The sequence below is a fragment of the Eucalyptus grandis genome, chromosome 11 (assembly GCF_016545825.1).
Source record: "Eucalyptus grandis isolate ANBG69807.140 chromosome 11, ASM1654582v1, whole genome shotgun sequence".
Lineage (NCBI taxonomy): Eukaryota > Viridiplantae > Streptophyta > Magnoliopsida > Myrtales > Myrtaceae > Eucalyptus > Eucalyptus grandis.
In genome coordinates, this window is record NC_052622.1 from 14235999 (window position 1) to 14297119 (window position 61121).

Below are 61121 nucleotides of genomic sequence, written 5' to 3' on the forward strand. Positions count from 1 at the left end.
CTAAGGGAGAAGTTTGCATTTCTTCAACTCGAACATTTTTGCTCCGAGATGACTATTGCTCACCCAGAACTTATGGCTTATTTCTATTCAAATCTATCCTTTTTAGATGCGAATAGATTTTCCGTTAGTGTTAGAGACAAAGATTTTGTGGTTGATGTGGACACTATGGCTGATGTGATTGGGGGTAGAAAGAGGAAGTTTCCAACCAATCAGCGTGTCTGTTGCTCACGCTACTTTGGAGCTTGTTTGGGATAGGATTGCTGAAGGTAGGATTTCTTACTGTAGAATAAATGCCTCCAAGATTTTGCTTCACAAGATTGTGATCAACTGTCTCAGACCCAAATCTACTTCAAAAACGGATGTCTCAAACTCTGAAGCAAAGCTGATGTATGTGATCACACCGGATACAAGTTCTCTTTGCCTCATACTATTCCTATGCACATGTAAAGAACATTGGTGAAGGACAACGGGCAACTCCCTTATTTTTCTTTTGTTACTCGATTATTCAGACACTTCAACATTTAGACTCCTAAAATTCTATGTGTTCGAACCATTGCTCCAATGGTGGTAGGACTGAAGATGGTTTCCAAGATGAGTCTGAAGGAGCTAAACAAGGTTTTGGAGAGCATTAAGGTAAAGTATCCTGTCAAGACAAGACAAGACTCTGCAGTAGGAAAAAGGAAAGGTAAAGAGCCCATGACCGAACTGATTAAAAAGAGGAGAGCACTCATCTTGCAGGATGAAGAAGATGAGGATGACATCACTTTCTCCGCTTTTGCCTTAAAGAATTTACAGAGTTTTGTTAGCTTTCCAGGGACAGAGGATAGAGAGAACAGAGAAAGAGAAGAGATAGAGTAGAGAGATGAAGAGAGAGAAGCAATGAGGACAGAGGAAGAGGAAAGAAGAACAGAGGAAGAAAAGAAGGGAAGAGAACAAGAAGAAGAAGAGGGTCATGATGATTCTCTTGCAGAAGAAGAAGGACAACATCACCCTGATGCTGAAGAAGAGCGAGAACAGGAAAAAGAGTACTTTTCTCCACCTGAAAGCACCGAAACAAGGGGAGCTGCTGATAAAAGAGGTACTTGTTAACTTGCTTTTACTAATGATGATGTTAATCGTTCTCCTACCGATCCAGAGGATGTGTATGCCTCTCAATTTCCTGAAGTTGGTAATGAGGCATCATCTCAAAGTCTGGATGTTCCTACTGAGGTTCCATCATCAGTTAACACTCCTCAAACTACACGTGATGAAGCAAGTACTCAAACAGATAATACAGCAGACTTTAAGAGACTGCTTGAGCTTCTTGTGGAGATCAAAGCTCAGCTTTATGGATTGGAGTGTGAATTTCAGAATATGCAATCAATTCATCAATCCACTTCAGTTTCTTTGCACGATCAAGTACGAGCCCTTAAGCTTCAAGTTCAAGCCACTGCAAAGGGTAAAGATATTGAGCAACGAAGAAGGACTGAGGAAGTTGGAGGAGACTGTCAAGTCTATGGGGGATTTCCAGATCGTTCGCATCCCCAAACAGCCATGATTTTACCTAACTCTTTTTATAGTTTTTCTCCACTTTTTGCTGATGACAAAAAAGGGGAGAGAATTTGTGCATATTTGATTTGATTTTATCTTCTGATGACTTTTTGACTTTGGTTTGATTTTGATGATTTTGGACCGATAGACTTCTGTGATTTTATCTGGTTTGAATTCTGACTTGTAGCAACTAAGTCTATGATTTTAATTATGGATGGATAGTTATTTATTATGCAGGATTAATGTGTTTTCTGTGGTTGCAGAATCAATACTATCTAGGCCCTAATTAATTTATCTTTATAAGACATCACGTTTTGTTTAAGTGTTATTTTGCGGGTTAAAATTTTGCAAATCTGCGGGAAAATTTTGTCACCATAAAAAATGGGGAGATTGTTAGAGAAAAATCCTTATTGTTTTGAAGTTGACAAAACATTTCCAAAAAGTCTAGTCTAAAAACTTATAGACTCAAGTGTTGTAGTCTCCAAGAACTCCAGACTCTACCATCAAAAGTCTGAATATTGCGAGACTTTAATTTTAAAGTCTGACTTCACTGATAGATTCCAGACCGACAAGAGAAGACTTATCCAAATGCAAGTTTAACCTCTAGGATTCCGTTCGTATGGTTTGTGGAAGATCTTACAGCTGGAGATAGCATCTTGTGATCAATTATTCTTATTGGAATCAATTCGGATAATCAAATCTCTTGAAAGGCGAAGTATACTTGGAAGGTTCTACTTATGGAAACCAAGATCCTGATTGTATGAGCGAGCATGATTGATGGGCTATCATCACATTTCTTAAACGACTTGAGATCTCCTTGATTGATTCTGTCCAACCAGTAGATTGGAAGAACTCCTTTGGAAAGTGTCAATGGAGGAGTATATAAGGAAGATTCTCAAGTTATTCGAGTGTATGCGTGAAAGAAAAATTCTAAAGTCTGAAACTCTTAATTCTTTGCTATTTCAATCGTTGAGGTTAACTTGTACTCAAAAGAGAGAACAAACACTTGTGAGACTTTGAAAAAGTGTAGTAGAGTTTCTACACTGTGAAGTCAAGGACGTGAGACTGTAAAATATCTTTTGGTTCATAGTGAAATTCAGCCAGTGGGTTGTCAGTGTGGGAGAGTGGACGTAGGCTTGATTTAAGCCGAACCACTATAAACTTTATATTTCTATTCTCTTTTCCTTAACTCTTTACTTTATTTCATAACTTTATATATCCGCTTATAGCTAATTACATCTTCAATCTATTGTCTTCTAAAGGCGATCTATTTTCATTAAGTATTGTGAAAATTTCTTTTAATACCTATTCACCCCCTCTAGGTGTTCTCACTAGCCATTTCATTTCCTACCACTATCCCATAGTTCATCGCACCTTATCACTCCAATCTTTAACCATTGATTTGATACCACTTAAACGGGGATGTCACACCCTGATCCTCGGGCATACACTCATCCCTCACTTTGGTTGATTTATAGTGACGTCCCAGGATACATCGCCGACCCTTTCATTTTAATATGTGCATGCGGAAGCATATAATAGTAATCTCCAGACAATAAAGCAATGTGATAGAAAAGTAGGACTCCAAGTTTTCACATTTTAAAAGCAACCACACTTATATACATTGCAAACCATAATGCAAATATATACAAGGCAAACTGTTAAGTCGAGTTTTAAACCACCGGTTCATAAAATAAAGTCTACAGAAAGGGAATCAACTCCCACGAAAAGAGGATTGTCCTATGACTAACTAGTCTAATAGGATCATTAGTTCTTCAGGCTTCACCTTCTACACTTCGGGCCACCGGTCCTTCACTAATGCTGTCTAAGGACCTGAAAATGGTTATTCAATAACCAGTGAGACAACGTCTCAGCAAGTTCTACCCCTAAAGACCTGATTAGGAAGCCAATACACTCTAGAGGTTGTTTAAATACAACACAAATCAGAGGACTTACCTTGACCTTGGTTCCTTCTTGCAAGTCACTATATATATCAAATATGCACGATCACATCACATCACCCAAACATATCGAATTATCGATTAATCGACCTAGTCAATTACATGTCATCACGACCTTCCCTTGGTCGGTATATTCAATATTATACACTCTCCAAAATAACCTATCGAGTTACCGAATCAATATATTATACGATTCATTCTCCGAGATGACACACTAAGTCACCAAGACGCTATAATATACTATTCATTCTCCAAGATGGTATATCTAGTCATCGAGCCCATGTGCATTCTCCAGGTTGACATACTTAGTCACTGAGCCCACATGCATTCTCCAAGATGACTTGCCTAATCACCGAGCCCACGTGCATTCTCCAAGTTGACATACTTAGTCACTGAGCCCATGTGCTTTCTCCAAGGTGATATATCAAATTGTTGGCTATAACGTCCTTCTCCGAGATGACATCCTTAATCATCAAGCCGATGTAGTATGGCATTCTTTTTCACATTCTATCATACCCATTAAAATAGCCGTGTGTGGGTACACGGTTGGTCTTAACCAAAATATAACAATTTAACTTTTCATAAGTCCCACCATTGTCAATAGCCCATAACATACTTTTGGCGCTGTAAACCAACGCTTGGCTAATTTCTAATCAATTACTAAAATTCATTAATTTAGGAATAAAATCCTAAAATCAATTCAGCACGATTTAGCACTCAAATAAATAAACAGACTGCACCATGATACTTAGCATAAAATTCCGATCGTCGACTATCCCAGCCTAATTTCCGAAAAATAATTAATTAATTAATTAATTAATTACGAAAAGTATTAAATAAATGCAATAAATCCAACTTAGGCTTGTAACACCTAATTGGAAGCCGAGACGAGCCTAGAAAATTATTGAGACTCGTTCAATAAATAATATAGCCTATTTCCTTGCGAATTACACTAATCGTTTGCCTAATATGAATAGGTAAATCTCTAATTTAATTATTATGATATAATCTATCCACCTAATTGCACTTAATTAAATTCTAATCAACCCCTAAGTATCATTAACCTACTAAAAAGAGATTAGTGAGCAAAACTCACTTGATTAACGCGCGGGTCATATCAAACCGACGGAAACGTCGCGGGGGACGCTTTTCTCCAAAGCAGGCCTAGGATCCGGTGTTGGGAATGACCTCGAAACGGGCCACAAAGTTACTGTAATACCCACTTTTCTGCTTGCTATTTTGAGCTACAAAATAGAAGGAATGAAGCTAGTTTGGTGTGGGAATGGAGACGGTAGACTAATGGATGACTTGGCGGGGTAACCGATAGCCGTAGGAGCTTCGGTGGGCTTCCTCAGCCACTCACGATGGATGGACAGCTCCTTGGACACATGAACAAGGGCTACTGGATGGTGGTAAGGCGAGAGGGAGGTGATGGCACAGCAAGGCAGCGGCGATACTCGTGCGGGGCGGAAACGGCGACGGCAGCGTGTGGTGTGGAGTGGTTGCTGTCCGATGACTGCTACCCTTCCTTTGGCTTGTGCTAGACACCAAAATGGAGAGGAATGAGGAAGCAAAGTTGGGAGGCAGCCTTGGAGAGGAAGCAAGGGATGGAGGGGGCCACCATGGCCATTTTTTCCAAGGATAAGTGCTCTAGAAGTCCTACAACTTAGCACGAAAATGCATTTGAGTCCTAAAATTTGCAAAAAAAAGTGCATTTAAATCCTAAAACTTGTCAAAATGTTTCAAACGACTCCTAAAATCGACGACGTCTAATTTCTTGACAGAAAAAGCTGACGTGGCCCCAGCATGGCTTTTTTTTAATTGTTTCTCTCTCCTCTATTGCGAATAGCTTTAAAAAAAAATGCCACGCATTCAAAACGACATCATGTCTCTTCTTCACCATTGTGTTACCTCCCCCTCCGTCCGTACGTCTTCTTCACCGTCATGTTCCCCCTGCCCCCTCCATCTCTACGTCTGTTTTCACTATTCCGAGCGAACCCTAAGCCCCAAATTGAGTTCATCCAAACTGCATTTCTCATGTGATTTGGGTCCTCATCGACCTTGAGTTGGACGCTAGTCATGAGTTCGTGTTCTTTCCTTTGACGATTGTGAGTTCGTGCAAAGACCTCTCTTGCGGGAGTCTCGACATCTCAATAGCGAAGCGATCGGCATTAAGGATGACGATAGAGTCAGCGACGGCGATGGCGACTCCTCCTCATGCAAGTATCACTCTCTGCATTATAGCATCTTGGGTATCTCATGGTAATGCTACGATTTCTTTTGTTTTGCAAATGTGCTTTAATCTCTGCATTATGCAAAACGACATCAGTTGGTGTCGTCATTTCTTCATTATTTGGAGTTCAGAAAGCTCGAGTTTGACACACATTGACTTTATGTTATCTTCTTTGACGATTGCAAGTTTGTGCAAAGACGTGTCTTGTAGGCATCTCGACGTCTCATCGGTGGAGCAAGCAGCATCAAGGACAGCGATGGCAACTCCTCACGCAGGTATCGCTTTCTACATTACAGCATTTAGGTTTGTCATGGTAATATTACGATTTTTGTTTTTGTTTTGCAAAGGTGTTTTACTCTCTACATTATAGTAGCGTTTTACTCTCTGCATCATGCTTGTTTTGCATTTTCCAATTGTTACGATAAATTAGAACATTGCTGCAAATTAGAACATCGTCTACCGAAAGGCGACAATAGGTCCCTCACTCTCACTATTGATCATGTAGTTGCATTGTGGTTGTAAAGCGCATTATGCTAATTTGTTGTTTCTGTATTGATTGTTAGTCTTTTATAAAAATATCTTCAATTTAGAACTTGAACATTACTTCAATAATTTGATGATTGAAAGTGCTCTGCTTTTTGTTTCCTTGTAGGTCCAATGGCCGAGAACAAAGTTTATGTCACTGTTTGCTATGGAAGTAAATTTAAAGTTGACCCACCGTTGGAATACATAGGTGAAAGGGTTGATGTTACTGAAATAAGTTTAAGTAAGAGTTCATTGGCTAGTATAATTGAAGCTATTGAGGCTTTGTGTGTGTGTAAAATAGAGAAACTCTTTTACAGAGTTCTTGGAAGTATGACTCTTGTAGACAAAATAACTCTTAGGTATTTATGGGATAACTCTGATGTGATGGATCTATTGTATTATCATCTGTGCTCTGAAAATATTAAGCTATAAGTTGAGCATGTTGATGATGAAAAGACAGGAGCTAAGATGGGGGGTGTTGAGATGGAAACTGGAGGTATGTCTAATGTGATTGGGAATATTGATGATGATGATGCCAATAGGGATCTAGATGAGGAAGAGGATGATGATGCACATAATTTGGTGGATGTGGAATAGTCAAGTGACAATGATGATTTTGAACTAGTTGATGCAAGGAAAAAATTAAAGGAATTTTCAGCAAGACATAGGCTCAAAATTAGCAATTATAGTGAGGCAACTGGTACTTCCCAACCACTTATTATGAATGAGGCTCAATCGTTAGATAATTCTGGGTACGAAACAAAGTATGCTGATTTAGATGAAGAAGACAGTCTTCAATCAATTTTAAATGATGAGGGTGACAAAGAGGTTGATGTTATTTCAAGGAGGAGAAGTAGGTTCCCATCATATGATCAAAGTGGTACAAATCCAGTATTTATTGTTGGCGTGACATTTAAGGATGCAACTGAGTTCAAAAATGCAATTTTGAAGTATTATGTGGCTGAGCAAAGAACAATCAAATACACTAAGAACACAAAAAGCTTTGTAAGAGCCAGGTGTGCCCAAAAAAATTGTAATTGGATGATCTATGATGCTCTTGATAGCAAAACTGGGTCATTTCATTTGAGAATGTATATAAATCAGCATATATGCAGTATCACTTTCAAGAATAAGAGAGCGTCTAGTACTTATTTAGCTAAGCACTTTATGATTCTCATTTCTGCAATGCCTAAAATCAAAGCACCTCAGTTAAAGAAATTAGTCAGAGAACAACTGGGAGTAAATGTCACTCTCAATCAGTGTAGGAGAACAAAGCTAAAAGCATTGAAGAAACTACAAGGCAATTACAAAAATGAATATGCACAAATGTACGATTACTTGGGAGAGCTTTACACTGCAAGCCCTTCAAGCATTTTTAAATTGAAAGTTGAAAGGTCATTGCCAAATTCTCTACCATTATTTGATAGGGCTTACATTTGCTTTGATGATTGCAAGAAAGGTTTTTTGGCTGGATGTAGGAAAATCATTGGATTAGATGGATGTTTTATGAAGGGTTTGATCAAGGGCGAGTTGTTATGTGCCGTAGGAAGGGATAGCAACAATCAAATGTATCCAGTGGCATAGGCAGTGGTAAGAATCGAGAATAAGGACACATGGACTTGGTTTATCGAATTGTTGAAGTCATACCTCGATATGTGTAATGGTGATGGATGGACTTTGATAAGTGACCAACAAAAGGTATGCTTTTCTTTTTGTTTTCATTTGTAAATTGATTGTGACATTACAATGCTTTTTTTTTCATATATATTTTCTTTTTTTGGGTAATTGTCAGGGTCTCGTCCAATCTGTAGCTGAACTTTTGCCAAATGTAGAGCATAGGATGTGTGCAAGGCACATATATTCTAACTGGGATAAAAAATACAAAGAAAAACAGTTGATGAGACAATTTTGGAGATGTGTCAAGAGTAATAATATGTCAGATTTTGAGGTGCATAGATAGAGGTTGAAGGAAATGACTTAGGAAGGTCATGATGATTTATTCCGTATTGAGCCAAAACATTGGTGCAAAGCCTTCTTTGACACCAACATTAAATGTGATGTCATTGATAATAATCTCAGTGAAGCTTTTAAAGGCAGGTGTGTGAAAGCTAGGTGCAAGGCCATTGTGAGTATGCTGGAGAATATTAGAATCATGGTTATGAATAGAATGCATACTCAAAGGGATGGATATGCTAGGTGGACTAGAAATTATGGTACAAGGATTATGCATAAGTTACATGAGAATACAGCTGCTAGTAGGTATTGCCAATTGATATGGAATGGAGACGAAGAATATATGACATTACGGAAGGTGGTGACAAATATATTATTGATTTGAATTAAAAACTTGTTCTTGTAGAGCTTGGGAACTTAGTGGAATTCCATGTTGTTATGCCATTTGTGCAATACACCATAAGAGAAATGACCCGACTGACTATCTAAATGAGTGCTTAACAAGGCAAAGTGTCTAAGTGCTTATCAATTCATGATGCCTACAGTGAGAGGAGAAAATTTATGGGGCAGAAGAACAGCCCAAGTGCCATAACTTGGCACGGGGGGACACTTAAGTGCCATAACTTCAAAACAGTACACTTAAGTGCCACTTTATTTTTCTAGTGGGACACTTAAGTGCCACCTCCAGCGACCCTTGCCGGAAATCTTACGTGGCAATATTTTATTATTTTTTATTGCCTACGTGGCTCGCCGGAGAGCTGAGTCAGTTCTAACTTACCAGAAACGACGTCGTCTGCATAATAAAAGCCTCAAATCTTCCAAAAACAACGTCGTCTCCCCAAATGCCCCAAATCTAAAACCCTAAATCGACCAAAATCCCTATTGAAGTGCTCGAATCCAAGTCTCGAACCCTAATTTTTATTCGCTCAAAATTCCTTTGTCGAATCTTGGAAATGGAGAGCGGGACTCGCAGCAGCGCCTCAATTTCCTCTCGCCAAAGCAAAGGAGAAGGTCAGCGTTTCTGTTTTTGTGGGTTACCGAGTTCAAAAAGAACATCATGGACTCGAATCAATCTTGAGAGAAGATTTTATGGATGCGCCCAATATAAAGAAGCATCGAAGTGCAAATACTTCAGATGGGTCGATGCGAAGTTTTCTGATCGAGCCACAGAGGTGATATTGGATCTACTTCATAAAAGACAGTAATCTCCATATGTGTTCATGGATGACTTGGATGATGTTGACTCAATGCAAACTCAAGCGTCTTCAGTTAAACTTTTCAAGAGTGAAGTCTCAATGCACACTCAAGCATCTTCAACTAAACCTTTCAAGAATGAAGTTTCAATGATGAAAATTGAACGAAATTGTTACCAAGTGTTTATTATGGTGTTGTTTTGTTGTCTATTGTACTTTATGATAAAATGTAAAGTACTTGAAAATGAGAAAAAGTTTCTTCAACTGCCATAGTTAAAAATTGTGTTATTTTGGATTAAACGTATGCTTTTTTCTTTTCGAAAGATGCGAAGAAGTTTGTGTTGTTCCACAAGATCATTGTAGCTTTGTTGTTGTTTGTGCTGTTATATGAAGCTGCCATAAGTTAAATTACCATCATCTTCTCTGTTTTGATGCAGACCAACATATACACAAGACAAACATGAGTGATTACCCAAGTGCCATAAGTTGTATTTAGTAATCACTTAAGTGCTAGTCATGATGAAAAAAGGATCACTTAAGTGTTAAGTTATTATTAAAGTGATTAGTTAAGTGTCACCTGTAGTTAAAAGTGAACAATTAAGTGCCAATTTTTTAGAATATGCCTAGTTAAGTGCCAATTTTTTTGTGGGTTTTCTCTCAAAATTACGCCAGCCACCACCATCGGCTACACCACCAACCATCACCACTAACCACACTACACACTAGGCGCTCCAGCCACCACCATGCTAGTGGTGTTGCTGCACAAGGTACTAGTGCAAGCTGAGTTGAGCCTTGCATTAGCTTGCACCAGTACACATGGTGTAAGATGTGCAAACTGCACACTTGTACCAGGTTTTGGTGCAGCATAAGCCTATAACCCCCGCCACAAACCCATAATCACCGGGCATCACCACCACCCACCCCAGCACCCCAGCCACCACATTAGCACCCCCAACAACAAACTCACTACCACCAAACATCACCATCCACCACCACCAGCCACACTAGCACTCCAGCTACCACCACAGAACACCAACAACAGCAACAACAAGTAAAAGCAAAAGCAAAATCCATGACAAACAACAAAAATTGACAAACAGCGCAAAATCATTTCATTGATATTGAAATTAAGTCTCACATTATCAATGAATGACAAACTAAAGAAAAAGAAAAAGAAAAAACAACCATCCACGACAAGTGTTATTATAACGTTAACGTTTACATAACTATTTTGACTCCTAAGCTCCACAAATTCTATCACGTCTCATCTTATCAATCAATATGTACGACACCCCCTATTCGTGCTCCTTTCGATGGGCCTTTCACTTGATTCATAATTCTTGCACTCTTTCTAACTGGACGTGCAACTTCTTCTTCAACCTTCTTAGTATCCATTGACTCAGATGGAGCTGCAAATGTCCTAGGCCGAATTGATTCAAAAGGAGCTGGAATTGGAGTTGCAACTGGGTTCTTTCTCTTATTTCTTGTTGGCATAGTTGATGTTTTCTTTTTTGGTGGTGCAGCTGTTGATTCTTGAGTTGGGCTTGAGATAAGAACCTCTGAACTTCTCCCAGGCAACAAAAAAATAATAAATTGTCAGCAAAAGTCTACAGCATAAATTAAATTAAATGCAACCAATAAAACTTACATTGAGAATAACTATTCCAATACGCTCATCTGTATAAAAGGCCATAGCCATATTATCTTAACCTCTTCACAAGTGCCCCTCTTGTTTGAATAGGGGCGTCACTTTCAGGAACTTGTGATTTGTTGGCTCTTTTTTTTACTTTCTTGGGCCCTTCAGCTACAGCCGGGGCTTCTTCGACCAATTCTTCAGTTGGACGTCTTCTAGATGGCCTTTGTGTACCTGCCCCTTCACTTGACCTTCTTCTAGTTGTCCTTCTGTGTAGCCTTTCAACTTCAGTAACACCTCCTTCTATTGGGCCTTCTGGTGGTACTGGTGGTGATACTAGTGGTGGTACTTGTGGTGCCCCTTGAAGTGATTCTTCCGGTGGCCCCTATGATGACCCTTGAGGTGACTCTTGTGATGGCCCTTCAGTTGGCAGTTGAGTTTCAACTTGCTTTCTTCGAACTTGAGAAAGAGGCAAAAGACACCATAAATATAATATCGGGACATATAATAATGTAAAGAAAATGAAAAACTGACTACAAATGGTTGAATTTACCACTTGGTATTTCTTTTGCTGTTGAAGAACAATCAACTGAACTGGCCATGATGCTGCTTAGGCTAATCCTTTAGTTGGCCGTGATGCTGCTTGGGCCAATCCTTCAGCTGGCCGTGATGTTGCTTGGGCCAATCCTTTAGCTAGCCGTGATGCTGCTTGGGCCAATCTTTCAGCTGGCCATCTTCTACCTTGCTTTCTTCGAATAGGCTGTTCAGTTTCATGACTTTCTGGGGTTCTTCTTGTGACCTAACAAACACATTACATACAAAGCCAAATAGGATATTATGTACATTTTTATGATAAACGACAAAGCAACATAAACATAAAATAAATTTCATGACTTACTAGGGTTCTAGTTATTGACTGAAGAACAGTTGACTCACTTAGCCCTGCTGTTTGCATTTCTCTAATTGTCTCTTCACTAGGCCCTTCACCTTGCCTTAACGGTTATTATTGCTTCCTCAATTGACAACCTTTAATATTGTGGCCTGCTAGGCGACAATAAGAGCACGTCATATTTACACCATGCCTGCTCATTCTTTGCTGACCTGAGACCTCTCCCTCCACTATTCTTCGTCTTCGTTTTGTCCTTCCAATTTTTTTCTTCAGTGGCAAAGGTTAAGGTGCTTCATGATCTGTGGGTTCCCAAAACTTGCTACTTCTAATTTACTGTATCATGAACTAATAGGAAGCAAGGTATTTTGATTTATGGTACCAATCATTGATGTAATCATCTATATTGTCGCCCTTCAACTGGATGGCACATATGGCATGTGCACATAGAATTCCACTTACTTGCCATGCTCTACATGAACACTTCCTACTTCCTAGATTGACAACATACTTATCAGCACCCTTCATTATCTCATATTCGTCATCTCCATTCTAAATGGGATGACAATGCCTTCTTGCAGCCAAGTTCTCATCTAATTTCTTGGCAATCCTAGGACCATACTGTCTTGTCCATTTTGCAGCCTCATCTCTTTGTTTCTACAACCGAGTCATAACCGCAACTCGTATATCTTCAAGCATTGAGATGACTGGTTTGCATCTGGCATCTATTATCTTCGAATTAAATACTTCACAAATGTTATTGTCCACGTTATCGCACTTGAACTCCTCACTAAAGAATGCCCTGCACCAATGCTTCGGTTATAGTTGAAATATGGTAGCACAACCTTCATTTGTCAACTGAAGCAGTCCTTCTTTGGCTATTTTAAAGTCAGCCATGTTTGCACTCTTTGCTAATTGCCAAAATTGCAATTGCAGCTTATCCCCTTTGTAGGTCTTTGCCCAATTTCTGTATATGTGCCGCGCACACATTTGATGTTCAGTATGAGGCAACAACTCGGCTATTGCCGGAACCAATCCCTGCAATAATTCAAAGTAAGAAATACTAGAGCAAATTACATGTTTACATTACAAAGTAAACTATTGACTAAATTTTTCAAAAAGCAAGCATTACCTTTTGTTGGTTGCTCATAAATGCTCACCCTTCCCCGTTTGTTATCTCCAAGTTAGCCATCATATTTTTCAAGAACCAGGACCAATTGTCCTTGTTCTCAATCTTTACAATAGCCCAAGCTAGTGGGAACATTTGGTTATTCACATCTCTTCCAATCGTCGCCAACAATTCTCCCTTGCACAAGCCCTTCAAAAAATAGCCGTCCAATCCTATAATCCATCTACAACCAGCTAAAAATCCTCGTTTGCATACATCAAAGCACACATATAACTTATCGAACTTGGTCCCATGATCAGGAAGCGGTCTCTCAACCACCTCTATATACACTCTACTTGTAGGGTTTTGCAGCCTACACTCCCAAGCATACTCCCACACCTGTCCATATTCCTTAGCATAATGACCAATAAGTATCTTTATCACATTTTGCTTTGCTCTTTTGCATTGATTCCTAGATACATTGATGCCTACACGCTCCTTCACCAGCATCCTAAAGTTAGTAATTTTCATCTCGGGCATCAACTTGATCAGATCGAAGAAGTGCTTGGACAACCAGGCACTTGTTACCCTTTTGTTTTGAAAATTAATGGAACAAGTGTGTTCCTCTTAGTAGGCTCTAATCTGGAAAGTCACACTCTTCTTAACAAATGCGCCGTAAATCTTCCGTGGATAGTTTTGCTACGAACACCTAGCTCTTACAAATTTCTTGGTATTTCTAATGAAATCAATATTTCTTTGTGCAGCAATGGAGTTCTTCAGTATAGCTTCCCTAAATTGTATCGCATCATGGAATTTCATACCTACTGACAAAGTAAGAGAGGCAACGGATGGATCATAGGATGGAAACTTACTTTTCCTTCTATGCACAGCTCGTTGATCTTCTTCAAGTTCGTTCTGGGAAGTAGCGGTGTCAATGCTTTCTTCATAATCTGTCTCCTGACCAACAAGACCAACATCTACAGGGCCTTCGTCTCTATTTAGAACTTCATCAGCTACCTGCAAAGTTGCAAATCTATTTGACAAAAAAGTCCCTTTATTTTTTCATTGACTGTGTAAGCTCCTCATCGTCGTCGTCACTTAAGATTAATAAATTTTCAGCTTCAGCAGCCAACCCTTCATCGTCATCGTCATCATCACCATCACTGGATTCAGCTACTTCCCGATCTAATTTAGTGATGGTGACATCACCTATGTCACAAACGCTTTGGTGAACAACATCTGCGCCCCTCTCCTCCCCGTCCTATCCATCATGCCGTGCTTCATCCCTAATCTCAGTACTAGCTTGAATACCATCTCCTCCTTCTCCTACTTGGGTGCTATCTCTGTCATCATCTTCGTCCTCACTATCACTATTGTTTTCAAGAAATACTTTTGCCTCTTCGCTATGAAGATAATGATATAAGACATCCTTAAAACCATTATCATCTTCCAAAACTCTCAAACCATCTCTCAAGCCTTTCCTAGGAACACAGTAGAATAACTTTTGTACTCTACAAGGCAAAAATGTCACTATATCCGTAACAAATCCAATATAAGATGCCTTCTTTATATCTACAAAGATAGTACCCTCATTCCCCCCTCATACTCCCACTCATCCTCCCTAATCACAAAATCCCCACCGTAGTAAACAATGACAGCAATATAGTTTTTATTATGAGCCATTTCTACAACAAAAGAGGACAAATATATAATTAACTTTTGGGACCACATTCATAAAGGACAGACAATTGCAAGTGGAGGTCCCTACACTCTTTATTAAATAAAAGAAGAAAGAAAGAGGGAAGATGCATAAGTTAGCTGCAGCTTGAAAAAAGGCCTCAGGACAAGGACAAATAGAGATGGGACCCAACAACTACTTTGATTATGTTGCCGCATTCCTTTAAAATATGGAGAGATCCCTCAGCATGGGTCATCAACAATGCAATTTATTAAAAAAATACCCAGAAGTCCCCATCCCCAAGACAACAAGAGATTCGATTCGAACATGTCCAAGGTCCAATACTTTGAACCCTAACAATCACCAATCACCATCACATTTCACATTCGACCACTACAAATTAATTTTGCACATCACAATTCAACACCCTGAATGAATCACACATCACCGGGGATGAGGCGACGTCGAGCCCTACACCGAGCCCTAATTTTCCCCCCGCCGACCCTACACCGAGCCTACATTTCGAGGCCGGTCCTAAACTATCAATTCGAACCCCCAATAGGATTGTAACACCATATCTCGAGCCATAAATCTGACATCAATACCAGCCAAGCTCGAGCTTTCCTAGCTGACCCCCAAATTTCAAGTTCGAGCCTTAATAAACGAGTCGGAGCCCTAATTTCACCACAGGGGAAAGGAAGAAGAGAAAAAACCTGAGCAAATCGATGACGACGAGCGACGATAGCGACCGATGACCTGCGAATGGTGACCTATGAACAGCGAGCTGTGAACGGCGATGGAGAGGACGTCAAATCTGGTGTGATCCGATAGACGAACGGTTAAAATCCAAATAAGCAAAATGACGTCGTTTAACACTAAAGAAAAACGACGTCGTTTAGTTTGGCCAAATGCACAATGGATGGGGCAACGCCATTTTCCTCCTCCATGTGTGCTTTTTTTCTTTTTAATAAATTGCCACATCGGTTAAGCATGTCGCCGGAAAATGCCACATCTGCATTTTGGCCGGTTTTTGGCCGGATTGGCACTTAAGTGTTCTATTTTACTTCGATATTGGCACTTAAGTGTACCATTTCAAAGTTATGGCACTTAAGTGTCCCTCCGTGCCCAATTATGGCACTCGAGGTGTCCCAACCTCAAATTTGTGGAATAAAGCCAATAAAGAAGCTCCTTAACCCCCACCAATGAATAACATGCCTGGTAGGCTAAAAAGGAGTAGAAGAAAGCAATCGATTGAGCTTGTAAGAGGTGATAGAATGACTAAAGAGAGTAAGCAAATGACTTGTTCTGCTTGCAATGTGGTTGGACATAACTACAAGGGATGTCCTTTAAAAAAGGTATTTCCTCAACTAATTGATCATCTTAATGCTAGGCATGTCCCTTTAACATGTTGTTAATCAATGCTTAATATGTGCTTCTTACGCCAATGCTCGAGCCAATGTATGTACATCCAATGCTCGTGCCAATTCAAGTATAGCTGAAGCTCATGCTCAATCTCAGGCTAATTCCACTAGACCAAGGCTTGGAAAAAGACAAGTAAGTTGTCATCTAACCATTATTGTAAGTTTTATATGTCAATGTTCCAATTTAGTAATTATAAATATATATTCAGACTAAAGCTAAAACAATGACAAGCGTAACTGGAGGAGGATCCGAAAGCCATGCCAATGCTTTTGCAAATGCCAATTCAATAGGAGACAATAGTGGGCATGTTAATGCTTCTACTCAAGCTAGTGCAGATGTAAGAGGGTGTAGTGCTCATGCAAATATAAGAGAATGTAGTGCCACTACTTATGGTCAGGCTAATGCTGATGTTAGAGGATGTAGTGGTGAGGCCAATGCTTTTGGTGAAGTTCGTTCTGATCAAGGGGAATGCATTTATTGTGCACCGGCCAATATAATGGCTAAGCATAGACCTGAAAAAATTCCGGTGAGTAATACCTCAATCCCCAAGCATACATGTATTGTGACTACATTCTCATGTTGAATGAATTTTTTATTATTTTAGTTTAAAAGACCTACCATTGAATATGACATGATACAAAGAGAATCAAAGGCCAAGAGGATGAAAATGGTAGGATTGGGTGTTAATGCAAATCCTATGACAAACCTTCATATTCTCAAGGTGAGTAATATTGTTAAAATTTTCTAATAGCAATTGCTTATCTTCTTAAGCTAAAAACAGCTCATTCTTATGTAGCCTAATACAACTGGTGCAAGAATCTTTAACTTACTAGACAAAGGGGTAGTTTCAAGAGCTACGTCAACAGTAAAGGTGCATTCCCAAGTCAGTGCACAACCTCGGTCATATCATGTATCAGCAACTCCTCAAAAACAAATTGTGGTGACACCGAAGCCACCATTACAAGCCAAGGCCAGTTCCCAACCTCAGTCATCTCATACAAGAGTACCTCCTCCAAAGCACATTACAATAAAGCCAAAGGCACTATCGCAACCTGAGGCTAGTTCCCAAGCTCAGTCATCTCAAGCTACAATACCTTAAAAGCATCTTGGTTTAAAGCAAAAGGCACCATCACAACCACAGGCAAGTTCCCAACCTCACTCATCCTGTGCAACATTAGCTCCTTGAAAGCATGTTGCGATGAAGCCAAAGGCACTATCGCAACCTGAGGCCAGCTCCCAGGCTCAGTCATCTCAAGCTATAATAGCTCAGAAGCATCTTGGTTTAAAGTGAAAGGCACCATCACAACCCCAGGCAGCTCCTCGAAAACATATTGCGGTGAAGCCGAAGCCACTATTGCAACCTAAGGCCAATTCCCAGGCTCAGTCATCTCAGGCTACAACGACTCATCCAAAGCCTATCACTGCGAGACCATATATAAGGAAAAGCGCCAGAATTATGAATCAAGTGAAGACTCAACCTACTGGACCACCGGAGACCATCATATTGGATTGATATGTTTGCTGAAATTGGTGTTGTTAGGTGAATTTATGTCAATTATTAGCTGGTTTTCTATGTGAGACATGTAGCATTTGTGCATAGAACCTTTTGTGCACTGAAAGTGCAGGCATTTTGTTGAACAAAACCTTTTGTGCATTGAAAATGTAAGCATGTTGCTTTGTCAATGAATCGTGTTTCAACGACTTATGTGAGATGCTTGGTTTTGGTTTGGATCATGCATGGAAGTGATTGCTTTTCAAGATTGTTAATAGGTGATTACTGAAATTGGCCATGAAGAATTTTCATTCTTCCAATACTTTTGTCATCTTTCCCATACATTGTTAATAGGATTGTTAATAGGTTCCAAATTTATTCTGGTGGCAATAGCTCATATAATGCTATTGACAAGCACACAAATCAAGCAACATTTTTCAATGCGAAAGTAATTTCTTGCATGGCAAGCAACCGGTCTTGCAAATTACAAACTGACATTAGATGTCATTCCCATCTCAATTATCCACAACTAGTGTTCAAACTTACAAACTTAGAAATAAGGTACTATGAAAGACTTAGAAAATTCCCACCAACTTTCACATTACATATAACCAATACAACAATATAACACATGCATAGAATGAATGCCAATTCATATAGCATCTTTCCTTTCTTTACTCGTGCAAGCTCCTCTTTTAAACGTCTATTTTTCACCTTTTGAGTCTTCATTTCAACTAGCAATGAGCTCACATCGACTTCGTCACGCCTTGATTGGCTTGATTCACACAATGCTTGATTTCTTTCAAGTAGGTCAACTATCATGTCCCTCACATGATCTGGTATTTTTGGATCAACCCACATGAAGAAATCGCAGCAACTTGGACTATTAAACTTAGCACATCCATGGAACCTTCTTCCGGCATTTTTCCTTGTCTTTGCCATAAGAATTGGCGATTGAAGACCACAATAACATGTTGGCTCCGAGTTGACCTCATTAGGAGTTACGCCACTTGATTCAGATGTTGGCGCCCTCATTCTTCTGGGCTTCGTATTATAGGAACCTAATAGAAGTATATTAGCTATATTATGATTCCTTCATAACATCTTCATATAAATAACTTCTGCATAATGCAATGTGTTTACTTGAGAGATTTAGGAGATGTTTTCAATCTCCAAAAAACATCTCTCTTTTCATATGCACTGGATGAATAGACAATCATAACTTACTAGTATTGGAGAATTGAAAACAACAAAATGCTATAATGCAGAGAGCAATACCTGCATGAGGAGGAGTCGCCATCGCCGTTGCTGACCCTGTCCTCGTCCCCGACGCCAATCGCTTCATTGCTGGGATGTCGAGACTCCCGCAAGAGAGGTCTTCACACGAACTCGCAATCGTTAAAGGAAAGAACACGAACTCACGACCAACATTGAACTCAAGGTCGATGAGGACCTAAATCGCAAGAGAACTGCAGTTCGGATGAATTTGATTTGGGGCTTAGGGTTCGCGCGGATTCGATTTGAGGCTTAAGGTTCGCTCGGAATAGCGAAAGCAAACGTAGAGACAGAGGGGGGAGGGGGAACACGACGGTGAAGAAGACGAAGAGGGAGGTAACATGATGGTGAAGAAGAGACACGACGTCATTTTGAATGCGTGGCATTTTTTTTTTTAACTATTCGCAACGGAGGAGAGAGAAACAATTTAAAAAAAAAGCCACACGGGGCCATGTCAACTTTTCCCGTCAAGAAATTAGACGGCGTCGATTGTAGGACTCGTTTGAAACATTTTGACAAATTTAGGACTTGAATGTACTTTTGCAAGTTTTAGGACTCAAATGCATTTTCGTGCCAAGTTTTAGGACTTTTGGAGCACTTATTACTCTTTCCAAAGTTTTGTCCCCTTTGACCCATCTACCACCACACACACCTCCTTGGTTGTCCATGAGCCACCAAGGCTTCTCCATGGACACTTGAGATGATCCAAAATGCTAGGCCCTAGGGGAGCTATGAATTTCCTAGACTTCTCCTTCAATTGGCCACTTACCGGTCCTCAAATCAACTCAATTCGGCCTCGATAAATTCCGTTATTGAGCCCTTGGTTCAATCAATATTTTTCCTTTCCATTAGATCCATCTTGCATCCCAAATTTGCAATTAAAACGATCCCCGACTTTTTCTGAATAAAAACGGTCTTATACGACTTTTTCCCAAAAAAATCTCGGGTTGCAGAAAAATCTTCGAGACTAAGTTGACATTACTAGAATTTATTGTGACATGATAGGATCTTCAATTTCTGAAATCAGAATTGAATTCACAGTTAATTTCACTCCGGCGTGTTTTTAGCGTGACTATGCTACCGGGTAGTTTTCAGGGATTTTTAATGCAAATGACCCGTGGTCGATTTTTTTCGAGCCACTATGAACTCACTCGACACATTGACGACTCTCAGTTATCGTGAAAATCTCGATAATTCAAATATGGACATAAGGTTCCAAAACAACAGAAGAATCAGTTTTGGGCCGGTCGACGAGAATTTTCCAATTTAGTGGTGTCATCCAAGATTAGCCACACATTTCAGTCGAATCAACCTATCTTTGATCTCAAATCGATTTTACACTGTGCTGTAATGGCCTCTAAAGATGAGCATGGTCGAGAAGTCGATTCTTGGTCGAACTTTTAAGTCTATTGCATTAAAATTCATTAATGGCCTCCCTAGATAGTCTAGTTATCTCGAGAGTGATCAGCTCTGAGAATAGCCTTATAAGCACGTCGATGAAATGCCCGATTTATTTCGTAAAAAATAGGACTAAAAATCTAGGATGTCACATCACACAACCACCGGGCTTTGTGAGTTCTATGATGCCTAACTCGGTTTGTTTACTTAAGAAGGCATTATATGGCTTAAAACAAGCTCCGCGAGCTTGGTTTGAAAAATTTAGCAACTTTTTGTTGGAACAGGGATTTCATTTTCATTGCAGCTCTACCGATCCATCGTTATTTGTTCTTCACATGGGTCGGCACACAATTGTATTCTTATTATACATTAATGATATTATTTTGACCGACAGTTCATCATCTCTACTTCGAGAATTAATAGAAGCTTTAAGCAGAAATTTGCCTATGAAAGATCTCGGACGACTTCACTACTTTCTCAGTGTTGAAGCCAAGTTTATTGGTTCGAATCTATTTTTAACACAATCTAAATATGCTGGCGATTTGTTGCAGAAAGCAAAATTACAAGATAGCCGATTGAGACCCCATTGCCTATCAAAACTCATCCAACGGTACAAGACATAGAACATTTTCATGATCCTCACTTTTTCAAAGTTTTGCAGGTGGATTACAATATCTCACAATTACAAGACCAAACATCTCTTATTCAGTAAATCAAATCTATCAAAAAATGCATTCTCCTACGAATGGTGATTTCAAACTGTTAAAACGGGTGTTGCGGTATGTAAAAGGAACCCAGCAACTAGGGCTTTATCTTCACTCTAAAAGCACACTACATTTATATGAGTATGCAGACTTTGATTGGGCTAGCTATTCTAAGACTTGGAGGTCAACAACTACATTTTGCAATTTCTTGGGATCAAATATCATTTCATGGTCCGCAAAAAGGCAAGCGACAGTGTCAAGATCATCAATGGAGGCTGAATATAGGGCCTCGGCTTCTGCCACAGCGGATCTTACATGGGTCGCTTTTGTATTAAGAGATTTGGGTCTTCTACTCAAGGGGCCGACTTTGCTTTATAGTGATAATCGCTCAACCATTTCATTGACAGCGAATCCAGTCCTTCATGCAAGGACAAAGCACGGGGAGATTGATTTTCATTTCATTCAAGAGAGAGTCGCTCTCAAGTTACTTGAAGTTCGCTATGTTCCTGCTACTCATCAACTTGCTAATATATTTACAAAAGCTTTACCGCGCTTTGATCATTGCAAGCTACAATACAAATTGGGACTAGGTTTTCCACCTAATCCCAGTTTGAGGGAGGCTGATAAGATTGATAATATTATTGGCAAACCATCAGAAGATTATATTAGAATATGATTTGATTATGATTTGATTCTGCCATCGGAAGATTAGATTAGAGTATGATTTGATTCTACTATCGGAAGATTAGATTAGAGTGTTAGATATGATTTGATTCTGATTATTCCAATTACAGGTAAATTGATCTGGTCAATCTGTCAAATTAGATATTCGGAATATATAATAGGAAATCTAGTTGTCTTCTTAATACAAATAGCATTATGTACTGTAGAATAATAGTGTGTATTATGGCTTTTAGTGAAGAACATTCTTCTCCTCGGAAATTTATCTTTGAATCGTTGTTTTCTTGAATCCTCTTATTTTCTTCAAGACATTCATGTGATCTATGTCCTGGAATAATTTCAAAAGTGTTTCGAAGTCACAAGGTAATTTCTCCGTGAATTATTTTATTGGAGTGTAATATAGTACCGTTAAAAATTTGAGTGTGTGAGCCATCATAACTCTATAAATCTCTTAATGATTAGTGGATTATTTGTTCGTGACTCTCCAAATGGAGGAAGTATTGACACTTTGACTGAATTATATAAACCGTATGTGTGCTTTTAGAGTTCCCTATTGACTTCTCTAGTAATTTCATTCTCTCGTACTTTTTTTTTGTTTTTTCAAAAAAAAAAAAAGAACTTCTGTTAACTTCCATATATTTCACAACAAAAACATTTATGGATTCCCATTTATGCAATTCATCTTTGGTTGCTCTTTTGTTCGAAACTACGGTTTTGACATGGTGGAGTTAGCAACTCTAATACTCTCTGTGAACTGATAAATCTCAACTTCTCATTAGCCAGCGGTCTTTTAGGGAACTGCCGGTCCAACAAGATGGAGTCGAAAGTGATAAGACACTGGCTGGAGTTTAAGGGAGGCGACTAAAATTCTAGCAATTGCTTTGGAATTATTTGATCGAGAAGATCAATTAGGGGTGATCTGTCATTGAAATGTCCAGGTCAACCAATCGCCACAAAGTGAAGTCAAGAAAAGTAAATTGTGTGGGCTAACCAAAGGTTGCATCAATGGAAATTATGCAGAGATTGTTGTACATGGCTTTCTAATTAATGAGGAAGTTAGTTTTCCATATTTGACATTTTTTGGCAAATTGACTCTCTCTAGGAATCAGCTTTAGTATCGTAAAATGAACTACCGAGCCATTTGTTGAATCAAAATTATTTTAACTGAAAATATATTCCAATTCCAAAGGTTTTCCTATGGCAATGCTATATTCTTCCAGAGTCGGTGTCAACTCGTGCTTACCAAATATGAACGTTGATGTTTAGGGGCACCAGAAGTGAGCGAGTGCTTGCATGATGCCGCTTTGGACATCGATGTCAAGGAGGGGAACAAGGCGACCAAGTCTGCTTTCCACATAGCATTGGCCATCGTGACCTAGACGATTCCACCATGATTTGAGTTCAACCTTTGGTGCAAGCACGAATAGAATGTCGAGTTCTTCCCATCGTTTATAGATCAAGACTCGACCAACCTAATGTCATGGACCGACCAAAGACATAATAAGGTAAGTAAAGGGCAAGAGTAACTGGAAGAAAACTTACTTTACCAGACGATTAAAACAACCACATAGAGAAACGCATGAGATGTGGGGTTCGATTTCTACTCTAGACGGGCTTAGCAAATTGAAGTTAGTAGGATGGGATGACTAGTTGCAGCCTCGCATACTAAGTTAAGTCCTCCTAACTCCGGCTTAGTAAAAAATGATACCCCAATGCGACGCAATCTCGCAGGCAGAGGTAAACATTTTTGACACCAAGAAAGAAACTTTCGGGATTGAGTTGGGCAACCTCTACTACGCGGCTTCGCGGTTGAAGTCGTATCCAACTCAATACCATCTTAAGTGTCCTAGTGCGGCCCAAGTCCGACGGCAGGTTGTGTGTGCAAGAGTGCAGTGTAAATGCAAAGCATGCACAACAGTTTATAGCAAGCAACACTTTATATGTGCAAGTAAACCATACATTCCTACACCTCCCTACAAAACAAGGGTTAGCAAACACTTCCCCTTATACCTCCCAATCTGCAAAAACATTTAACACCTTAAATGTTAGGAATGTACCTGGAATCCTCGTTACCAAATAAAAATATTTTTCATATAAAAGAGAAAATTGGCCTAAGTCCACTAAGAGTATTAACTCAAGTCCCCAGTGGAGTCGCCAAGCTGTCGCGACCAATTTTTTCGAATTTGAACCCACTTAGGGTTTGACTAATGGATTGCCATAAACTTAGCTCAGGTTCTCCCAAGCCCATTCCAATTCGCGACTTGGGTTTAAGTTCATAACATGCAAATGATTTTTTAACTAGGAGTCGCCACTAATCTATTTTTTGGTAGGTCGATTAGAGACCTAAGTAAAGTAACGGGAGATTTACTTTACTTCTACAAACTAGAGATTTATGAGTTCGGGGACTTGATTACGCTAGCTTTCACTAACGCCCTTTCGGTACCTTTCTCTTTTATTTTTGAAAAAATGTTTGGCAAGCAGCTTGAATGGATTTTAATTCACTTCCCTAACATGTGAGATGATCATACGAGTGCGCAAACCATCAATTTAACACTCAGATAAAGCAGTGAATAAATTGTAGGACTTACCTCAAAGCAACGAAAGCATTGGCGTTGTTAGATCAGAATTCACATAAGCAATCCTAGATGTGATTTCTAATTAACACGCAATCACTCAATTTTTGCTTTCGTTTTAATGAGAATCATGTAATGCAATATTACTAATCTAACATGCAATGATATGGCATGGCAATATGACCTAAACTATATGACATAAGTAAAAAAATGATTTTTTGTGTTTTCATAGTGAACATGCAATAATTAAATATGCAATCTAAATTAACCAAATGACCTAACTCTAATGACGAGGAAGTTCTAATTAAATGAACCTAGCAATTACTAAATAACGTGCATTTCATGAACCCAATTCTATATGGCGTGCGCATGATTTTTTATTTTCTTAATAAGCATGCAATCTCTCCTGATATGCAATGATGTACAAAGAATGCCCTAATTCTAATTTTTCTTTTTCTTTATGAAATTCAAAATTAAAATGGCCAAATAATAAAACGTGCAATTCAAATTTAAAACTAACATCCTAGATGAATGCAATCTAATTCAAAGATATCATCTAACCTAGATATCATCTAAACATGCATTTGAAAAAAAAAACTAACTAACCTATCATGCAATCAATCCTAATCTACATGGGATGCAAATGCAATTTTTTTTTTTTTTGTATTTTCGGGATAAATAGAACAATTATGAGATAAACATCAAACCAACCACGATCGTCAAGAATATTATCCATTGCTCAATTTGAAATTCAAACTTGACTATCTTGCTAATAAAATTGATAAATTGATCTTAAGCCTTAAAGATCAAGATATCACTTTTACTCCCGCGTTAATAATTATTCCATCTAAAGCCTTATAGATAGAATAAAAATTTGTGCAGTTGCGAATTGGATGCTACATCACGGAATTTCAATCACAGAAAATATTTCAAACAAAGAGATAAAATATCAAAACTAAAACAAGATAAAACAAATCTACCGAACAAATTAGATCTACTAAATCTACCTAATAAAATAAAATTGATCTATACCTAAATTTGAATTTTTCCAAAAACCCAATCGGCAGAATGGACCAATGATGGGCATGGCACGGCTCGGCTTAGGGCGACGGTTGTGGCAGTATCTCGGCTTGGCTTGGCACAATTTGCGACAATTTCGATGGGCTAACGTTCGGGACACCAATGTGGGACTGAGTTGAACAGGGAGCAGCAACGTCGACGCAACAAGATCGTCGAGTTTCACCAATGTTGGACTGGACCGTGATAGGCGCGATTCAAGGCCGAGAAACCGGCGGACGCTTCTGCACCAATGGATGGACGCTGGAGACGATGTTGTTCAGTCTTCTTTGAAGCACACCTGGACTATTGGCGGAAGTTGGGTTGCGGTGGGATGATCAAGAAGCACTTAGCAACAAAAACAGCAAATTAATTGATGTCGGGCGCCCCTCACGGACACGATACCAGCACCCAAAAGAGCTGCAGGCACACGTGGAGATCACCGACGTCGATGGAGTCCCATTGCTCTCACGATCCGCCCCCTTTCCTCTTGATTTCTCATGTGTGTTTTCTCAATTTCTTCCGTCGTGTACTCAGTTGTTCCCCCCCTGCCAAGTGATCCCCAAGAGAGGACTCCCCCTTCGTTGACTTTTAAACACCAAAAAGAACCCACGAAAATTCAACAGAAAAAAACCCTCACGATTTCTTCTCACTCTATGCTCTCATTTGTGGCCGTATGTTCAATGCGTGGCCTTCCCCCAAAACCCTATGCGAACAAACCTATTTATAGGCCACCGATTAGGGTTTCAATTTTTCCAAATCGATATCCCGGAAAATTTCAAATTCCTATTTTCTCAACAGATAATTTCCGATCACTTAAAAACGGGCTTGGGCCAATTTACTCGCTTCATGGGCTTAGTCCGGCCTATCGATTTAAAGTTCAAAATGACTAATTCAAATCCACCCGTCACCAGTCCAATAAATAAATGCAAAACATGTAAATTAAAAATAAATGCACCTACATCTATATGATATACAATTAATATTTTTTTTTTCAGGGATAAAATTAACCCCTAATTTTCTATGCAATAAATGACTAATCGGGTCGCCAAAATTTAGGTGTCAACAATATTTAAAAAATTAATTAGATAATTGCCACTGTTTGAATTAATTTGTACTAGGAAAAGTGCACATGTTTTGCATGCTTGGGAAAAAATTGACATTTAGACGATTCTACAAAGTCGCCTTATAAGGAAATATTTGAATTACTAATTAATAAATAGAAGTAGTTATTGACACGACATGAAGAAATTGTAAACATATATTATATATATAGAGAGAGAGAGACACACACACACACAAAGAGAGCAATATCTTAGGATCTTAACGTTTTTTGGTTTTGTTGAGGTTGTTCATAAGAGAGAAAATATCCAAATTTTAAAATTACGATACGTGAGAGATAAAGTCAATTCGAGAAAAGTAAATTGTGTGGACCGATCAAAGGTTGCATCAGTGGAAACTATGCAGAGATTACACAGCTTTCATATATTTAAAAGTGAATTACCGTGCCCTAAATTGAATAAAAATTTTGTAAGTGAGGCTTCTGTGTCCAAATTTATTTAAACACCAATATATCATGAGTGCTATACCAGTAGATAGCCCTAAGGATTACACCAGTAAATCAAGCACAAGTGATAGCACTTGTATTCAATTTCTACATGAGAAACTATATCACACCAAACAAGATTCTGCAATCATGTTATCGTGCTCATACCAGTGACCGCTAGAAATTGTTGGAACACTTAAAGAAGATGAGAGAGCTTTAAGTTCAATCTCAGTCTCGACATAATCAACCGGCGTCTCCGTCGGATACAGAAGTGGTTTTGGGGGAACTTGTAGTCCATTGATCTCTCCTTCTAGCATATTAATGGCCCGCCTCATCGATGGTCGATCATTAGGGTTCAGTTGTATGCACCAAAGAGCAACAATTATCATTTTCCTCGTGGCCTCTCTTTCCTCTTCTGTGGCATCTACCATTTGAAGCTCCTCCTTTTTGCCGAGTTGATCATAAACCCACAAAGGAAAATAAATTTGACTTGAATCCTCTACATTTGCATTTACATTTCTCCTTCTACCAGCCATTTCCATCAACATCATCCCGAAACTATAAACATCAGCTTTGTAAGAAATGCCACCAATGTCCTTATAGAATAGCTCGGGCGCCATATATCCCAAGGTTCCTCTTGCTGCGGTCAATGTTATTGTGTCGCGATCAGAGGGATAAAGTCTTGCAAGTCCAAAGTCAGAAACTTTTGGGGTGAAACTTCGGTCTAGGAGAATATTATGAGGCTTGATGTCAAAGTGTAGAATTTGCATGTCACATCCCCGATGTAGATACTCTATACCTCTAGCTATGCCAAGAGATATCTCATACATTTTCTTATAATCAAGAGAATCTTCTCCATCCTTATAGACAATGTGCTTATCTAAGGATCCATTCGGCATGAAATCATAGACAAGAGCTTGTTTGGAATAATCGAAACAAAAACCAACAAGTTGCACCACATTAACGTGATGGATCCTTCCAATTGTGGCTACTTCACTTATAAAATCTTGGCCATTAGATTTTGGTTTATTCAAAATCTTGACCGCAATTTCATTGCCACTCCTAAGCATTCCTTTGTACACGGAACCATATCCCCCTTCACCTAACTTGTATTTGAAATTTTTTGTGATCTTCTTGATATCTGAGTAAGAGTACCTTATGGGCAAAAAGTTATTGTGAGCTTGTAGAAATTCTTCGATGTTTGCGTCTATTGCTTGGTGTCTTCTCATCCACTTATAGATTAGAAGTATCAACACACATGGAGCTCCAAATATGAATTTTGCTGCCGGGAAGTGAGCTGCGTACAAAATTGCCTCAAGATTAGCGTAAAGCATAGTGTTTTTCATTTGTTAGAAAGCACGTACAAAAAGTGTTTTCTTCACATTTAGCGCGCGAGTATTTCGCAGATGTGAGGAAAAGAGAATCGTCCATACCAAAGATAAAAATGGCATCAGAAACGGTATCCAGTGCAACATTGAGCGCCGTACCCCAATGAGATGTGTCTACTGAAAGCAAGAGATTCATGAAGACGTATAATCAGAATCAGCTAAGCGACGAATGAAAAATATGTACAGGGAAACAAGTATTGTTATCCGAGTTAACTAAAAATTACGTATGAATTAACAACATCCGAAGCAAAGATGTATTAAGGATAATAACTAATGTTACATTTGCATACTATATCTGACAATCAATAGTAGTAAATATTCAAAACATCCTGTCTCATATTTAATATGTTCTTTGAACCTAAAGATTTCATCTAGTGAATTTTCTGGCCCCATCGAGACCTAAAAATATGAGAATTTAGAACTTTTTGTGACTATACTTGATTAACTTACGAGGTAGGATTAACGTATCCTGGCCTTCGCAAGGAAGCACACCACTAACTTTTCGGTGGGCTTTTACTCAACGTTTTGGGAACTTTTGATATAAGAGAAAAGATAAGGTACTTTGAGCTAATATAGAAACTTTTGGAAGGAACTAAACACAATTTTCTTATATTCTGTGAAAATCCAGATGTACAATGTTGACTTAGCACGAACTTAGTTTCTTATTTGTCGAAAAGCACAAACTTAACGTGACGTTTTTGGAAATCATTTTCCACGAAAATGACAACATATTTTTGGTGTTTGGTTGAAATCTAAAATAAAATGGAAAATATTTTCCATCAGTTGGTATGAAAAATATGAGGTTTCTCCTTGCACTACTTTTGATAAAAAAAAATTTGATCTTTTTTTTGTTCTTTTTATTTAAAAAATTCAAGTCTTAATTATTTTATATTTTTCCTTTAATTTATTTTTTTTTTTCTTTTTTTTTATTTCTTTTCTCTTCCTAAGCTGGCAGTTCTCATCGGCTTTGGCAATGCTTGAGCATCACCAATCTGCGAGGCCTGAGCCTTGCCGCCTTCTAGCAAAGCTCAAGTGTCACCGATCTAGCGACGCTTGAGTTGGCCTATGGCCGGCCTTCACTTGGTGGGCGACCAACTAAAGAAGAAGCAAAAGGAAAAATTAAAACATTTGAATTTAAAAAAAGAAATAAAAAAAGTAAAATGAGTGGTGAAAGAAAGAGGAGGGAAAACGATTTCTTCTCTTCAAAAAACAAAAATAACTTTCCCCACTTTGAAGGTGTTTTTTCATTGACGGAAAAATGTTTTCCTTAACTTATTATTTTTCATCAACCGAATGCCAGAAAATCCCAAAAAAAAAAAAAAAATTCTTGAAATCTATCTTCCACGATACAAACAGAACTTTTTAGTGGTTTCTATACTGCAACTTTCAACTATTTTTCTATTAGCAAGAATAAAACACCACATGAAGTGGTTGCTATTGCCATTTTCTCTCAGAGAATGACGATTGTATTTCATAGTGAAACAATTATTTGCATGTCATGTTAATCCCTCTAGGGCTAATTCGTTTTATTCGATTTTGCTTATTCAATCGTGATAGTCGGGAGTTCTACAAATTTCACTTGCATATGTTACTTTGATTTTCATGCCAATCAATCCCAGTCCGTCGTTTTAAGGCGCAAGAGCTATAGCTAGAGCCATATATTAGCATATTGCTTGGGTAAAGAACCTCAATTGGAAAGGCACACTTACAGGGTAAGTTGTAGGAATGGTGGCGTGAGCATGTCATCATATTTTTCTGTAGGTATCCCCAGCTGAAGAGGCAAAACTGATATGTTTTACCTTTCACCCAGGGAGGCGAGTACACTGAGTAGCTGATATTAAACCCGTCGGCCATCGCATTGTGAATGTCGTTGTAGGAGATTGTGCGATTCTCCGGATACCATGAATAAGCTGGTGCTGGTGCTGGTGCTGGTGCTGGTGCTGGTGCTGGTGCTGGATACCATGAATAAGCTGGTGCTGGTACTGATTCAGGTGCTAATATTGACTTGGTTATGGTGCAAAAATCCTCAATATTCGGTGGATCTGCGTCGACGATGGCGTATGAATGATACCCTTCTGTAACTATACATGGCTCGGTGCTGATATATAAATGAGATCTCACTTGCTTTGAGCAAGACACGATGCTCACTCTGCGTGCATCGGGCAGGTATGCACCGTAATGAACACTGACATTCTGGCAGAGAGGAAGGGAGGAACAGTTGCCCTTTCGCAGCCCGACATCCACCACTTCGATAAAACCATCATAAGAATCAATGGAACTCATAGAACTATCAGGGTATATTGATTTCACATTATACTGACATCCGAACAAAGATAGCACTGTGCGGTTATCTTCACATGCTAACTCGTACCCCAAATCACCGCAACCTTTCGGGTCATCTTTCAATCGAAAGGGATAGCGTATGTTATCGACCTCACCACATGAAGAGGCACATAGGTGGTTGTTCCTGGCATAACAACTAATCCCAGCTTGTATTATGAGAAGGATGAGCAATGGGAAGGGCTTCATTTGGTACCTGAGCTGAGAGAATTTGTGCAATGCAGAAAGCTTTTTGTTTGGCTTTGGTTGTTTGGTGCGGAGGCACGACAGAAAAGGAAACGCAATTAGAGAGACGTACCGTGATTGAATTGGAAGACCGGGAGTCAAGTCTTTTTAAAAGCCCAAGTCAAGCAAATGACCCGGTCAGAGCCGCCCAAAGTCAAGAAATTAAAGCTTTGTACGTGATGGAACGTATGTGGCTTGGATTGATAATGCGGATAAATGTCATATCGACGGAATTATGTAAATTTCGCTAGAGGGCCCACATAATTGTTGGTTGAGATAATTTTGGTCTATATATTCTATAAATCCTAAATTATTATATATATTTTTAAATTATTTTTTTTATTTGATCATACAATCATTTTCTCTTACCACTATTATTTTCTTTTTCTTACCACTATTATGATCGGTGGGTTTTAAATATGGACATAAGTTAATTTAACATATAAATGTTGTTCACAACTTGTAATCCACTATTCACAAGAGCGGTTGGATAAAAAAAATTTTCAACCAAGAATGAATGAAAAATAGACCTAATTACAATCATACATTTTCAAAAATATATGTGAAGTATTGAAACATACGTAAAAATCACAATAGGCCACTCAAAATTATGCATGCTGAAAATTTCATTTTCAAAGTGGGTTATTTTTCTTGGAAAGCTTAAGTAACGTCACCACCAAGAAGATAGATATTTGTTCTTGGCACTACACATGCATTTCATGATGTTTCGAAGAAATTCTCACTAGAAGAGACCTCTCTTTTTCCTCTACGTAACATTCGGTCAACGTTGTATATCAAGAAAGTCTCATTATTGCTACGTGATGAAAATGTTTTGTCAATCCTACAAATTTAATTTGAAAATAAAAAAAGACCAATGGCTTTGCTCCTACCAAAGGCATGATTTCTGGGTGTTCTTGATTTGCTTAAACATAGAATTAAGTTTCAAAATTATGTAATTAAATTCTAAAAATTATCTTATTGGTGTGATTGACAATTTTCGTTAATTCCATCAAATTTGGTTGATGAAAATCTTGACAATACACTTTTCTATATACTGAATGTTAAAAAAAAAAAAAAAAGCCAAAAAATTAAGAGGGGGAAGGGGGACTCGCTTGACAATGGGCGACAACTGCTCAATCATATCCATTACTGCGAGCAGGCAAAGGAGTTTCGCCCAGATCAGGGCATGAATTGATCGACCCTAGCAAGGTTGTCGAGAGGGCTAAGCAACCCTCACGTGGGGGTGACAAGTGGCGAGGCCTTGTGTTCTTCGTCCCTCGCATTGTTGCTTCTCCAATTCACCAAACCATTTCGAACTTATCCAATTGGTTGTACGAGCAGGTTGATGCTCGGCATGTTTCATACTTGAACGTGTAACGATTATAACTAAATAAATCCATTCATGATTTGTGGATTCTCTTATGTAGGCTATTCACATGTAGTAGGTGTCAATACTCAAATTGAATCACATAAATTCCAACGTGCTTTAGTATTCCTTATTGACTACTCTAGTAGTTTCGTCCTGTCGTGCTTTTTTTTTTTTTTTTTTTTTTTTTTTTCAAATTACAAGATTTATCAGTTTCCACATATTTTGCAACAAAAATATTTCTGGTTTCCCCTTACGCAACTTATCTATCGTTACTCATTCTTTCGCAATTGCGATTTTGACACGATGGAGTTAACAACTCTTAAGTCTTTCTCTGAACGGACAAATCTTGACTTCACAATAGCTAGTGGTCCTCGGGGAGTTGCCCGTCCAACAAGGTTGAGCCGAAAGTGACAAGACACTGGCTCTTTCTTTTGTGGGTGACCATAATTCTAGCAGTTGCTTTTGAATCCTTCAATTAGATTATTTGACTAGAAAACGCGTAGCATTTCGGAGAAGGCTCCTTCGTCTGATGATGATCAAAAAGATCAGTTGGGTCATCTGTCTTGGCAATGACCAAGTCAACCAACCAATCAGCACAGAGTCAAGTCAATAAAAGTAAATTGTGTAGAACCACTAAAGGTTCCGTAAGTAGAATTACGCAGCTTGTGGTACACGCATTGAAACTAACATAACAAGTGGTGGATTGCTTTATGGATAGCTTTCAAACTAATTGGGAAGAAAACTTGTCTCGAATTTCTAAATTTGACTATTTTGGCGAGAGAATTACAAAAAATGTTTTAAATTTATTACAATTATGTCAATTTAATCATAACTTTTTTTTAACCAATTCAGTCTTAAACTTTTTGTAATTAAGTCAATTTAGTTCATCTAGCCAAATTTAGTTGGTCAACACTGATGTGGATGCTGGCTAATGTGGCGATTTTTTAATAAAAAAATCAATTTTTTAATAAAAAAATCAATTTTTTATTAATTTTTTATTTTTATTTTTTTCCTTTTCTTTTTCATTTTCCTTTTTAATTTCTTCATCTCTAGCTTCCTTACCCAGTCGTGGCCAGCAAGGGCTTTGCAAACCTCACTCACCCTCACTGGTAGCTTCACCCTGGCATTGCCGTGGGCAAAGGTGGCATCATCCGCGGTTGGCGATGTGACGGCCTAAGTGCAAGGGTGCGTCTCCTGTCTTACATCACTTAGGGGGGGAGTCCTAGGCTTAGTTTATAAGACTTAGGTCCCTCTAATTTATGTGATGTGTTTTAAAGTCATGAGGATTAAGTGTCTAAAGCAGACAATATTACACAGTGGGGTCCGGGTCGTTACAGGAAAGACCATGTCGACTGCCCTTTCGTCCATCTAATCGAAAATCAATTCTTTGCTTAAGAGCCATTGCCGAATCTAAAGAAGAAGCAGAGCATTGCTGCCATCTTGTACAGGAACAATTACCAGATAGGAGAGCTTGTCGTCAAGCCATTTGACTAAAGGCAGGATCTCCTTGATGTTTGTGAACGCGACTCTCTCGACCTCTCTGATCAGGGAGTTGATGAAGTCGCCTTGCGTCTCCACATCCCTCTTTATCTGTAACAAGATGATGAAGTTTCGTCAAGAATGGCGGAAAGGGATAGCGACACCCAAATTGAAATTTCGCCCGCGGCCCCCAAGCCTCACCTAGATCTTGGCGAGGCTGCCGGTGAAGACCAAAAATTAAATTCAGAGAGTGGGCACTCTTCAATGTACTATGAGAATAATGGTTTATTCTAAATCATAAAAAATCAAATTATAAATAATTATAAATTATTGTAGAACCTACTTTTTCAAAAATTTGTAACTTATAATAAATTATTATTTTCATAGTACTCAAAAACTGTTATGTTAGCAAAGTTTTTTGTACAATTGGGAGAGATTTGTGTTTGAATTTTGGTTATACGATAAAAAAAAAATAGGGGACGCACTTGGAGAGACGGGTCGGGATTGAAGTTGAAGAGTTGGTCGTCTTTGAAAAATACCAGATCGAGCAAATGACTCAGAGTCGTCTAAAGTCCAGAAAATGGACCTTGACCGGAGACGATAAGTCAATTTTGCTCGTCGCCTCGCACATGATGCGTTTGTCGTTTCAAGGAAATTCTAACTAGAGTAAGGTGCGGTCCCCACATATATCAAGAAAAAGTCTCATCGCCACTATGTAATGGGATTTTTTTTTTTTTTTATCTTTTGTTTTGTCAATCCTTCAAATTTATTTTACAGGAGGGATGGCTTTGTTCCCACCAAAAGCATGACTATCCACCATTCTTGATTTACTTGAAATGTAATCCAGCCCTAATATTTTCAAAAGATACAATTAAATCTTGAAATTTATCAAATTGGTGTGATTGATGATTTCCCTTAGCTCCATTAAATTTGAATAATGAAAATTGCTAATGTGACCTTTTTATGTATTTTAAAGACATGTGCGCGCCACATCAGAAAGTAAATCAAAAGTTAAGAGGACAACAAGAAAAATGGAAACTGAGAGAAAGAGATGGCCGGGAAAGCATTGCAAGGGCACCGCTGAGGCCGGATGAAAACGCTTGCTCGACCACAAGACAAGATTGTTAGTCATCACCATGAGCAGGGGAGGGCCTGCTGACCCTAGTAGAGATCGCAAGGGCCGATCAACCCTTGCGCGGTGGTGATAGAGTTGAGGCCTTACGCTCTTTTGGTCTCAAAGGTGTTGCTTCTCCAATTCACCAGGGCATTTTCAAGCCTATCCAGTTAGTTGTATGCCATTGGCAAGTTTCCCAAGTCGACTGGGCTTGGTCGAATTAGCGGTGGTCACAGGCTCGCTTTCCAATTCTACGGACTCACCTTCGATGCAATCCAAGCATAACGAGATACCTTTCCACTTCCACAATCTCCAAGCATCATAAGAAAGCCACTCGCTTATCAAATTGAAGGCCTTTCGAATCTAAAGACTAATTACTGGTGCCCGTGAAGAGATTCTTCCTCTCAATGCAACTCTCACCTTTTCTCCGGTTGGACATGCCAGTGAGATTTACGTTGGCGATTGAGTGTATGATGCATCATGTTGAGCGTTTGGGGAGAAAGAGTTTCTGTAGAAACGCTGCTGAAGGACCCATGTTGCTACGAAGGCCGGTGCTCCTCACTTATACCTCAACGAGGGATGTCGGCATAGTTGGGGGTGGCACCGCCCCCCTAACCCAGCCTTGGCGCCAGTCTCGTTACACACAGACAGAGATATTCAATATTGCAAAGTGGACATAACATCATCTCTTGTTAAAAATAAGTCATATAAGTAATGAGAGAAATTCTTAGAAGTACTCGATTGAACTAATCGGATAAATTTTAAAAATTGATTGCACTTTTAATTTATCATCGTTTCATGATATGTTTTAAGACTTTAAATACACTGGTCCAAAAGAATAGAGTATGGCTTGTGACTACTATATATTTCTTTTTCCCTTTAACCCCAAGTGAGTGATGTTGCATGTAATAAATATTGACAAAACATCATTCGCCAATTTTATTTTGTCGCTATTTTGATCACCTACTATAACGCCCCAAATCTTAATCAGCTTTCTCTGCATACTTCCATCCGAGGATCTCAATCTCATATTCTTCCCAACCTCAGCCACATTACACACCGTTGGCGAGTCTGCCACAACACTAAGCAAGAACATCACCGTCCGAGCAAGTAATTCACCACTTGTCTAAGGGATCAGAAATGTCGATAAGAGTAGATCAATTACATATTTTATTAGATGATGATTTATCATATAAGGAAACTACTGGGCTGTCACCTTATTTTGCCACATCTTCCAACCTTTTCGCTATTATTCTTGATTGCACATGCTCCTGTACCAAGAACGGTGGCTTGTTGGTTTATCCATCATCCAATCCACCGAATAAAACCCCAGCTAAAAAGAAAGAACAGAACACTTTCCTTCTTCAATGGAATCGTGAGACTGGATTGTAGACTTGTCCACAAGGCAAGCTTTGTCAATATATTTAGTTCCAAATGGTCGACCCAGTAGGGTCCAAGCAGAGCCTGTAAAGGTCATTCTTTTAGCCCCTTATCGGTGTGGAGGAAAAATAGGACCATGCCCAAACTTGTTCATGACTCGGAACTCCTAAAATTTTCATTTGTATAGATACAATGAGCTCGTATGAACTCTATGAGGAAACCACTTGTCTAGATCGGTCGACGATTATATCTGAACCACTCCAAATCAAGTCTCTGTTCCAACGGTTTAAATCTGCTTCGATCAAGAAACATAGATCTCACGTAAGCTGTAAAAGAAAAATCCACATTTGAGGCCGAGGCCACTGTCCACCCGAACGCGACCTCTAGGTCTGGCACGGTCGCTTAGCAGGCTCAGGTACATAAAGCCCAAAGAAAAATCATGAATAGTTTGCGGTTTTCTGAGTTGGCCATACTTAGGAAACTGCCTCGCCCGCGAAACCTTTTGTTTCTTGGCCTACTTCCATAGATAGTGTATACTCGCCTTTGGCTCAAGTAAGCCCTTCCACATCATTTCCTTGAACTTATGCCACAAGTTTAAAACCCTTTGCTTCTTGATTTTAAGAAAATCCCATGATTTTTATGAAAAAAAATTGGAAAAGAAAAATAAAAGCATAAGGGACGTTGCCAGTTGGGTTTTGATTTTTAAATGATTTCAGTTGTTTTTGTCTCGTTGGTGCACTGGGGAATTGGAGACTGTTGTGAGCAAAACCTGATGTTTGCTTCATGTCCAATTTTTTTTTTTTCTTTTTCCAAAACTTGCCTATGAAAATGTTCATTATATTTGCACAAAACATTTCCATTTCAGATCAAGGTTCGTCTAGCGATTTATTTTGAAGCTTGTCTTGCCCATATTGCTTGCACTATGGCATCGGAGCTTACTTCTCGTTTGTTTACGATCGCTTCAAGTATGTAGTGTTGACGAAAGTCACAATTAATAAAGTCACAGGTCGCAACCAAATCCGAAAATTATAGCATAAAAGCAATTAAATCCTACTGGACAGGTTCTTCATTGTATACCTGGAAAATCTCCGCTTCCTCTTTTAGAGACAAGACAGAAGGTTTACCTTTCCCATTTGGCCAATCAGAGTTAGTGATGACAAGTCTGGTAAGCATGATGCGGATTCAAGACCAGCCAGTCCATGGCCCTGGAGGATGAATTGGGGCTCCATCATGCCCATAAATTACAAAGGGACATAGTGCTTTGTTTTATCCTGCACTCTCATTACTTCCTACAAGTCGCAAGAAAGTTCTTGGGATAGGAGGTTTTTCTACTACCATAACCCCCTCCAAAATCTGAAATACCTGAGACATGGTTGGTCTATCACGCTCGCTGTCTTGAATGCACCAGCAAGCGACTTTGCATGCTCTGCACAATTCTTCCATCTCCACCTGTCCGTTCAATCTGCGGTCCACGAGTGGCAAGACTTCTTCTCCTCTGGCTAGTGAATTGGCTACCTGGAGCGGTAGATAATCGCGCATATCACTGTTCAGTTCCTCGATGTTTCTCTTTCCCGATATGATCTCAAAGAGCAGCTTTCCGTACTGAGAACGTCAACTTTCGACGTGATGGCTCCTCCCGAAATCCATTCTGGAGCGAGGTACCCTCTGGCTCCCCTCACGATGGTAATGACGCTGCTGACTTCCTGTCCCATGAGTTCCGCGAGGCAGAAATCAGCAATCTGTGGTTCGAGTTCTGAATCCAACAGCATATTCTCTGGTTTGATGTCATAGTGTAAGATGCAATCCCGACACCTTTCATGGAGGTACGCCAATCCTTTAGCAATCCGGGTGGCAATGCCGTATCTGGTTTTCCAATTGAGGGTGTTGGAACCTTTCTGAAACAAATGAGCCGCTAGCGAACCATTTGCCAAGTACTCATATACTAGGAACTTTTTCACTCTTCTGCACAAAAACAGTTAGACGAACGACATTGACATGCTGTATTATTCCAATGGTTCTAACTTCTGCAAGGAACTGTCGTTACTTTGGCTTTGGTTCATGAGTTTCTTCCCTGCTATGGGAGTTGAATCTGGCAGTGCTCCCCTGAAAACAGAACTAAACCCACCTTCCCCGCTTTTCTCAGATAAGTTCTTTGTTGCCTTCTTCAGAACTCGATATTCAAAATGCATCAAATAATCGTCTGCTGCATAAGCAGGCCGTCTCATCTTAATAGCCTCCAGCGAAATGCTAAGGACCACGAGAAAAGCTGCGGACACAACTCCAACTGCTGTTATGAATTTGAAGTGGGTTACCCCCGTTTCTTACTCTCCTCCAAGTCCAACGCTGCGATCTGGACATGGAAATCTCTTGAAATCGCATCATTGGCTGAATGTTCAACTACAAATTTGGCATCCATCCATAGCAGACAGTTGGTAGTGTAAGCGTACGCACTGCAAGAACAGTTGCTCAAGCACAAGAACCTGCATGTTTCGAGGTTTTCCACCATGAAACAGAGTTTTTTGCAAGTGTGTATTAGGCACGACGAAAAATTTATCTTTCCCGTCACCACTACAGTTTAACGCATTTCTCCTCTTGCAAAGGCCCAGACGATCTTCCAGCTTCAGATCATCTAAGTATCTAAGCGGGCAATCACAAAGCAGTGCATCGCTCTGATTGCAGTTAATAGAAGCACCACAAAAGGGATATTTCTCACACTCAAGGGTTGGCTGTGTCCAAAGCACCCTCCATTTCTGGATATGCTTTGCCCATATTAATTGATTGAGCAGACCCGTTTGTTCCAGCACGACCCTAGAAAGATTATAAGGAGCAACTGAGGAATATATGAAGTAGGCCTCATTCTCATTCGAAAAAAAGGAGAAAAATACCACGTTTCTACCATTACTGAGCGCTGATGCCTGAATTCATCACCAGTCCAGTCGTCACTATTCCCGTAGGCTTCCAACCTTTTATATAGCGACCTTTTATATAGCGAATACTGAGCTCTTCCTTCCACCCTGCGAATGCAGAGAACTTCCCGGGAGCTGGATCATGTAAATTTCTCCATGCCACCAAAACTGTCCTTTTGGACGTAAGTATATTGAATCCAACCTTGGCACCGGGCAACCACATATCAGTCGGATGATCGAAACTCTGTCAAGCAATAGGCACATCGGAAGTCTTCCTTAAAATGAAGTTTCCACTGTCAAGGAGAACTCCTGAAGTCGAATTAGGCATGAGCGATGTCAAACCAGTCGACCAGATTTGATCCTTGGATGAAGCGAGTATGACTAAATTACCCTCCCAAAGGAGCGTCAACCCTGAAGAGAACGGGTCGGACACCGGCGGTTCCTATTCGCAACCAAAACCAGAGTCTTTTGAGGTAATCCTTTGTACCAAATGCCAATGTAGTGGTTACCAGTGTTAACCGGTGAAAAGAAGCCCATCTCAAATGTTCCTCCTTGAGAGTTTAATGTCTGGTTTCCTGAGACTCACCGGTATCTGTGCTTATGGACAAAGAGGGGCCGAATGAAACAAAGTAAAGAAGCAGAAGATAAGGAAACATTTCGGTGTTTCTGCTTATGTAACTCATCTCTTGTTGCTCTTTATCTCGCCACTACGGTTTTGACATGGAGAGTCAGCAGCTCTAAGGCTTTTCGAGAACTGATGAAATCTTGATTTCTCATTAGCCAGAAGTCTTCGAGGAGTTGCTGGTCCAACAATGTTGATGCATGATATTATCACGGTTGGTCCATAAGATTAAACCCAAGGTTATCATACGATTTCATGGTAGTCTCATTCAACCATCAACTCCCCTGTCATTATCTCTCATTTTGGGCTAATTCCAACTTGCCCTATATGATTTCATGGTCGTCTCAGTTAATCCCCTGTTATTTCTTTTTTCACTCGACATAGTAGACTTTGGTTTTCTGTCTCAGACCGACCGAAAGTCCATTTGTCGGTTTCTTTCTGACCCTGCAAAATCCGATCCACTTGACACACATGCTCAATTTCTGCTCATTTGGCGAAGTAGAAGGCTTATTCTGTGTTTCCACCGTGGCATGCGCACGTCACAAGCCCAATTTAAGCAACCTCCCAATTAAATTAAACGTTAGGATTAAGGATGAGATCTGAATTTTAAGGTGTAGGTTTTGGTGGGAAGGACGGAGGTTGTAATGGATCGGTGGAGATAGAGAGAGACTCACTGCTCAATGCGAACGGTATCGTGAGGAATTTGCTTCACTCACACGAAATCAGAATTTTACGTGTGAATGCTCGCGGTCATACAAGGAGACCACCATTTGACCAAAAATCTATTTATGCCGAGACCATCTGAACTTAAGAAGACAGAGAGAGATCAAGATCGCTTCACGTTTTCGCACCGCGCTCAGAAAGTGCATGAAGTGGGGATTCCAGGTGAATCGAAGTGCAAAAAGTTTTAAGATTTTGCGAGGAAATTGAAATTAGCCAAGAAGGAAACAAGAAATAAAACATGTAGCCATGTGTTCGGGCAAATATGGTTGTCCAACCCCGCGCGCCCACGAGCCGGGATTCTCGGGAAGCCGACCTCAAATCGGAAAACCAAGACCGCCCGAACGGGGACCTACCGTGACTTCAAAGTGGACAAGAAGCAGTGGCAGATTGTCGGTTTTGGTTCGAAGTGGCGGCCAACGGCGGCTCTCTCAGTTGCACTCTCTCTCTCTCTTTCACGGCCGGATCCCTCTCAGACCTCACAGATCTCACACTCACAGATTTCGCTTCTCGTTTGCTTTCTCTCCGATCTCTGCGGCTTGCTTACTCTCGGGCGTCCCCTGATGTCTCTCTGGGGAAGTCCTCTGAGCTTGCCTGCCTCCTCCAATGAGCTCACAACGTGCCTATTTATAGGCGAGGAGGGTCCGGTCGACGGAGGAGCTTTGGCCGCCGGTCCTTGGCTCGCCGACCGGCCTCTCTCTGGCCGAACCGGTGTCCCATCCCTTCATCTTCGCCTGTCTATCCTCCTTTCTCTGCTGTTGGTAGCCTGCGCCTGTCTTTTTCTTCTGCGCACGTAGTAACCAGAGCGAGGAAGGAAAGAGGAAGAAGAGGAGAGGGCTGGGCCGGGAAGTTAGCAAACTGGGTGGGAGATGGGCCCTGGGCCCATGCGGAAAAGAGTAAAGGGGCTAGGGTCAGGCCCAGCCCCCAAAGGCTTTTTTTAATATAATTATCCGAAAATGGGGTAAAATAAGGGAAAATATACTAGAAAATAAAATTTAGTAAATGCAAATAATATTAATACTTAGGTGATGCGAAAAATCATTTTTCCTAGGGCTAGTTGATCCCTAATTTTCTATGTAATACTTAGTCAAAATTTAGGTGTTAACAATGTTACTCTCTATGTTTAGAGAATGTGAACCAACCTCGACACGCGAGGTGTAGTGTTCTATTTATAATGCAAACTTTGGTCGAACCTCAATAATACGGGCTTAGCTTAGGCCTTTCAATGTAATTGGCCTAATTAAGCTCAAGACTAGATTTAATTAACTCTTATAGGTTGAAATTAGATTGAATTAAATTTACTTTGGCCTATTTCCCTATGTCATTTTTGGCCACCATACTCCCTTATTGCTAGCCAAATTTTGGCTTCTCGGGCTCAACTTGTCAAATTTCAAATTCAAAATTGTCCACCGATCCAATGCTAATGTATTTTATTGAAAAAATATAAACTAAATAATAAATATTTCTAAAACTACATGCTATGCAATTTAATTCCAATGTTTTTGTTTAGGAATTAAAAATTAATCCATAATTTTCTATGTAATAAATAAATGATCGGATCGCCAAAATTTAGGTATCCACGCTAGGAAAACATATTCAAAACAAGAATTTTACCTTTGGATGATCAAGATTGTACAAAGATAGTACCATTTGACGAAAAGTCAATATGTGCAGAGATCATCAGAACTTCAAATGATGGAGAGCAATCCATATTACTCCACAGTGAATGACGTGGGGATTTGATAGGAATGCAATTTATGTGAATTCAAAGCTCCATTTATTCCACGTAAAATGAATGATTTAGATAATATTATTTAAAAAAGAATTGCTTATATTATGTAAAATAATTAGTTAAGAAAAAATATTTTCGTTATTAACAATAATTAATGACTAAATATTTTCATGAACAAGAAAATATTTTTCATTAAATCATTTTTCTGAGCGATATAAATTATGTATTCCAAATTATTCATTTTTCCCAAAATAAAACAAAACCTAAATGCAAAAAGTAAATTAATTATGAGGAAATTAAAATGCACTGGAATTTAATAACCCGAAGAGTTACCAGACGAGTTGAAGGTGATCGCGGGTTTATCCAGTTGTTCTTATTACATCAACGTGCAGATCGTTTGACCATTAGCCGCGTGGTACTTCAATCCCATGCTTAAGGTTCTATTTATATTGCAAAAATAAATTATTTATAAAATATTTTCACTAAAATAATTACTTCTATCTCAAAATAGTTAGTTAATAAAAATAGTCTCATCATCAAACAATAATATATGTCTCAATATTTTTGTGGATGGTAGAAATAGTTTATTCATTCTTGTAAATGATTAAAGTGATTATTTTTATGAAATTTATTTCAAATAATTTATTTTTTTAAATAGATATAGACTAAGTTAATATTTCTGCACGTGCATTCCTCCATTTTGGGCACTTGTAACTCAATTTTGCAAGATGGTTGCCATGTATTATCTGTTTTTTTTAAGCTAAGTAGCACCGACACCGATAGACAATACGTGACACGACACACTGAACACATCGACACGATGTTTTTCAAAAAATAGAGAATTTTGGCATGTTGTATATTAAATGTATATTTTTATATATACATGATAAATTGTCATTTTATGATTATTTCAATCAAATTAATTTGATTCAAATTTATAAATAATAAATAATAATAAAAGGCTAAAAGCCTATAATGAATTTATATTAAAAACATTAATTCACTATTTGTTAATATCATTCATTGTTTCGATTTAATAAATTCAACTCCATTTCAATAATCCATAAAATTTGAAGGAAAAAAAAAAAAACATGCAATCCAGACTTGCGTGTCGAAGAGAAGAAAAAACAAACTAGAAATGTGAATTGTATATCACGGGAAATGAGAGTCGAAAGAGAATGGAAGAGAAAATTAGGTTTTTCTTATTTATTTATTTATTTATTTTATTTTTTATTCTTTTACATATATATACATTTTGACTCATCGTTTATTAAAAAAATTTAAAATTGACTTATGCTTGTGAAAATCATATGTCCGAATTCCAAATTCAGGTGCCAAATTCCAAACTTGAGTATTGAAAAGTTTCAAGAGACTTAATTAGGTGTCGAATTTTCTGACATGTGTTGATCGATTATTTTGAGAGTGTCGAAGAGTGTCCAACATGACACAAAAGCTTTTGAAAAGTATAGGTGCTTCCTAACTTTTAAATACGAGCTTTTAGGAGGACAACGGATATTGACACATAGAGTTAGAGGGACCAAAAGTTTCATAGAGGAAAGACACATTTGGAGAAAGTGGTTGCTAATAGCTAGCCACAGGGATTGTGCCATGAAAATCTCGTACAAGTGATAGTACTACTTTTATTTTTCGTTCAATTTCTACAAGAGTGGAGAAATCACTGAACACAAGATTCCACAATCTTCATTATTGTGCTCATACCAATATTTGCTAGCAATTATTGGGACATGTAAAAAAGATAAAAATGTTTCAAATTCTATCTCAATCTTGACATCATCAACATAGATCTTTATAAGATATAGAAGTGACTTTTGGGGAAGCTTAACCAATGCATTGACTTTGGTAGTTGATGAGTGAGGGGTGCATGACAATCACCAATTTCTGTTCCGAAACAATTTTTCTATTTCGACTTGTTTTTAGAATAAAAATCCATTTGATAAAATTATTCAATTTTTCTATTTCTGAAATAGATTTTTGTTCCGAAATAGGTTTGGAATAGAAATCAAGTAAAAATTTTCTACTTTTCTATTTTTTTTTTTTTTGGTGACCCGAGAAGCGTTGTATGGCCGACAATCGACGGCATAAACCGGGGCGACCCACAAGGACCCACCTCCCATGGGCCGCAGGTAAGTCGCGCAAATGACAAGGTGGGGAGTTGAACTCGGCCTTACGGGGCTAGCGTGCAACTCCACTATCTTTGCCACCAACGGGGTGGGTTTCTACTTTTCTATTTCTAAAACAGAAATGAGAAATGAGAAATAAAAGTTCTTCTCATTGTTCATCAATCGGTCCTCCATCCATCATTGCTGACTACTGCTCGTCGCGCCAACCGCCGTTGCCCGGTTGCTCGCCGCCGGTTGCCGCCGCCGCTGCTCGCCACACGCTGCCGCCGCCGATCGCCGTTTGTCACAGCCTAGTCGCCGCCCGCCACCATTCGAAAGGAAAAAAATTTGTGTCGTTATCAAACGAGTTTATATTTTTAGAGTCCAAATTTTGTGTTGTTATCAAATAGGTATTTTTGCTTAGAAACTCATCTCGAAATAGAAATAGAAAAATATATTTCTCTTCCAGAAATTAATTTCTGGCAAGAATGGTTATCATTCATGCCCATAGTGTGTCACGACTCCCTGAAGCGGCTGAGGCATGCATGTGGTCTACGTTCTAAAATAATTTCAAAAGTGTTTCACAGTATTGAGGTAATTTCTCCATGAATTATTTATTGGGGCATAATCTAGAATTGTGAAATATTTGAATGTGTGAGTGATTATAATTCTATAAATCTTGTACTGATTAGTGGATTCTTGTTGCTGACTCTCCACATGGAGTAAGTATGAACACTTTGAGTGAATCACGCAAACTATATGTGTGCTTTAGCATACCTTATTGACTTGTCTGGTAATTTTCTCCTCTCATACTTAAAAAATGAAAAAAAAATTGTAAAATCTGTTAACTTTCATATATTTCACAACAAAAACATTTCTAGATTTCCATTTATGCAACTCATTTGCAGTTGCTCTTTCTTTCGCAACTACGGTTTTGACACGAGAAAATTGTCCAAAAAATTCTAAATCTATTATATTTTTGTCAATTTAGTCATAAACCTTTCAATTTTGCCAATTGAGTCGTAAACCCTTACACATTTTGCTAATTGAGTATATTTAGCCAATTTTGCCCGAAAATTATTGACATGAATAGCTGGAGTTGACGTTGCAATTTTTAATAATATTTTATTAATTTTTTGCCGACTCTGCCGGCCATAGGCAAGGGCCGATGACCCTCATTGACGAAAGCAAGGGCATGCAAGCCCTCGCCAGATTTGACTAGGTAAGGCTTGGCGACCCTCGCTAGCTGCAGTGAGTGCTCCACCGGATCCGGTTAGGTGATGGCTTAGCAACCCTGCTGCCCCAAGTGAGTGGCTAGATCTTGCCAAGGCTTGGACGCCCTCACTTAGGGCCGGGCGAGGGTCGGCCGGCCACCCTCGCCGGCCTTCTCTCCAAAACATTAAAAAAAAAAAAAAAAAACAGAAAAAAATTCAAAAATATTAAAATATCATTAAATATTATTTAAAAATTGCCACGTCAAGAACAACTATCTACGCTAGTAATTTCTTACTAAAATTGACTGGATAGACTCAATTGGTAAAAAGTGAAAATGTTTAGAACTCAATTAGAAAAATTGAAAGGTTTAAGACTGAATTGACATAAGTATAATATATTTATTAGACAATTTTTCCTTTTGACATGGTGGAGTTAGCAACTAATAAATCTCAACTTCTCATTAGCCAGCGGTCTTTCGGGAAATTGCGAGTCCAAAGAGGTTGAGTCAAAAGTGATAAGAGATTGGCCGGAGTTTAAGGGAGGCGACTAAAATTCTAGCGATTGCTTTGGAATTATCTGATCGAGAAGATCAGTTGGGAGTCTCATCTGTCATTGAAATGTCCAAGTCAACCAATTGCCACAAAGTCAACCAAAGAAAAGTAAATTGTGGAACAACCAAGTTGCATCAATGGAAATTATTCAGAGATTGTTGTACATAGCTTTTCAATTAATGAGGAAGTTGGGTTTCTATATTTGAGATTTTTAGCAAATTGACTTCCTCTAGGAATCAGCTTTAGTATCTTAGAAATGAACTACGGTGCCTGATGTTGAATCAAAGTACTTGTAAGAGAAATATGTTGTCATAGCATCTCGCTTTACTCACTATTCATAATAGAATGCTACAGTATATCATTTAAATATGTTTATCATTGTACGATGATGACAAACAAAACGAAATCAACTAATCTGAGTTCATGGTTACAAAATTAATTAGACAATTGCCATTGTTTGAATTAATTCGTGCTCGGAAAAGTGCACACGTTTTGCATGTTTGGATGTTTGGGAAAATTTGACGTTAAGAGGATTCTACAAAATCGCCTTACGAGGAAATTTTTTAAGTTATTTATTAATCCAATGAAGTTATTGGAGTGCTTGGACATCTGGAGTGCCAAAACTTGGCACAGAGGGACACTTAAGTACCAAAAGTTAGGAAAATGACACTAAGTGCTAAAATCGGAGCAAATTAAGTGCCACTTTGGCGAAAAACCGACCAAAATGCTGACGTGGCGATTTTCCGGTGAAATAAGTGCAAAACGGCATCGTTTTGATGCTGACGTGGTAAAAAATTAATATAAAAATTAATTAAATTAAATGTAAAACTAAATTTATTTAAAATATTTAAAAATAAAAAGAAATATATTAAAAAAGATATATATATATATATATATTTTTTTTTTAAAAGGGAATGGGTGGTTGAGGGTTGAGCCCTTGTCGCCGAGCCTTGGCTAGGGGCCGGCAACCCCGTCCGATCGGCGGCGAGGGCCCACAAGCCCTCGGCCCCGATCCGGCGAGGGTCGCGACCCTTGGCCCGGCCGAGCGAGGCTGCCGACCCCGCCGGATTCGAGAGGGCCGTGACCTCACCCAAATCGAGGGTGAGGGCTCACAGCCCTTACCTAGATCCGCAAGGGTCGGCGGCCCTTGCCCTGCCGGGCCAAGGGCCGCCGCCCGAGGCGACCCCAAGAAGTGGCGGCCCTTGGCCTAGCCAAGAGAGGGCCACAACCCGCCCAAATCGGGCCGAGGGCTCGCGGGCCCTCACCGCTGGTCGGTCAAGGTCGGTGACCTCGGCCCACCCTCCCCTCTCGTTGCCGGCCCTTCTCGGCCGGCGGCAAAGAAGGGCTCAACCCTCCGCCACCCCTTTCCTTTTTTTTTTTTAATATTTGTATTTGTATTTGTAAATTTTTTAAATAAATTTAATTTAATTAATTTTTATATTATATTTACCACGTTAACACAAAAACAATGTCGTTTTTGTATTGTCTAGCCACGTCGGCGTGCAAAACGACGCCATTTTGCACTTATTTTGTTGAAAATCGCCGCATAAGCGTTTGGTAAGTGATCAATTTTGCTTCAATTTTAAATGTTATTTTCCTAACTTTTGGCACTTAAGTGTCCCTCCGTGCCAAGTTTTGGCACTTGGGCTGTACTTCTCTCGAAGTTATTGACACAAGATGAAGAAATTGTAAACATATATATATACACACAATGAGAGTAGTATCTTAGGATCTTAACGTTTTTTTATTTTTGTTAAGGTTGGTAATTAGAGAAAAAATATCTAAATTTTAAAATTAAGATACGTGACAGATAAAATAAAATTATAAAATTATGCATTTTTCTGTGGATAGAACATTTATATAATAACTAACAGAGGATATTTTGAGTGAGAAAAAATGATTGCGATCCCTTAAAGTAGGAGGTGCCTTTACTTTCTACAATAGTATAAATAATAGTACAGATAATGAATTACTTGGGCACTCCCACGTTTAGGTGAAATTGCATTTTTACATGATCAAGAAGATCAGTTGGGGGTGATTGTCATTGAAATGCCCAAGTCAACCAATCAACATAAAGCCAAGTCGAGAAAAGTAAATTGTGTGAACCAACCAAAGGTTGCGTCAGTGGAAACTATGCAGAGATTGCATAGCTTTCATATATTTAAAACTGAATTATTGTGCCCTAAATTGAATCGAAAGAAGTAAGGCATATGTGTCCAAATCTATTTCAACACCAATATATCATAAAGTGCTATACCAATAGATAGCCTCGAGGATTATACCAGCACCAAGTGATAGCACTTGCATTCAATTCCTACATGACGGACTATATCACACCAAACAAGATTTTGCAATCTTGTTATTGTGCTCATACCGATGCCCACTAGAAATTGTTGGAACACTTGGAGAAGATAAAGAGAGTTTGAGGTTCAATCTCAATCTCGACATAATCAACTGGTGTCTCTATCAGATATAGAAGTGGTTTTGGGGGAAACTGTGGTTCATTAACTTCTCCTTCTAGCATGTGAAGGACCCGGCTCATTGAAGGCCGATCATTAGGGCTCAACTGTATACACCAAAGAGTAACAATTATCATCTTCCTTGTTATCTCCCTTTCCTCTTCTAAGGCATCTACTATTTCAACATTCTTTTCTTTGTCTAGTTGACCATAAACCCACAAAGGATAATAAATTTGACTCAAATTGTTCACATTTGCATTGACATTTCTTCTTCTACCGGTCATTTCCATCAATAACATCCCAAAACTGTAAACATCAACATTGTAAGAAACGCCGCCAATGTCCTTTGTATAATAACTCTGGCGCCATATATCCTAAGGTTCCTCTTGCTACGGTCAACGTTACTATGTTGTGACCGGTGGGGTAAAGTCTTGCAAGTCCAAAGTCAGAAACTTTCGAAGTGAAACTTTGGTCTAGGAGAATATTGTGAGGCTTAACGTCAAAGTGTAGAATTTGCATGTCACATCCCTGATGTAGATACTCTATCCCTCTAGCTATGCCAAGAGAGATCTCATACATTTTCCTATAATGAAGAGAATTTTCTCCATCCATATAGACAATGTGCTTATCCAAAAGTCCATTTGGCATGAAATCATAGACACTAGCTTGTTTGGAATAATCAAAACAAAGACCAACAAGTTGCACCACATTAACATGGTGGATCCTTCCAATTGTGGCCACTTCGCTTATAAAATCTTGGCCGTTAGATTTTGGATTATTCAAAATCTTGACCGCAACTTCATTGCCACTTCTTAGCATTCCTTTGTACACAGAACCATATCCCCCTTCACCTAAGTTGTATTTGAAATTTTTTGTGATTTTCTAGATATCTGAGTAAAAGTACCTTATGGGCAAAAAGTTGTTCTGAGCTTGTAGAAATTCTTCGATGTTTGTGTTCATTGCCCGCTGCATTCTTATCCACTTATAGATTAGAAATATCGACACACATGGAGCTCCAAATATGAATTTTGTTGCCATGAAGTGAACTGTGTAGAAAGTTGCCTTAATATTAGCGTAAAGCATAGTCTTTTTCATTTATCAGAAAGCATATACACAGAGTGTTTTCTTCACATATAGCGCGTGAGTGTTTCGCAGATATAAGGAAAAAAAATTGTCCATACCGAAAATAAAACCGCCATTAGGAACTGTATTCAGAGCAACATTTAGCGCCATACCCCAGGAAGAATTGTCTACAGGATGTATAATCAGAAACGAATGAAAAATAAGTATAGGGAAAGAAGTATCGTTATCTTGGTTAACTGAAAAAACTAGGGATGAGTTAACAATTTTTGAAGCAAATATGTATTAACGATAGTAACTAATGTTACATTTGCATACTATATTCGACAATCAATGATAGTAAATATTCAACACATCCTGTCTCATATTTAATATTTTTTTTGAACCTAAAGATTTCTTCTAGTGAATTTTCTGGCCCCATCACGACCTAAAATATTGTAAATCAACAAGTTTTACTTTCAGAATTTCTGAATGTTTTACATAATTTTGGTTTTGAGAATTAAAAACTTTTTGTGAGTACACTTGATTAATTTATGAGGTAGGATTAACGTATCCTGGCCTCCGCATGGAAGCACACCATTAACATTTCGGTGGGCTTTTACTCCCCATTTTGGGAACTCTTGATATAAGAGAAAAGATGAGGTACTTTAAGCTAATATAAAAACTTTTGGAAGGAACTAAACACAATTTTCTTATAGTCCGTGAAAACCCAGATGTTCAATGTTGACTTAGCACAAACTATTTTTTTCCAGAAAGCACAAACTTAAGCTTGATTCGTTTCGCAAAAAATGTGATGTTTTCGAAAAGTATTTTTTAGAAACCATATATTTCCGGCATTTAACTAAAATCTGAAAATGAAATGAAAAATACTTTCCATCATTTGGTATGAAAAATATGAGATCCTCCGTTTATTTTTTGTTCTTTTTTTCATTCTTTTTCTTTTTGCTCAGCCGCCAATCAACAGCCTTCATCGTGGTGGTGATTAGCTGAAGAAGAAGAAAAATAAAAAGAAAACTAAAAAATAACAAAAATTCGAATTTAAAAAAAGAATAAAATAAAATAAAATACATAATTAAAATGAATTATGAAAGAAAGGAGAGGGGAAAATGATTTCCTCTCTTCAAAAATGAAAATCATTTTCTCCACTTGTGAGGGTGTTTTTGCTATTGACAAAAAATGTTTTCTTTGATTTGTTTATTTTGTGTGAATTGAACATCGAAAAATTTGAAAAATATTTTTTGAAGTAATTTTCCTCGAAATCAATGAAGTATTTTATGGGTTCTATCAACTGTCATTCTGTGAATAGGAATAAAAAAACAACATGATATGGTCGCTACAGTCATTTTCTTCCGGAGTATGATGATTGTATTCACGTTGAACCAATCATTTGCATGTCATCTTAATCCCCCGACGGTTAATTCGTTTTATTCTGTTTTGATTACTCAATCATGATGGTCTCGACTTCTACAAACATCACTTGCATCTGTTACTTTGATTTTCTTGCCGGTCAATAACAGTCCGTTTCGACCAAAGAAAAAAAAAATCACAGTCCGTCGCTTTTGAGGCTCAAGAGCTATAGCTAGAAACAAATATTAGCATATTGATCGGGTAAAGTACCTCAATGGAAAGGCATACTTACAGTAGTCATAGGATGTGCATCGACTTCCAACGTATCGTAAGCCTGAGAAGCAAAGGTCATATGTTTTCATCTGCGGCACCGAGTAGGTGAAATTAAACCCACCGGCCATCGCAATGTGAATGTCGTTGTAGGAGATCGTGGGATTCTCATACGAAAATGCTTTATACAATATATATTCTGCTGCGTATATTGACCTGGTTATGGTGCAAGAATCCTCAATATTCGATGCCCATGCGAAGATGACGGTGTATGAATAATACCCTTCCGTAACTATACACGGTTCGGTGTTGATATATAAACGAGATCTCACTTGCTTTGAGCAAGATACAATAGTCACTTTGGTCCCATAGGAGCTGAAGAACCGTTCATGATCTTCATCGCTGAAATCAGGGGACATTAACTGGTGGAGAGGAAGGAAGGAACAGTTGCCCTTTTGCAGCCCGACATCCACCACTTCCATATGCCCAGAATCCCAATCAATGGAACCCCTATAACTATAAGGGCATATTGATTTCACAAGATATCGACCACCAGACAAAGATAGCATTGTGCAGTTATCTTCACATGCTAATTCAAACCTCCAATCACTGCATCCTTTCAAGTCATCCTTCAATCAAAAGGGATAACGTATGTTACCGACCTCGCCACGTGTTGAAGGGGTGCATGGGTGATTGTTCCTGGCATAGCAACTAATCACAGCTTGTATTATGAGGAGTAATGGGAAAGGCTCCATTTTTGGGACCTGATGTTGAGAGACTTTGTGCAATGCAGAGAGCTTTTTGTTTGGCTTTGGTTATTTGGTGCGGAGGCGCGACAGATAAGGGGATGCAATTAGAGAGACGTACCGTGAATGAATTGGAAGACTGGGAGTCAGGTCTTTTGAAAAGCCCAGGTCAGGCAAATGACCGGCCAGAGCCGCCCAAAGTCAAGAAATTGGAGCTTCCTATGTGATGGAACCTATGTGGTTTGGATTGATAATGCGGATAAAAGTCATATCGACGGTATTATGTAAATTTCGCTGGAAGGCCCACGTCTTTGTTGGTTGAGATAATCCTGGTCTGTATACTCTATAAATCATAAATTATTATTTTTTATTTGATCATACAATCTTTTTTTCTTACCACTCATTGATTGGTGGATTTTAATCATGGACATAACACAAGTTAATTTAACATATAATTGATGTCCACAACTTGTGACCCACTATTCACAAGGATGGTTGGATAAAGTTTTCTTTTGATCGATGATGATTGAAAATATAGACTTAATTACAATCATACATTTTCAAAAATATATGAATATAGGTACAATAGGCCACTGAAAATAATGTGCTGAAAATTTCTTTTTCAAATGTTTATTTTCAAAGTGGGTTATTTTTCTTGAAAAGCTTAAGTAATGTCACCACCAAAAAAGTTAGATATTTGTTCTTCGCACTACACATGCATTACATGATGTTTCGAGGAAATTCTCACTAGAAGTGACTTCTCTTTTTCCCCACGTAACATTCTGTCAACGTCATATACCAAGAAAGTCTCATTATTGCCACCAAATGGAAATGCTTTGCTGATCCTACAAATTTAATTTACGAGCAAAAAAGAGCAATGGCTTTGCTCCTGTCAAAAGCATGATTTCTGGGTGTTCTTGATTTGCTTAAATATAGAAATTTAATTTGGTGTGATCGACAATTTTCGTTAATTCCATCAAATTTGGGTGATGAAAATCTTGACTAAACACTTTTTCTATGAACTGAAAGATAAAATATAAAAAGCCAAAAATATTGGTAGCTTTCAAACAAGCCACTTAGAACTTCGATTCTTTGAGAGGAAAAGTCCGTTCTTCGGACTGAAGATTTAATGAATTCACACATATTCTTCTTCAATCCTTCACCGCATGCTGCTTGCCAAATTGTTGCATGTGGAACGAGTCATTTTAAATTTCATGTATTTCGACTCGACATCTTTAGATCGTTCTCAATAGCATATCGGGATTGATGACTTGCGCGAGTTTTTCTTGTTTGAGTTGTGAAGCCGTACCCAGTTGAATCTCATCCTAAGTTTCTTCAACAAAAGGATTTTTCAAGTCGGAAATTCAAACATCACTTCTTAAGAACACACAACTAGTACATATGGATATATATGCCTGCAGCATGTCAAGCATAGGTATAAAACGAGGCCTTAGAACTGAAAAGCTTCACCATTTTTACAGTACACACGGATATGTGGCTTCATTAAAATCTACGCGGTAGGATAAGAGGCCTTCATCGCTATGCCGCAGAGGCCTTCCTTCGCACTGACGTCTCTCTGCATCCTTATGTATCCTTCCTCGCCCCACTCCTCGCCCCATGAGTTCTTCACCAGCCAAAATTTGGTGCCATCATCACTTGTCCCGTATCCGACGGCGGTAACACCGTGGTCCACCTGGTCCCACAAGCCCCGGTGAACACGCCGCTAGAGTAGAATTGGAAATCAAATCCTCCGGCATCGATGGCCACGGAAACTGGCTGGTTAGCAACTGCCTTTAGCAATGCCCCTCGCTGTTGGCGGGAACGTCTTCATAGCCCTTTATGATCACGGCACGGTTGATTCCGATTTGACATTGCATTTGCCGTCCGTGCCCTTGTAGGGATAGTTCGTCTCGGTTGTGAGGCCGTGCTTCTCAACAAATTGGAATGCGCTATCCATCCAACCGCCTTCGCATCCCTGGTCCTGGCCACCGACGTCGCAGTCGACCAACTCTTGCTCGGAAAGAGAAATCAGCTTACCTGTGGTTATTTCATCGATTCCTTCCACAGCTGCCACGGCTGAAAAAGCCCAGCAACATCCTACATTTTTGCAACGGAAACAGGACACTCAAATCAGAACAACAGACATTCTTGGAGAAGATACTATGACAACATTAGGGGTTTTAACATCTTGTCTCTAAGAATCTCGAATAGATTGATGAAGGCAATTCATGAACTCGTCTCTATCAACTTACCACATTGGCCTTGGTTCTTAACCGGTGTCACAGCTCCTTTCTTTCTCCAGTCCATGCTAGAAGGCACCGCGGTGATGTTTTCGTACTTGAAAGAAGCGGCCTCGGTGGAGCACATGTGCGACTTGAATCGGTTCCTTGCCTTGAATTCTTCATTCGTGAGGTCGGCGAACTGATTGACGCCGAGCTTGTAAGGCTTATCATTTGCCTGATTGAACGACTCGATGCCTTGCGCATTTGCCTTAAATATCTCGAAACGGCTTTGCCTTTCTTCCACATCCTCGTACACACGCCCGTAACGGGCCATCCATTGCCCATGCATCTCGTACATGGGATCGTCTCGCTGGAGGGTGCGACCGGCGGCTTGATGAACCCAAGCTCCCAAAAGGAAGACCAAAGGCACCAGAATGAAATATTGGTTTCTAAACGATCCCATGACTTGGCTAGCAATGTTAGGAGTGAAGGAGAACAGCTAAGTGAATCAGTTTGGGAGCACACAGAATCCTAAGATTGCACCTCAAATTTATAGGCCCAATGTTTTGGATCGTACGACGAATTCGGACGTGGATTCATCGACTTGCCTGATAATCTATCCTGATGGGTGCATCGAATTAATCGGATGAATTAGCTTTAATTAAGAGAAGCAGTAATCAATCATCAACGTGCCAGAGAGGATGTTCCGAGATAGACTTAGCTTGTGAGATTCATGTCTGGAGGCCTACTTTGTTTCTGTGCGAGGGCTGGTAATTTGGACTGTGTGCTTTTATTTCAGCGTGTTTTTATTGTCTTTTTGGGCCAATTCGTATCATGTTCAGTCACTACAATAATTTCTCACATCAAACGAAGCAAATGATGACTTTTGAAAGGACGATAGACATTCATCAGTATAAACTCGGATGACTTTCCAATTATTGAATATGTGATACTGAGGTGCAACGCTTTGCGCGGCTACAATGTATTTACAAAGGAATAAGATTTTTCACAACATAAGTTGTCCCACCCTGAAGGGAAAATGATCTTAGTTTTTTTAAGAGCCTCTTGACCATCTCATCAGACGACGGTATCGAACTTCTTTTATGTGCTTAGTGATCCCACCCTAAAAGGAAAAATTTTCTTAGATTTTTTGGGAAAAGTTATTTCTCACACATCATGCAATTACCACACCATAATGTTATCCCCTCTTGTCACGACTGTGGCCCCGCTCCCTCTCTCTCGATCAGACAATTTGGTTAGAAAACACATGGTGGTTTCACCATAGGTAAATTCATTTAAATTCAAAATGTTAGTAAGTTATGCAAATAAACTTGATAAATTAATGTTTTCACCAACAAAAAAAAAAAAACTGGATAAATTAATGCAAAAATTGGTATTTATAAATTATAAAAATATGAGTAATCTCATAAAAATGTTGCTATACCAATAAGTTATTTGAAAAAAAAAAATTGGAATTGTTTTTCTTACCAATAGCTTTTAAAATTAACCAATATATATATATATTAATACAGTTTGGTCGGTAATTTATTGAGATATACTAGCATGAAAAAGATCGGTATTTGTAGGTAGGAGACAAAAGAGTTCTATGCAAACCCAAATAATATTTCAGGTTGAGAATTTTATTTAAGAGTTAGATAATTCGGATATAATAAAAGTTAATCAGTTAGTACAAAATTGGTAATTTACAAACCATAAAAAAATTAGTTCGTTTCATTAAAAGTATTAGTAAGTTGTCCAACTTCCCGGGGAAAAAAGTTTACCAACAATTTTTTTTATTGGATAGTTTTTTTTTTATATTTACCAACACTTATTGAAATATAATTAGTACGGAAAAACATCGATATTTTGGGGCAGGGGACGATGAAATTCTGCATAAGAAATTACCAAAAGTCCCAAACTTATTATCATTTTTTCAAGTCAAACATTTTTTTTTGGCCAATTCAATCCTAAATCTTTTGCAATTGTATCGATTCATTCCATTTGGCCAATTTTGGCTAGCTAGCGTTGACATGGATACCGGTCATTCGACTCATACTGATGTGGACAATATTTTAATAATATTTTAATTTTTTTCAAATTTGTATTCATTTTTTCCTTCTTCTTTTTTTCTCGTTATGATTTTCTTAACTTTCTCCTCCTTCCTCTAGCCAGTCGCCGTCGACGACCAACCAAAGGCAGGGCCAGGGAGTCCTCAGGAAGCCTGGTTGTGGCTAAGTGACCTTGCCTGGGTTGCGTGCTAAGCTAGCAAAAGCTCACCTCCCTAGAGGCTATGACCTTGCATAGCCTCTAGCTTGGGTGAGCCTTGCTAGCCATGGGCAGATTGCGCCCTTGCCCAATCATGGCGAGTGTGGCCTCAACATCATTAGGCGAGGTTCACCCTCGCTAGTAGCCGGCAAGGGTGAGCCTCACCATTGGCCAACGCCTTGCCAACAGTTATCACTGTTGGCCAGAGGAAGGAGGAAGCAGGAAGAAGGAAGGAGGAAGAAGGAGGAAAAAGAATGAGAGAAAGCAAATGAAAATGTAAAAAGAAAAAATATTTTAAAAAATAAAATATTATTAAAATATTGTCCACGTTAGCATCGACCAAATAGCTAGCGCCGATCAGTCAAAATTGGTCAGATTGACTGAATTGGCACAATTGTATGTTTATGACTAAATTAGTTTCAAAAAGGTTTATGACTGAATTGGAAAAATTATAACAAGTTTAGGACTATTTTGACAATTTTCCCAATTCTGCACAAACATCGACACACACCCAAGTACGATTTGGTATGAATACTAAGCTTAGGAGCTTAGTTGGATTTGGTTTCAGAATTCTCAAATGATTAGAGATTTTCAAATAGGAAATTTCATAGTATTATTACCTTCTAATCACACATACAGGTGAAATTTAGAAGCAGCCAGACGCTGTACGCAATAAACATAGAAAGCGGGAAATCTTGAGTCTTTACATCACACGAGCTCATCTCCGGTGTAGTGAATTCAGACTCATGCAGTAGGATAAGATGCCTTCATTGCTATGCCGCAGAGGCCTTCCTTAGCGGGAACATCTCTCTGCATCCTTATGTACCCTTCCTCCCCCCATTCCGGGCCCCACGAGTTCTTCACCAACCGATACTTGGTACCGTCGTTGCTGGTCCCGTACCCGATGGCGGCGACACCATGGTCCAAATCTGTCCCACAGGCTCCAGTGAACACGCCGCTGGAGTAGAATTGGAACTCAAATCCTCCGGTGTCGATGGCCACAGAAAACTGGGGTGAGATTGCGAGTGTGTCTCTTTCAATGAAAGTGAATGAGTTTTCTAGACTTTCGCACTTTTGGTTTGCTGAAAATGATCAATCAATGAAACATCATTAAGATCAAAGATAATGTACATTGTTAAAATTAGGAAAACAAATCTCTAATTAAAAATAGGGAAATCAAAGATTTTCGAGAAAATGATTTCCTAGAAGACGATTTTCGAAAAATATTATCCATTATTATGAAATTTTCCCAAAACAAACAAACATTTCAAACGAGGAAATCCCACCCAGTCAAAGTCCCAAAGTATATAAATCGGACCAGCCAGTGCTCTAGTTTTCAACTTTAAGATTAGCGGCCGACAATTCACCATAAATTTTGTAAAGTAACAGGATGATTAGGTAATCATTTTCCTCTATGGATAGATTTCACATTTATTCGGGAGGAAACTTCTCGGCTTCTGAATTTGACATTTTTGGCAAATTGATTCTCTCTAAGGATCCATTTTAGTGTCGTAAAACTGAATTACCGTATCCTATATTGAATCAGAATCCTTGCAAGTCAGGCATCTGTGTTGAAATTCATTTCTGCTCTATTGTGAAGACAAGCATGAGAACATGGAGCAACGTTGATTGTAATAAACTTTGTTCACTTGAGCTTCAACTAAAATTTTGTCCAGGTCATTACCTTTGCATTAAGTGAACTGGCAACCCCGTCATCTTCATGAGAACTAGTCTCCATCCTAGAAATTTCTGTTTGTTCGCAGTATCGTGCTCCCTATTTATCTTTAAAGTTTTTAAAGTTATTTATCGCACGTATCTACTATTCAATATTAGTCTTGTCCAACCCTTGTCTTTTACTCACCATTTTTCTCTATTAATAAGCATCGAGAAAACCTATTACACTAATATTGTCAACTAGTTCAAGTATAAATAGCATTTCCCATCAAAATCCTCTATCATGATCTGCATTTGGGGCACCTCCAACTTGCTCTTTTAAGGTTGTCTCAGTCAACGAAGTATCCTTTGAATTATCTGTCTCGGTCCGACCCAAAATTTATAAGTCGGTTTCTTTCTGACCGTGCAAATATCGATCTACGTGGCATCACAAGCCCAATTTCTGTTCATTTGGCAAAGTAGCCGGATTACTCTGTGTTTCCTCCGTGGCATGTGCAAGCCGCAAGCCCATTTTAATGAACCTCTTAATTAAGTTAGACGTCAGGAATGAGGAAGGGAGTTGCTCTTCGTCTTCTTCATATGGGACAAGCGGTCGAGGTTGGAGATTGCTTGGGAAAATGTGGACGCCGTAAATGTGGGTGATCGGGCGGCTGTCGAGGGGGTAAGATAGAGGTTTTGGTGGGAGGGACAGAGTTTGCGATGAATCAGTAGAGAGAGGACAGAGACTCATTGCTCAATGCAGACGGTATCGCAAGGAACATGCTTTTTTATATCTGGAAAACTCACACAAAAACCAGAATTTTATGTATGAACCATCGCGATCGTACAAAGATAGCACCATTTGACGAGAAATCAATATATGCTGAGACCATCCGAACTTCAGATGACAGAGAGCGATCTCTCCACGATTTCACACTGCGCTCAGGATGGGCATGAAGTGGGGATTCGAGTGCAAATCCAGGTGAATCTGAGTGCAAAAAATATATATTTTGCAAGGAAATGAAAATTCATTGAAATTGAAATTACCGAGAAGGAAAAATGCATGGTCCAAATTGAAAGGCAACGAGATGCGAAGGAAACAAAAAGATCAAACTCCGGACGAGCTGAAGGTGGTCGGGCATTTGTCGTGTTCTTCACTTAGCACTGGTTTTATCTCTTTCACGACCCCTCGGGGTGCGACTGGACAATTGTTCCCGCCAAATTTTGAAACATGTTCGCCATATGTTCGCCATATGTTCTCTATTCTTTGAAGCGCGAGCTTTTAGGACGAGGGAGGAAAAAATTAACACTGCAACCCAATAGGACCAAAAGTTTCTTATAGAAAAACCTCGCACAAAGCAAGAAAACCAGGAAAACACGCTTGAATAAAGTGGCTACCAATAGATAACCTCGAGGATTATACCAGTAATGTCACGCACAAGTACTACTTTGAACTTACATTCATTTTCTACAAGAGGGAAAAAATCACACAGAACAAGATTGTAGAATCTTGTTATTGTACTCGTATTGATAACTACCAGAAATTGTTGGAACACTTGAAGAAGATGAGAGAGTTTCAAGTTCAACCTCAATATTGACATCAGCAACCGGTATCTCCATTGGATATAGAAGTGGTTTTGGGGGAACCTGTAGTTCATCGATCTCTTCTTCTAACATAATAAGGACTCGGCTCATCGACGGTCGATCATTAGGGTTCAGTTGTATACACCAAAGAGCAACGATGATCATCTTCCTCGTCGTCTCTCTTTCCTCTTCTGTGGCATCTACCATATCAACTTCCTTTTCTTTGCCGAGTTGGTCATAAACCCATAAAGGAAAATAAATTTGGCTTGAATCCTTTGCATTTGCATTTGCATTTACATTTCTCCTTCTACTGGCCATTTCCATCAACATCATCCCAAAACTATAAACATCGGCTTTGTAAGAAACGCCGCCAATGTCCCTATAGAATAGCTCAGGCGCCATATATCCCAAGGTTCCCCTTGCTGCAGTCAACGTTACTATATTGCGATCGGTAGGGTAAAGTCTTGCAAGTCCAAAGTCAGACACTTTCGGAGTCAAACTCTGGTCTAGGAGAATATTGTGAGGCTTGATGTCAAAGTGTAGAATTTGCATGTCACAATCCTCGATGTAAATACTCTATGCCTCTAGTTATGCCAAGAGAGATCTCATACATTTTCTTATAATCAAGAGAATTTTCTCCATCCTTATAGACAATGTGCTTATCCAAAGATCCATTCGGCATGAAATCATAGACAAGAGCTTGTTTGGAATTATTGAAACAAAAACCAACAAGTTGCACCACATTAACATGGTGGATCCTTCCAATTGTCCCCACTTCGCTTATAAAATCTTGGCCGTCGGATTTTGGTTTATTCAAAATCTTAACAGCAACTGCATTGCCACTTCTAAGTATTCCTTTGTACATGGAACCATAGCCCCCTTCACCTAACTTGTATTTGAAATTTTTTGTGATCTTCCGGATATCTGAGTAAGAGTACCTTATGGGCAAAAAGTTGTTGTGAGCTTGTAGAAATTCTTCAATGTTTGGGTCCATTGCTTGGTGCCTTCTTATCCACTTATAGATTAGAAATATCAACACACATGGAGCTCCGAATATGAATTTTACTGCTAAGAAGTGAGCTGTGTAGAAAATTGTCTTGAGATTAGTGTAAAGAACTCTTTTTTATTTGTTAGAAAGTACATATAGGGAGTGTTTTCCTCACATATAGCGCGTGAGTGTTACGCAGATGTGAGGGAAAAAAAATTGTCCATACCGAAGACAGAACGAAGATTAGAAACGGTATCCAATGCAACATCTCGTGCCTCGCTCAGGGAAAGATTCATTACTGAAAGCAAGAGATTCATGAAGACATATAATCAGAACTAGCTAAGGAACGAATGAAAAATAAGTATAGGGAAAGAAGTGATGTTATCTTTATTAACTAAAAAAATTAGGTATGAATTAACAACATCCGAAGCAAAGATGTATTAAGGATAATAACTAATGTTACATTTGCATACTATATCCGACAATTAACAATAGTAAA

The 61121-nt window shown here is 39.0% G+C and overlaps 3 protein-coding genes and 1 non-coding gene across 4 annotated transcripts; all 4 read right to left on the reverse strand.

Annotated features, from left to right (window-relative positions):
* Positions 1-26883: 26883 nt before the first annotated feature.
* Positions 26884-30110, reverse strand: LOC104427277 (rust resistance kinase Lr10). Its single transcript, XM_039304147.1, has 3 exons — positions 29945-30110; positions 28281-28352; positions 26884-28144 (listed from the first exon to the last, which is right to left on the reverse strand). Exons 1-3 carry the CDS (start codon positions 30087-30089, stop codon positions 26973-26975), a joined length of 1389 nt encoding a protein of 462 aa, XP_039160081.1. The 5' UTR covers positions 30090-30110; the 3' UTR covers positions 26884-26972.
* A 3469-nt stretch (positions 30111-33579) lies between these two features.
* Positions 33580-51733, reverse strand: LOC108955973. Its single transcript, XM_039305102.1, has 7 exons — positions 51165-51733; positions 38468-38592; positions 38165-38408; positions 37805-38104; positions 37220-37304; positions 35730-35888; positions 33580-33759 (listed from the first exon to the last, which is right to left on the reverse strand). The coding sequence occupies exons 1-7, from the start codon at positions 51731-51733 to the stop codon at positions 33580-33582; spliced, it is 1662 nt and encodes a 553-aa protein (XP_039161036.1).
* A 1687-nt stretch (positions 51734-53420) lies between these two features.
* Positions 53421-54595, reverse strand: LOC104427272. Its single transcript, XR_005547281.1, has 2 exons — positions 54163-54595; positions 53421-54007 (listed from the first exon to the last, which is right to left on the reverse strand). It is a non-coding gene; the product is annotated as a senescence-specific cysteine protease SAG39 (transcript).
* A 5592-nt stretch (positions 54596-60187) lies between these two features.
* On the reverse strand, positions 60188-60628 carry LOC120289763 (rust resistance kinase Lr10-like). The gene has a single exon (XM_039305103.1). The coding sequence runs from the start codon at positions 60626-60628 to the stop codon at positions 60188-60190; it is 441 nt and encodes a 146-aa protein (XP_039161037.1).
* Between the last annotated feature and the right edge of the window lie 493 nt (positions 60629-61121).

Bases quoted from the DNA above. Each gene is read 5' to 3' on its own strand.
- LOC104427277 (XM_039304147.1), bottom strand. From the start codon at position 30,089: ATGGCCGACGGGTTTAATATCAGCTACTCAGTGTACTCGCCTCCCTGG. The intron at 28,353-29,944 runs GTAAGTGTGCCT...TCTTGCTTTCAG, and splicing joins CCATTCCTACAACTTACCCT to TAGACACATCTCATTGGGGT. The intron at 28,145-28,280 runs GTATGGACGATT...TTTTGTACGCAG, and splicing joins TGATGCCATTTTTATCTTTG to CTCACTTCCCGGCAGCAAAA.
- LOC108955973 (XM_039305102.1), bottom strand. From the start codon at position 51,733: ATGCTATCTTTGTCTGGTGGTCGATATCTTGTGAAATCAATATGCCCT. The intron at 38,593-51,164 runs GTACTTTACCCG...CTGTTCTTGCAG, and splicing joins AAGTATGCCTTTCCATTGAG to TGCGTACGCTTACACTACCA. The intron at 37,305-37,804 runs GTACCTCGCTCC...CATGCTTACCAG, and splicing joins ATCGTGAGGGGAGCCAGAGG to ACTTGTCATCACTAACTCTG.
- LOC120289763 (XM_039305103.1), bottom strand. From the start codon at position 60,628: ATGGACCCAAACATTGAAGAATTTCTACAAGCTCACAACAACTTTTTG.